Here is a 69,681-nt window from a genome sequence, read left to right on the forward strand (position 1 = left end):
AGCACAGGCAACACCAGAGCTCTGGGTGTGACTGTTTCTGCTGAAAGGTAGAGGCACAATGGCAGTCACAGATTCACTTCTCACTGGAAGCAAATGAAATCTCTGCTTGAGGTACCTCTGTGAGCAGCTGGTTACATAGAAGGTGAACAAGGCAAAGAGAATTCCCTGTAGTCATGTGAAAAACCCCATAAAGCCAGTTTCCAGAACAAAACCCACCCAAACCCCACCACTGAGCAACACTGGAATAGCTGCTTGGCTACTGCAGTGTTTGCTGGCCTGGGACAGCGATGTGGAAATACCACCAGCTCCAACTGCACAAAGAACTTTCAGATGATGCAGAAACAAAGACAGAGATGCTGCTCCTGGGGCCAGGACAGACCGGTCACACTGGGCTTTGAACAGGAACCGCAAGTTTTATAGTAAAAAAAGCCACCGCATACTAGAGCTGTTTTATGTAAAATTTAATAGAATAAGCAGCTATTGCTTATGGTTGTATTTTTTGTGCTTTGATCTTTGTCCCTCCAAGCCAGTTTTTTTCTTGTTCTTATTCTTATTTTTCACGTTGTGAGTTTCATAATACCGGACTCCGACTTTCTTGGAGCGCTGCTGCCTCTCGGCTCGTCTCCTCTGCAAACACAAAACACATTAGCAAATCCCCAGCATCCAGAGCCTCAGTGTCTGCAACTCTCCAATGGTGCTCACTTTGCATTCCACACACGTTAAGTAAAATAAATAATTTCAAACAAAATGTTACTGATGTGACTCTGTACAGAACGCACCCGCCCTGCTCTTATGGGAGAAAGCTCCACTTCTGTCTTTACAGCAAGATACAAGATTCAATCTGGTGTGCACAGTCAGGTAAGAGGGGGATGACAGAAGTTGTCACAGAACATTCATAACAGAATTCTGTTTTCATTCCCCTTCTGTTCATGCCCAAAGTCTCAAAGCTCTTTAGTGACAACAGGCTCGTTAGTGATATGGCCAAGGATAAAAATGCCAGCTTGTTTCCCTGCTCAGTTGTACTACAGGAAAGCACACTTACTTCTTTGCATGTGAGCTTCTTACAAGGCTGTTTACCCAACTGGTCATCATCATCACTATCCTCTTCTCTCATCTTTCTTTTCTTCTCTGTGCCTGCAAACAGCAGAGATCATGCCCTTGGTATCTTCCAGAACACTCATTTGTTTGAAGAATTTCAGGCTGAGGTCACCATTTCAACTCCTTGGGCAACATATTCCCTTGGCTGTATTTAAGAGCTTCTACCAAAACAACATGAATGTTCCTCACAAGAGAATCACAGCTATTACTGTGAAAACTGCTCTCAAGCAGCAGGTTGTTCCAACCCCATCCAAGTCCAGGAGAATTCCACAATCCTGTCAGGACAGGGCTCTCACACTGGATTGTGCATTTACTCAAACTGACAACAACTGAAGCCTCAGTAAAAACCTATAGGTTGAAGTATCTCTGCTTTTATAACATCCCAAACCCCATCCACTCCTTCCTGTAACACCCAGGGCTGCTCTGGCTGCAGCCTGCCCAGGGCTCAGGCTGCTGGAACTCAAAATTTGCCTTCACTGTATCTTCCCTCACTGAGAGGGACACCTCCCATCACACAGAAAGCTGCTCCACAGGAAGGCTACACCAGGTCAGCCCTTGGGACAGCTAAAGGGAGATTTAAGTAGTTTTAGGGGAAAAGATCTTGCACACAGGATCCAGTGGATGCTTCTCCCCTTAATGCCATTTTTTTCTCTGGCTCATAGGATTTCCAAATGTAGATTAAGAACGTCTACTAATCTTGTTTTACCTCTGTCTCCAGTTTCTTTGGGTTCTTCAGCCTTCTCCATGAATTTTGCAAACACTTGGTCACTCAGTCGCTTGGGGATTCTATGGAAGATAAAAGCAGCAATAAAAGATTGCTGTTACACAAACAGTGACCACCTCTGAGAAGCCATCAGACTCCAGCAGATCCCAGTCCCCTGTCAGCATCAAAGGCAGTCTTTGGACCAGAATATTGCAATACCCTTGTTGCTGGAGTTGCTGTGCTTGTGTGCTATATGAGAGAACATGTAGCACTTAAACCTTGACATCTCCCTCCTCACAAGGCTGGTGGGTGAGCTTTGCTAAAACTGGGCCTGCTGCATGGGCCAGGATTCACTGCACATGCATGAACACCCAGGCATATCCAGCCTTGGGATTATCCAAAATCAAGGAGAGATCCAAGGATGCAGTATTGCTGCCCAGATAACCAAGATAATGCTAACTCTAATCCATAGTTTGAGAGGAAGCTTTCCAAAAGTGAGAACATTTTTAATTTGCTGGTAAATAGCAGCTCTTGGAATAATCTTTCAAAAACAAACTGCTACTTGGCCCAATTCCCAACCCTTATAGCTAAGCCAGATAAGCTGTGGCAACTTATGTGTGTCAAGCAAGTCAGAAATTGAGTCAATCTACAGCAGAGCCTCATCAACCCTTTCCCCCCCTGCAGTGTATTGGACAGATTCAGGTACCTTATTGCTGAGAATCTCTTGGCCTTGGCTTTATCCAAAAATTTTCTGTATTTTGCGATCTTGTCCTCCAAAGCTTTAAGAATCGCTTTAGAGCTCTCCTGGACACCTGGTGCCACCTGCAATTCCTCCTCTCCTGGATCCTGATGTTCCTCATTCTCCTCTTCCTCTTCCTCCTCTTCCTCCTGCTCCTCCTCTCCAGAGGAATCATGATCTGTGTCATCAAACCCTGGCACATCCACAGGAACCAGGTCTTCTTCTGAGAACTGAGGTGCCACGTTAATCCTGCCGTAGTTCTGCCGAACGTGGGACATGAGCTGCCTGATTTCATTGTTTGTGTTGTTCCCCTCTTCTGCTGCCTCCACACCTGGTGCCACCAACTCAGAGACTTTCTCCTCTGTGATACCTTGGCTGGATGTCACAGCTGCTTCCAACACAGGAGGCTGCAAGGAAGAGCAGGATGTATCATCCCCAAAGTCTGTCCCACCATCTCCAGGAACAACTTCCATTTTCTCTCATCAGAAAAAGCCCAAGATGACAACATGATTACTGACATTTCTGGTAGTAATGACTCAGACATCTCTGTAAAGAGCACTGCTACCTGGTCCTCACCAAATTCAGGTGTCACATGAAGGACCATGCTTGGGCAGAGCCCAGGAAATGCACTGCCAAAGATCCATGGCACTCTGGGAGAAGCAGCAGTGAATACCATTAGGAAAGTCAAATATGAGGGAAGAGGAGGCACAAGCATCACATTCTTACCTGGGGACCTGGCTGACCTGCCACTGCTTCTGCCATTGGTGGCATCACAAAGAAAGGGATTCTGCCCCTCTGCCAGTCATTGAGAACCATCTTGCTCACAGTCTGCAAGTCAGGCTCACCACCCTGAGAAAAACAGAACAGTTTATGTCCATGTTTGTGGGGCACACAGCCCTCCCATGCCCCTGTGAGCAACAGAAACATTGCCATTTCCCATGTTCAGAACAGGCCACAGGCCCTTCCAGCCCACAAATGCAGGAGGCTGGCACACCTTTAGCAGTTTTCCAGTCCTAGCAGCAAGTTTCTCAAGGAAGTCTTCTGTATCCGTCCAGGACTCAATTTTGTATGTCTTCCTGATGTACTCTTCTTTGGCTCTTTCCAGCACAGCACAAATATGGTCTTCAGGGCTCTTAATCTTTTCAACTTGAACCTGAAAAAGCACAGCAGAGCATCAGTAGAGGATCAGCCCTCTGACACCATCACAGTGGGAACAAGCAAAGCCTCCTAGCCCTCAGTGCAGGCACATACCACTCCCTTGAGCACAATGTCTGTCTCTGAGTCTCCTGATGGATAAACCACGCCGGGGCAGTCAATGAGGAAGATCCGCCGCATCAAGGTGATGTACTGCCACACCTGGAAGAGACCAGCAGCTGCCCATCAGCACCCCCACACAGGCCTTGATTCATTTTTGAAGCCAAGAGTCAGAGAAACAGAGCCTGACCGTTCCAGATTGCAAGGCAAGATGTTTTCTATTACCATCTATATGGCAGTTGTCTTTTGTCAAGTGGGCAGTTTGCCTTATCTCTCTCTCTGAGTGATCACACCCACTCCTCCCTCAGGAGGGGACACCTGCTGATAACAGCCATTGAATGTCACTGCATGGCTGATAAGAACTACAGCATCCCATTGGGAGATGGGAGCCCAGAGGGAGGAGCCAAGCATTCCTACCCGGATAGAATCTGGAGATTCTGGAACACCAGCACGGCTCCTGCACTGGATTGCCCAGAGGAACAGCAGCTGCCTCTTCCCCTGGATCTCCAGAGGCAGAGACTGCACCTTTCTCCAGGATCCCTGCTCCAGCAGAACCACCCCTGACACTGCAGGAGGGCTGAGCCACAATTCCAATGGGACTGCTGCCAGCACCCTGACCCACAGGGTGTCAGCTTGGGTTCTGACTCTGTCAGTGTTGGTTTAGTTCTCTGCAGTGTTTATTTTATCCTTTTATTTTTCTTCCCTATTAAAGAACTGTTATTTCCTGCTCCCATATTTTTTTTGCCCAAGAGCCCCTTAATTTAAAATTTATAGCAATTTGGAGGGGTGGGGAGGGTCTACATTCTCCATTTCAGGGGAGGCTCCTGCCTTCCTTAGCAGACTCCTGTCTTTCCAAACCAAGACCCTGACCCAGCATTTGGATCAGGGAGTGAGGGCAGCTGAGCATTCCCATCATAGCCCTGCAGTACAGCAGGGTGGGAATTTGGGAATGCTGCCAGAGCAGGGACTGCCCATGAGCCCCTCCTCAGGTCACACAACCTGTGCAGGTCAGTGCAGAACCTGACAAGGTCATTAGGCTGTTTCACATGAGCACATTTGTGTCTTTAGCACTGGGATGTTCCTACCTTTGTTTCCCCTGCAATGGGGGCCACACTGCAGACCTTCTTGGACCTCAGGGTATTGATCACTGAGCTCTTGCCAACGTTGGGGTAACCAATGAATCCCACACTGATCTGCTTCTTGTCAGAGTGTAACTGGTGAGAAATAACAGATCCTTTTACATCTTGGAGTGAGGGACAGAATTACCACTGCAGTCCTGAACCCCAAATGCTAACAAAGCAAAAGACCACACACAGTAACCTCCCCAAACCAACCACAGATCCCCAAAATTGTTTTGTACCTTTCCAAACTGCCTGAGGAGCTGGATGAAGGCACCTTTGCCGAATGGGTTTGTGAGGCTGGCATGGAAAGCAAGTGTTGGATACTCCTGGGAAAGGACAGTAACCCAACGCTTCTGGAGAGGCAAAGAGGACTGGGTTAGAGATTGGGGCTGGACAGTGACACTTCATGCTCAGAGAGGAGGACACAGCCTCTGCACTGGGCTCACAACTGCAACATGAACATTGCTAGGGAGGAACCTTTGAAGCACTTCCCCAGCCCAACAGCTAAAAGCTCTGAGTATTGTTTGTATTAAAGACAAACAATTTCCCAAAAACGCCTTCACTGCTAGCTAAAACTCATTAGTTTAATGACATAAAGCAAACCAGCTGGGGTGGATATGGATCCTAGGCAGACTAACATTTAGCACACTCTGGAGACAACAGCTGAACTGTTAAATCCAGACAGAGGAAGTAGGGAATTTGTGGCTGGCGTGTGTTGCTCAACTTGGCCAAACTTGGACAGATTTACATGGTAATTGTTACTTTTACTGCAGGCAAGCAGAGAACTCCCAGCGCCCCAGCTGCAGTACGCCTTTCCAGACCAGCATGGGGACTGGCACAGAGCTACAGCCACAACAGGAACAAAGAAGGTCCACAGAATAACAGGCAGGACTGTGCTTACAGTGGCCCAGGTAGGAATGAGATCACATTTGTTCAGGACAAAAATGAGATGTTTCCAAGGCTTCTCCTTCTTAAGGTAGGATTCCACGTGTGGGGAGCGAGTGCCCATGGGATCTCGGGCGTCAAGAACTTGAACAACAACATCTGATGAGTCAATCACCTGAAAAATAAAAAAAATCCACACAGAAGTAATGGATTTTGCAGAAAGCAAGATATCTGTACCTCCCAAATGAAAACTAGTCATATTTGAAACTACATCATTAATTTAAAAACCTTGTATCCTTCACAAACTGCTAGTTCCCCACAGACTAGTGAAGTTCAGACTAACATCCATTGATGCTCTACTCTCTCCTCTCCTAAACCCCCTCCAAATTCAGCCTGGACAGTTGAATGACTTTTACCTGTTCTTATGCACCAAGGAAAGAAAACACTACACCCAAATGGGAAAACTAAAGTGCTGCAGCACACAAACCCCCAGCGTTCATCCTCCATTCAGCAACAACTCCCTTCTCCCATTTCATAATGCATCAGGGTATAAAGGATGTTTTCTGGACCAATATGAAACACACAACCAAGCAGGAACCTGCTGTTAGTCCACGAAGCAACTACAGCAGGGGGCTGTCATTTATGACTTGTTTCAAGCCAAGTGAATTTGTTTCACAGCTTTTTCCTGCAGTTTTGGCAGCCTCTTACTGAAATCTGTTTTGCTCAACCATTCCCAGTCCTTTTAGATCCGAATGAAGAGGTTTTAAGCTACATTCAGAAATGCAGAGCAAAAAGTCAAACAATTTCACACCTAAGAGTCACTGAGAGCACACAAACTGCTCATACCACCCTGATTCACTCAGTCTCCATTTCTTTGGCAGCCATGGTGGCTCATGGAGAACTGAGGGTCAGAGCTCTCCCTAGATGACCCCATCAACATGCCAGATGTTTTTATCCTAAAGAAACTTAAGGGAACATGACTCTTTTGCTTGTGGTGAAGACCCAGGAATCCAAGAGAAACTGACACCTTCACTCTGCCAGTCCCCATCTAGATAATGTATTTTAAGAATGTTTGTTCCTGTAGGACAAGAGCTCAAGAATCGAGCTCAGTCAGGCAGAGATTTAGAAATTAAAATCTACTCTTTTTGAGTTTTTCTCGTTGTTGCTGTACAGTATTTCAGTGCTGTGCTGAAGCCCCTAAATGTGTAAAGGCTGACAGATGTGACTGCTCAAACTCCAAGTGCCATTTACCTTGTAGAGCTCACCCCAGATTCTTTTGGACTGTCCTTTCTTAAAGATTTCCTCTTGTGCTTCATCCCTAGAAGACATCACCAGAAACATCAGTACCACAGATACAGTCAGGACCTTCTCTTAAGCAATTTACAGACAAAAGAGGGGACAAAGCCCAAGTTGGTATTTAGCCAAAATCCCACATTCAGCTAATCTCCTTTTCCTTCCTCCTCACACAGTAACAGCATTGATGGAGGTACCAGATCCTTCTTTAAAAACAAGGCTGACTTTTCATACATGTACACAATGAATGATTTTCCTTTCCAGTCACCTTACACCAGTGTCCTCTGTCACCAGGTCTCGGTCCTTGCCCTGGTCATAAGACTCTGACGAGGCCTCAGCATTCTCCACCAGAGACTGCACATCACTTGCAGACAGAGTTGGTCTTTTCCTTTGTGCTTTGGGGCCAAAAGTTGTTTCAAATGTTTCTGTGTCAAGAATGTGAACTCTGGAGGTCTGAGGAAAAACAGGTTGGTTAAAAAAAAACAAACCCCAAGCACCAATTTTTTTCCAATCTCTCGTGACACACAGGGAAGGAGCCCCAAGTTCAACAAGCCCTGGCAGCCTGTAAGTGACAGGCACTTCCTTAACAATGTTTGAGTTTTCCACTTCAAGCTTTGAGAAACACAAGAGTGGATACTTAATAAGCAACAAAACATTCTGCACTTGCCAACGAACCATGCTTCAGTTCTTCCACCATAAATGGTGTCAAATGCAATTACAAGCACCGTGATGAAAATTCAGCTGCTATCTTTGATCACTGCTTGTTTTTCTAACAAGAGCACAAATCTCGCCAAACTCTCAGATTTTTGTCAGGGATAATTACAATCAAAACTAGATTTTAAAGCTTGCAATGAAAGCCAGCTTGTCTTGGAACAGCAAACAGTCCATGGCTGAAAGCAGCAATTTGTTTTTGTAATGCATGTTTTAACACAACCTTTTCCCTAATTTAAATAATGTTCTTATGACATGAACTTGCAAAGTTTCCATATGACAAAACAGCTACCAACAGTCCAAAATAGTGGTTTGGACACCGTGAAAAAATGACAGTAACTAAAACTTGATGTTCTAGAAATGAAGGCTGAATGAAGAAGAATTTCTGATACAGGATAAAACACATGTGTTTGAGTTCAAATTCATCTTGTGAGTGTCTGCAGGGTGCAGCAGCCTCAGGAAAGGCCCAGAAGCTGTTAGAGGCATTAGAACATCAGCTGGCACATTAACCTATCAGAAATTAGATCATAATATGACAGCATCATCACCTATCAATGAAGGCTTTGGGCTGGAAGGGTCCTCAAAGCCCATCCAGTGCCACCCCTGCCATGGCAGGGACACCTCCCACTGTCCCAGGTCACTCCAAGCCCTGTCCAACCTGGCCTTGGGCACTGCCAGGGCTGGGGCAGCCACAGCTGCTCTGGGTACCCTGTGCCAGGGCCTGCCCACCCTCACAGGAAAGAATTTTTGGGGTAATTTCCTACTGGAAAATAAGAATTTTTATTAAATAATCTTTGCCCTCACACTTGATGGCCACAATGACAGGGAATCAGAACCATCCTTCCCCAAGGAATCCACTCCAGCTGCCCCCTTGCAGAAGGCAGTGTTCCCCAGGCTGAGCAGGGACAGCAGAGCTGCTCACAGGTGTGCACAGTCAGGGATACCCACGTGTGGTTTGATCCTGTCGTGGAACAGGGACATGGGCAGCTTCTTCTGCTTCATGATCACCCTGTAAGGATCCTTCATCACAGTCTCCATCTCCTCCTGGAATTTCTGCAGGGATGATTGCTTGATCACACGAGTATTTCCTGAGTGTAAGAAACAAACATCACACCTGGCCTTTTCTGATCTCAACTGCTCCAACTGGGACACTAATAAAACATGAACTTTGCATCTAGGAACAAAAATACCAGTGAAAACCAAAAGGGTTTTATTTGAGACCAAGCCCAAAGAAGCAGCCAATCCCTTTCTTTCCCATCATTTATAGGAAATTTTTAAAGTATCTCTAGGACATTTTACAGTCATACACATGGGCAAACCTTGGGGAACAAAACAGGAGGCAAAAATAACCCCCCTTAGGGAAAGCAAAGCCCCAAGGCACAGGGACAGGCAAGGGGTGACAATGATGCCTCAGGATTTCAGCTTTCATATTTTTAATATATTTGTAATCCTGCAGTTCTTTAGTGTAGAACTCCAAACTCCACACACAGTGTGAGCTGCTGCTTTCCCATTTTGGGCAGACACAACAATTCCTCTCCAGGCCTGGCAATCAAGGACACCTCACTGCCTCAGGCCCTGAGAGATGGAAACAAAAGTGAGTTGGGGGGAGCAAACTTGGGGTCAATGACTTCATTAGCTGAAGATGCAATTGGAAGATGAACCCCCAATATGCAAATGTCCCAAAATTATAAAATGTGAAAACCCCTGACCCATTGTCCATTTTGGGTGTAGCCCCTTCTGGAGGCTTTGTCTGTCCTAAATGTACCTGAAGACCTTCAATAAATAGAACTGCTTTTTATTCCCTTAATTTTGTCTGGCCTCTGTTTTTAGGTAGCTCCAAAAAGGCACCAACAGCAGCAGGAGTCCCTCACCTTCCCACACAGCTCTCAGATCACCATTCTGAAAATAACACCTTGTAACACACTAAATTCAACAGCTTTGAAGCTTGCTGAGTCTGGAAGTTGGACAAAACTCACCAAACCATTTGATATTTGGTTCCACTCTTGCAACAGTGCCTGGTGCCACAGTTGACTGATACTGCAGAGGTTTGATGACTTTGCCACGTTTGTTCCTAAGGGACAAATGAAGACAATCAGTGCACAAAGGGCAGCACTGACCCCTCCAGCCCCTGTGTGTGCCAGGCCAGAAGCAGAGGCACAAAATGCAGAGGGACTCTTCCCCTGCAGTGGTGAATGCTGCTGTGCATCCCACGAGGTGAGTTACCCAACCCTGAGTGGCAGTGATGGCAGTCACAGCCCCTGGTGTCACTCCAGCCTGGCCAGACCCTCCCTGAAGCTGCTTGTGGCAGCCAGGAAGGGCTCCTGGGGCTGCAAAAGGCACCAGTGCTGTTTTCTGGCAAACCCCACTGAGTTCTCTCACAAAACCAGCTCTGCAGGACTCACCCACACGGGATTTATAAGATGAGACCTGGTTTGAACTTAGCAATATCTCAAAATCCCTCCTGCCCATCTGCTCTCCAAACAGGGGCAAATTTGGCACAAGAAACCAAACAAGGTGATGTGAAACAGAACTGCCATGGCACAGACACATGGGTGCTGCTCCCCTGCCATGGATCTCTGTGTGTGGGACAGGGGCACCCTCTGTGGAGATGCTGAGGGAGCTGAAGCTCTTCAGGTGTTTTGGGGGAGATTTTGAGCTGTGCTGCTGTGGGAAATTCAGGAATTCTGTGTGGTTTGGGTATCTCCAGGCAGATACATCAAGTGTTTCCCAGCTGTACCCCTGGTACATCACTGGGCTGCTGAGAGCTCGGGATCAGGCTTGGGATCAAGCTTGGGATCAGGCTCAGGACCAGGCCTGGGATCAGGCTCAGGATCAGGCTCAGGACTAGGCCTGGGATCAGGATCAAGCCCGGGATCAGGCTCAGGATCAAGCCTGGGATCAGGATCAGGCTTTCAAGCTCATAGGGTTGCAGAGCCCACCACAGAGCAACTTACAAAGTTTCCATATGACAAAACAGCTACCAACAGTCCAAAATAGTGGTTTGGACACCGTGAAAAAAAATGACAGTAACTCAGACTTGATGTACTAAAAATGAAGGCTGAATGAAGAAGAATTTCTGATACAGGATAAAACACACGTGTCTGAATTCAAATTCATCTTGTGAGTGTCTGCAGGGTGCAGCAGCCTCAGGAAAGGCCCAGAAGCTGTTAGAGGCATTAGAACATCAGCTGGCACATTAACCTATCAGAAATCAGATATAATATGACAGTATCATCATTTGGGCTGGAAGGGACTTTAAAGCCCATCCAGTGCCACCCCTGCCATGGCAGGGACACCTCCCACTGTCCCATGTGCTCCAAGCCCTGTCCAGCCTGGCCTTGGGCACTGCCAGGGATCCAGGGGCAGCCACAGCTGCTCTGGGCACCCTGTGCCAGGGAACAATTTTTGTGGTAATTTTCTATTGGAAAACGAGAATTTTTATTAAACAATGGATCTTTCCTTCCCAGTTCCAGTCCTGAGGCGTTCTGTGGCCTGTCCCGGGATCGCGGCCGGGCCAGGCGGGGCCGCTCACCTGCGCTCCTTCTGCCGGTACATGTTCAGCCGCCGGATGGTCGCTCGGTCCCGCATGTTGTTCCCTCCCTCGCCCCCGACGCGATCTGCGGACACAAGAGAACATCAGCCCCGGTTCGGTCCGGTCCGGTCTGGTTCAGCCCGCCCGGCCCGCGGCCCTGCCCGTACCGGGGTTGGTGCTGGCGCGGGAGGGGTTGATGGAGCAGCGGCCCTTGTAGCGCGGCTTCACCATCGTGCCGGTATCGGTGTCGATGTGGTGCGGGTATCGGTGTGGATGCGGGTCCCGGTGCCGGTATCGGTGTGAGTGAGGGTTCCGGTGTCGGTCCGGGTTCCGGTGCCGGTATCGGTGTGGATGCGGGTCCCGGTGCCGGTATCGGTGTCGGTGCGGGTTCCGGTGCCGGTATCAGTGTCGGTGCGGGTCCCGGTGCCGGTATCGGTTCCGATGCCGGTGGCGGGACAGGCCCAGAGCGCTCGGGCCGGGCCGGGGACACGCGCGCGGCACTTCCGGCGCTCAGCCCCGCCTGACGCACTTCCGGGAGTCGCCGCTCGGCGGCGCAGGCGCTGCGACACCTCCGGGCCCGGTTGCCACGGCAACCCCGGCTGGGCCTGCCCGGCCCCGGGGCCGGGTCCCTTCGTGTCACCCCGTGTCCCCTCCGTGCCCGTGTGCCCCGTGTTACTGTGCCCCGTGTCACTGTGCTCCTTGTCACTGCCCGTCTCCGGAGTGGCGGTGCGCGCCCGGAGCGCCGCGGTGTGGCCGGGTCCGGCCCGGGCCCGCGGGGTGGTTGGGAGTCCCGGCGGGGGCGCTGGCACGGGAGCCCCCATTGTTCGAGAATGGAGTTTGTTCAGTGACACATCATGGAAATCGTTCGGGAGAGCGGCAGAGGCACTCCCGGCCTCTCGCTGATGGATGGGGGCTGCCAGTGTGACACTGGGGCTGCCGATGGGACACTGGGGTGGCTGGTGGGACACGGGTGGCTGGTGCGACACTGAGGCTGCTAAAGGGACACTGGGGCAGTCAGAGGGACACTGGGACAGTCAGAGGGACACTGGGACAGCCAGAGGGACCCTGGGGCTACTGGTGTGACACAGGGGCTGCCAGAGCCCCTGTGTCTGGCTGACACTGGGACAGCCAGAGGGGCACTGGGACAGCAGAGACTCGAGCACAAGGCAGTGCTGCTGGGTGTTTACAGGCACACAGGGCTGCTCTTGCTGGGTTACTGGCAAAGAATTTTAGAAATTATCAATAACAACAGTGCGTGATTTCATGTGCGGGTAACGAACTGCATGGATGGTGCATTAACAGATCAATTCTGTGCAAGGTCTGTATCCAAAGCCCACATCCCTGTTACTGCCAGACTGTAACAGCAATTTGAAAGCCCCTCACCTAGGGGAAATGAACAGAGCTGAGCTGAAACTGTGTTAATTGATAGCAGAGCTTGGGCTGGGGCCAAGCTCAGCACCTTGGGGAATACTTGCCCAAAACACAGCTCTGGCCCATCCTTCCCAAACACTTATTAGCAGCACAGCAATGTCCTTCTGGTGCTGCTAATGCTCCTTTAAACCCAGAACAATAACAGAGCTGCTGGGATTTTGTTCTCCTAATGATTTTCAGCGTTTTGCTGTGAGGTGCAGAGTCCCTGCTGCACAAGGGAGCCACGATGAGTCAGGCCCTGGGACATGTTTTGTAAGACTGAGTCTGGAGTTGGAGGCTGTTTGGCTTAAGCCTACACGTTCTGGTTTTTCTCTTTAATAGAATTATCTGTGCCTTGGGCATTGAAAAAGTACACATTGATGTGGCTATAAAAAAAATCAATTCCAAATTGTAGATAATTGTTTAAGCTATCAGACTCGAGGCTCATGTAGAAGAGTTTTCCCGGGACAAGTGTGTTTTCTATTAGAGTCGATATCAATCTGTCAGAAGAGCCTTTTGATTTTCAAAATTTTAGACTAAATAGTTGAGTAATACTTTTGCTCTGCTCTCCCCAACTCTTTCTTCCTTTCCCTTAAGAAAACTCCCTCTTTATTGTTAGCAAGACATCTTGGGGAGCAGCCAGAAAGTCGCCGTCTCTTTCTGCGAGGGAACAGCCCCAGCCAGCTTTGGGCAGGAGCTGTGGCAGGGAGAGCTTGTCTTGGGGATGCCCTGGAGTTGGGTGCTGAATTCCCAGGTTGGAAGTGTTGGTGGGAGGGCTCAGACCCTGTGCCAGCCATTGGGGTGGGCTACGAGCCTGGATTTTGTGTCATAAGAAAAGATTCTGCTGATAATATGTGGACCTGCTTTCGAACTGGCACCTTGCTGTGGCTCTTTCCTCACTCTCACAGATCCCCTGGCCCAAATTCCAGCATGGGGCCAGCAGTTGGTGTTGAACTTGCAGCATCCCTGAGGCTGCAGCTGCTTGTTGTGTATCTGATAACGTGCAAGTCAGATATTTTGCTCCACTAAACTGATGTGTTGTTGTTCCATGACTCACAGCTTTTCCTTTGCTGTTGATGTTTTCCCCCCCATTTCAATCTTTAGCTTTTTCTCATTCTGTGCTGGCCACAACCAGCCAGGACAACAAGGTCACAGATCCTTGTCCCTCTCCTCTGCTACGTGGCCTCAGCTCCTCTGCCTGACCAGGGCTGAAATGAAATAATTTTGAGTTTTATGTGGCCTCATCTTTGTCAAATCCCAGTGAATGTGGTTACATGATGCCATCAGAATGACTCATTCCCATAATTACATATGTTCTGAGGGGTTATTCCCATTGTATTATTAAAAACTAGTGATGTTGGATTTTTGGCAGGGCTTGTCTTCCTCGTATGATCTACAGATTTTGTCAATTAAATGAAGGAAAAGTAGATTTCCAAGAGTTCAGAACAAGACCAGACTTGCACTCAGAGCCCTTTTTCAGTGTGGTATTGAGCTCCTCTGTTTCATTAACAGAATAAGCATCCTCAGCCATCTCCCTCTATTGCAGCAGTTCTTGCAGAGCACAAGTGGATTTTGTAGCTCCTCTTCAAAATCACAGCAGAAGATCTTGCAGGCAGTTTATCACCACAGCAGCTTTCCCAGCTCAGTTCCTCAGGCATGGCTTCCCAGGGATACAGGAGCAGGAGCAGGGGGCTCCTGGGCAAAAGGCTCCAGGTGGGACAGCAAAGAAAAAGCGATCCTGGATTGTTGTCTTGAATATGGAGTTCCCAAAATGGTGACTGAAGGAGGAGAAAACTGAAGTCAAGAAAAAGGCAGAGAGGTGTAAGAGGGCTTTGAGAGCCCAGGCTGAGCTGTGGAGCAGGGTGCAGCCCCGGGAGCCTGTGGGGGCTCAGAGCTGGGCTGCAGAGCCCTGGGCTGCACCCTGGGACCAGCTGCCAGCACTGCAGATCCAGCAGGCACCAGTGCTCTGGGAGATAAAGCACTTAAAGAGGAATGTTCCCCCTGGTTTGATTTGAACAGTCAGGAAAAGTGACTTCTGCCCTTGTGGGCTGGGCTCCTCTGTGGCCCTGTCAGTGCTCTAAACCAGCATTTTACCTCAGGCAGGAAATTACAATATACCACCTACCTGGCTGTCTCTTTTCCTGTTCTTCAAAAATCCTGGAAATTCCAGCAAGCAGCTCCATCCAGCTATGGTTTGGCATTCAGTTGGGTGTGATGTATTACCATGTACATAAATGCCATCAGGGTGATTTATTGACGGTGACTGATTAAATACACTGGTATTTCTGTACTTTTAATATAGATTTTTTTTAATGTGATGCCTATCATGTCTGTCTGTGAAGTCTATTGACTTCATAAAATTTGTAAATATATATCTGAATTATCGCTTTTGGTGTTCTTAGACAATCCAAACCATAGTTTTAGAGATAACCTTTTTCTCACTATCCTACTTTGTTTCCTTTAATCAAAGCTAATATTTCTCCTGAGTGAGAAAACATTTAAACATAAACATGGGCTAAGGAGTATATACATTACCTCCACTTTTCTGGGGGTGGAAAGTCAGTGAATTACTGTGTGAGGAGTGTGTGTGCACACAGTTCATTGACTGTAGATGATGAAAAATTCAGATTTATATTACCCAGAGAGGGTTAAGAATGTGATAGAACCACCATGTGTTTGGTGACATTCATCATCTTTAGGTTCCAAATCTCAGCAAATAAGAGAGAACTGAAACAGTTCCAAACCCACGACTGCAAGCTGTCCATTATTGTTCCCCTCATGCCATGGGATATATTGCTCAAAATCTGAGGAAACAGACTGGAAACCATCCTGCAGATTCCAAGTTAATGGAATTCTGTCCAGCAAATAACACCAGTTAGTTCAGCAGGGAAAATGAAGCTGTTCCCTGTGCAGTGGAGTTCCTGACAAATCATGTCTGTCTGTCTGTCTGTCTGTCTGTGCATCCAGCAGCTGCTACTCCAGTGTTGCAGACATCCTTTATGAAAAATCCTTTCCTTAGGATTTTTCCTCCTGAGAAGCTGAGAGGCCTCAGGAACAAAATGTAAACATTGATTATCTGCTGCTGTGGAATGCAACAGGTGCATCTGTGATTGGTCTCATGTTGGATGTTTCTAATTAATGGCCAATCACAGCGCAGCTCGCTCAGACTCTGTCCGAGACAGAAGCTTTTGTTATCATTCTTTCCTATTCTATTCTTAGCTAGCCTTCTGATGAAATCCTTTCTTCTATTCTTTTAGTATAGTTTTGATATAATATATATAATAAAATAATAAATCAGCCTTCTGAAACATGGAGTCAGATCCTTGTCTCTTCCCTCATCCTCAGACCCCTGTGAACATGGTCGTACTCCAGTCCAGCACCAAGCTGATCAAAGCACAGGGTGGGAATAGGTGCAGGAGTTGGAGCAGTGATGTTCCCAGCCATGATCCATGATCCATGATCCATAATCCATGTGGTCCTTTGGCTCTCAGATGTGAGCAGAAGACTCTCAGGAGAGGCTCCTGTGTCTGTGGACATTTTTGACTCCAGTTTTGGTGAACAAACAAATGAAGCTGCTTCAGCAAACCCATTTATTGATTTATTTGTTTAAAGACATGTATTTTACAGTGATGCCATGGAAACAACACCACAACAGGGTAATTTAGTGCATGGAAAGAGAGCATTCACATGTGTGTGAGTTGAGGTGACATCACCCAGCTAAGGACATCTCAGCTTGGACTAGGGAGCTCTGTGTGCAGTTCATGCTGGTCAAAGGCAAAATGTTCCTAAATTCATAACTGAACCAGCTCTCTGGGAGTGGGAATAAGCACAATTCTTGAGCTGACTCAAAAAAAAAAAGAAAATAAATTGAATTTATTTTTTCATATTTTTTCTCCTAATTGTTCTAAAAGAATTTAATTTTAAAATCACCCCTACTGAAAAATCTTGGATATACTCAATATGCATCTTAAACTTCATGTTGCCTTTGTCCCTTTTTCTTCCCATTTTGCTCTGAAAAAAGGAAGAAAGTAGGGGAAAGGCTACAACAGAAAGAAGTTTGTCAGATTTTCTAATAATCCCTAGAGTTCTCTAAAATAGGTTCTGTTGATTTATTACATGCAGTTTAGTTTTGAAATAGTTGTGCTAATAGTGCCAGGAGTTACTGTAGGGAATCAAGTCATTACCAGAGCCTCATGTAGGAAACTTTCCTAATGCATTCTCTTTTCCTTAATCCTCACTGAGAGCTCAGTGGGGACGTGGCTCCAGGAGGGAAGGACAGGGAGCTGAGCTTCACCAAGGGGTGCTGGTAAAACTGGAAGGGAAAATGGTTCTGCTTGAAAGCAAAAATACTTCTCTCACAGGCTAGAAGATAGAGCAAGGTTGGATCATTCAGCTGGGAAGCTTTCAGAAATCATATGAACATGATCCATAAACAACTTCAAGGATGACTTTTAAGAACCTCTTTCTCCCCTTGCTTGGAATGCTGGTCGTTTATCATTGTGCTGAAATGGAATCCCCTTTCAAAGATGAAACAGCTTCTTGTTTATTTAAACACAAAGTGGACGAGAGGCTGAAAGGTTTTTCTGCCAGCAGAGCAGTCAGGGAGAGCTTGGTACAGCTCTGGAGCCCAAACAATGTGCAGCCTCCACGTCCTGCCCCGAGCTAAGCCAGCCCTGGGGTGCCTGCCTGGAGGGAGTTGGGGTGTCCTGGCCAGAACTGAGTCCTCAGTGGTCACCAAGAGCCACAGGAGAGGCTGGGGGTGTGGGCCGGTGACCCTCAGAGGGACAGGGAGCTCTCTCTCCTGCACACCTGTTGGCTCCAAACCTCAGAGCAGAGATGGTATGGAAGCAGTACAGCAAAGATTGGATTCACCAGGGTTACCCTGGGTGAGTTTCCCCTGCCCCTTGCCCTACCAGGGGAGTGGAGCTCCAGCAGCACGTCCCTGATCCACCCTGTGAGCCATGGCACATCCCTCAGGAGCACAGAGCTTCTGCTGAACTCTAGAGAAATGAAATGTGTCTCTATGTATTTATACAGAGAAATCCCATTTTAAATCCCCAGGGCAGGGAGGGAGAGGCCTCCTGTGACACTGCCCTGAGCAGAGCAGGCAGCAAAGCCACGCAGGGCTCGCCAGTCCTTGTCCCAGTTCCTCTGCTCAGCTGTCAGCTCTGGCAGAGCAGGAGAATCCAGGGAATTCCAGCCAGTGCCATGCACACAGGGGGTTTCTACCCAATTCAAAAATTTGTTTCTCTCCTGCAGGACCTGAGCTGTGCCTTCCCCCTCCTGCCTCCCTCCTGCCACACGTCGGGGTGGCACCAGCTGTCCCCAGCTTGGGATTGTCCCACAGCTGGGACTGGTTGAGCAGAGTCCCAATGTGCTTTTCTGCACAATGTGCTTTTCTGCACATAGGACTTCCATTGATTTCTACAGGAATTGTGTGTGTATGAAACAAGTGCAGAATGTGTAATGGAAACCTGCACTGCAGATAAAAAGGAGGTAAAAAACCGCAGCATGTACGGATCCACTGCCCATGGCAGAAGTGCATGGCTGCTGGAGCAGACCCCAGTCACAGTCTGTATGCATTAAAAAAATGTTTCAGCAACCTGTGGTTTGTTGGAACCTCTCATTTTCTCAATCTGCTGTGTGTTAAGTGGATCCTTCAGTGGAGAGTTCTGGGTGCAGCTGGGGTCCCTCTCGCAGGACGGCTGATTTGTGCTGGCAGCATTTCCTGGGATTTTCTTAAAGCTTTGGTGAGTTTCCCTTCCACAAGTGAGTCTCTGTCCTGTGGGACACCAGCCTCCATAGGGGCCAAGGTATGAACCACACACTCAGGAAGCTGGTTGTCATTTTGATTTTGGGTTTTGTTTTTTTTTAATTTGAAATAATTCTTTGAAGCAGATTCAGGGCAGATGCCACTGACCTCTTACCACAAATACGTATTTGCAATGATAAAGTCATACAGCTTAAAACACAAAATAAGGGGTGAGGGAAGAGAAAGAGGCCCCTGCTGTGTGTGTCTGGGTCCCAGGTCAGGGAGAGTGGCCACGTGGGTTCAGTCTCATCCCCTGGCTGAGCAGAGCTGTGCTGGTGCTGTGTGCTTGGGCTCCATTTGAGGCCTTTGATCATGAAATCAATCCCATGTCTGGGTCCTTCACTGGCTAATGCTCCACCTCTCCTGCCTGCAGTGTCCCCACAGAGCCCTGGGGACGCTGTGGCTTTGCTCCCACTCCTCAGCAGCGTTCTCCCACAGCGCTGGGCAGGGTGTGTGTGCAGCCTCCTTCAGGGTGCGTGCGTGGCCTCTGTCAGTCCGTGGGTCAGTCTGGAGTATATGTCTGTCTCTGGACATGTTACATGGTGTAGCAGTGCTCTGTTCAATAAAGCTTTCATATACATAGCAGCAATGGAGTCTTGCCATCCATGACACACTGCCAGCTACTGGGCAGGGCTAGCGGGCGTCGCGGGCACTGTGGCCCCTCTCTGTTTGTTCTTCCTCTTCTTGGTGCCAGACTTTGTGTCTTTGGTGTCTTTCCGATTTCTGTTCCCGTTATCTTGCTTTCCTTGCTCTTCCTTTTTCTTCCTTTTCCCTGCAGTACAGCAAAGGGGCAATGTGAGGTGGAGTGAGGGGAACCGATTGGCCCTGTCCCCTTCACCCTGCCCTGCTGGTTAATTCCTGTGCATTTAATCACTGCTCAGAGCCCCTTCCCCTCAGAACACTCAGCACAGCTGCAACCCTGGTCCATTCTGTAACAAGATAATCAAACTACCATTCATCCTGAAGGCTCTAATTCCTGGGAAAAACAGATCTATTCTGGTAGAGAGCTCCCATCATGGCAGCACGCAGGCATGCACCCCTGGCTGTTCTCTGGTCACGGAAGAAATTAAAATGGGGTTTTTTTGGCATGAGTTGGACTTGATCCTGAAGTTCTCTTCCATCCTTGCCATTCTGTGAATTCTCTAAAATAGGTGAAACCTGCAGCACACAACCAGCTGTGCCAAGGATCACCCCCCTGGGGGCTGAGCCCCTTCCACCTGCAGCTCTCCCAGGTGCCATCCCATCCCCATCCCCTGCATTTCAGAGGAGCCAGGAGCTGCCCAGCACATTGGTGACACTGGACAATTGGCTGACTGCCTGTCCCTGAGCTCCCTGGGCTGTGGGGAAGGATGGGAGCCCCCCAGCTCTGCTCACCTTCGGGGCACTGGCTCTTCTGCACCGTGCAGCGCCGCACCTCCGTGGTGGCAGGGCACAGGGACACGTCCCCAGAGGGCGCCTGCAGGATCCGCCGTGTCCGGTCCTCATTGCCCTTCTTGAAGCCGCAGAGCTTCCTTTTCTTGGAGCAGGGCCCCCACGGCCCCCACTCACTCATTTCACATTGTGCTGCAGAGAACAGGAGAGCCCAGCTGTAACTCCTGCTCGAGCCCAGACCACCCCAGAGCCCACCTCTCCCCCACCTCAGGCTGCAAGGGAGTCTGTGCTTCCCCAGCAGGTTCCTAAGTCCCTGAGCACCCCTTCGAGTCTGTGCTTCCCAGGTCTCTGAGCACCCCTTCAAGTCTGTGTTTCCCCAGCAGGTTCCTAAGTCCCTGAGCACCCCTTCGAGTCTGTGCTTCCCAGATCTCTGAGCACCCCTTCAAGTCTGTGCTTCCCCAGCAGGTTCCTAAGTCACTGAATACCCCTTCAAGTCTGTGCTTCCCCAGCAGGTTCCTAAGTCCCCTGAGCACCCCTTCAAGTCTGTGCTTCCCAAGTCTCTGAGCACCCCTTCGAGTCTGTGTTTCCCCAGCAGGTTCCTAAGTCCACTAAGGGTACCCTGAGGGGTTTGGATCATCATCTACACCCCCTGCAGCAGAACCCAGGGCAGACAGGGCAGTGCAGGGCTGCTTACCAGGACTGCTGCACTCCATGGTGCCGTTGGCAGCAGCGTAGCCTTCGGGGCACGTCACGTAACATCTCCCTTTGTGCAAATACAAACCTTCCTTACATTTTGTGCAAAAGTTTCGACTGAAACAGGACTCACAGTTCTCAATTTTGCATTCTGGGGGGGAAAAAATTAATAAAAAAAAATCACCAAAGCCATCATGGAGTTTGATGTGAACAGAAGGCTCGAGAAGCTCCACAGTGCCAAGCCAGGGGTCTCGCAGCAGCCAGGTCTCTGAGCATCCTGTGCCACTCAGGAGTGAGTTTTCTTTGCCCCATTCCCTGTGCAGGACAGCACTGGGAGCTGCAGCCACTGCCAGGCCAGGATCAGGCAGGGTGGGAAGGTTTTGGGCTGGGGTTGAGCTGGGATCAGTCAGCCAAAGGGGAGGGTGCAAAGGATCCAGCCCTGGCTCCAGCTGCAGCTGCAGGACAGGCTGCATGGAAAGGGAGCTGGATGGAAAGCTGGCTGTGAGGGTGCTGTGCATGGACCTGCCAGGGCAGTGATCCCAAATCTCCGTGTCCAGCTCTTTCTGGTGCTCTGGCTACAAGATTCAAGTCAGGGATTTCACTCAGGGCCGCCTGAGTCTGGCGAGCAGTAGAGCAGGAAAAGAGGCACCAAGTGCCTGAAAGGATCTCCCTCCTCCCAAAGGGTGCCAGTCTGGCAACCCATGTAACAAAACTGCCCAGAGGTCCTGCAAGATCCACATCCACAGCCTGTGCAGTGCTGAGCAGGGCTGTTCTCAGGCTGCCGTGCTCAGCCCTGCCTTACCCCTTCCCCAGAGCCACAGTGTTGCGCTGTGATTTCAGGGTTTACCTCAGAACCTCAGGTCCCTCCCCTGACAATTCCCTCCCAGGTGTGTCAGTCACCTCTCCTTTCCCCTCCCAGAGCTGTCTGTCAATCCTGGAATTCCAGAAGGGCATTGAGTGATTGGCAGATCCAAAGGATGCCCTCTACCCCTGGGGGGCATTGGGCCATCCAGGTGTCCTTTGTCCCTCTGTCCCTCCCCTCCTGTCCCTGCTTGGTGGCTCCCTGCCCCTTCCCTGCCCCTCTCCCCGGGGTTCAAAGGAGCAGCAGCCACGGGCTCAGGGAGTTCTGTTGGAGCTGGTGCTGCATTCAGAGGCCTGTGGGCCAGAATAAAGCTCTGGATCCAAACCCTCCATCAGAACCGACTCCTTTCCTTCACCATCGCCTGAAAGCTTCTCTGCCACAGGGAAACCTGAGGAGCAGCCCCTGGTATGGGGGGAAGCTCCATCCCAGCACCACCAGAGCTCCTGCAGGCCTGGACTTGTCTGCAGTGCCCAGAGCAGCACCCAGCCAGCCCAAAGTGTCTGTGGGGTGAAACACCACACACCAGCCAGCCCAAAGTGTCTGTGGGGTGAAACACCACACACCCAGCCAGCCCAAAGTGTCTGTGGGGTGAAACACCACACACCCAGCCAGCCCAAAGTGTCTGTGGGGTGAAACACCACACACCAGCCAGCCCAAAGTGTCTGTGGGGTGAAACACCACACACCAGCCAGCCCAAAGTGTCTGTGGGGTGAAACACCACACACCAGCCAGCCCAAAGTGTCTGTGGGGTGAAACACCACACACCAGCCAGCCCAAAGTGTCTGTGGGGTGAAACACCACAGTGCCGCTATTTAGTTCAGCAGCAGGGCCAGACAAGCTCAGGCATGTCCTGTCTGGATATATTGATAAATATTCCAATACCCCAGCAGCTGCAGCCCTGCAGGGCCCTGCCCACACGTTCCCCAGCCCCACACTCACTGATGCACTTGTTCATGTCCGTGTTGCGAAGGCCGAAGTAGCCCAGGGGACAGGAGGGCAGGCAAATCCCGATCTGCCGGATGTCGTTCCGCTCCAGGAGGATGAAGAGTTTGGGGGAGCACCTCAGGCACCCGTTGAACTCAGAGCACAGGTCACAGCCCCTGGCACAGCCCTGGCTCAGCTCCGTGCTGACTGCAAGAGCAGCAGAGAGGCCCTGGTTAGTGCTGGGCTCTGCAGCACCAGCTGTGCCCACGAACCGCTGGCATCAGTGGCAGGGAGGGGAAGAGCTGGGGCACAGCAAGGCTCCTGCAGCCCTGGCACGCTCACAGCACTGCTCTGATGGCCACAGAGCCAGAGCTGTGCCAAGGACAGGCACGAGAGTCACAACATGGCTGTGCTGAGGAGCGGGACCCTGAAACAGCCAGAGCTGTGCCCAGGGCCTGGCACTGTCCACCCAGCTCTGAAACAGCCAGAGCTGTGCCCAGGGACCCATCCCAGCCCTGAAACAGCCAGAGCTGTGCCCAGGGACCCATCCCAGCTCTGAAACAGCCAGAGCTGTGCCCAGGGCCCTGGCACTGTCCATCCCAACCTTGAAACAGCCAGAGCTGTGCCCAGGGCCTGGCACTGCCCATCCCAACCTTGAAACAGCCAGAGCTGTGCCCAGGGCCTGGCACTGCCCACCCCAGCCCTGAAACAGCCAGAGCTGTGCCCAGGACCCAGCGCGGCCCACCCAGCCCTCTGTCTCCCATCCCTGGTGCCCATGTGGGGCACACACTAACATGGGCATGGCCCAAGGGGTTCAGCACCTTCTGCTGCCTCCCCTGCAGTTCCTCCGTGCCCAGGAGCAGAGTTCATGGCCCTGGAGCAAAACTGTTCCATTAATTCTTTTCCAGGCTGGATCTCACCCTGACCCTGCCTATGTTAAATTCTCTCTGGCAGTCAGGAGGTGTCACTGCCCCCAAAATAGAGATGTGTTCTCAGCCCCTACATTCAGTCCAAGAAAAATACTCAATCCCATGTCTTGAGAGTTTTCTGCTTTCAATTATCGTATAAAATGCTGCTTGTTTTGAAACCAATCGCATTCTTTGCAGACTAGAATGCAGGTTATTTTTATTAGTTTATTATGCAAGCCATGTCCTTGTTTATAGAAAAGCTGTGTATTTAAAAGATGTATTCTTTTAAAGACCATGTTTACTACACTTCAAAAGCAAGCACAGAGCAGCACAGTGCTCGAGAGTCAGGACTAGAGGTGAGAGAGCTGCTCTGTCCCCTCACCATGACCCAAGAGCTGTTCTATCCCCCTGCCAAGACCCAAGAGCTGCTCTGTCCCCCTGCCATGGCCCAAGAGCTGCTGTGTCCCAAAACCATGACCCAAGAGCTGCTCTGTCCCCCTGCCATGGCCCAAGAGCTGCTGTGTCCCAAAACCATGATCCAAGAACTGCCCTGTCCAATAACCATGACCCAAGAGCGGCTCCGTCCCCTCACCATGACCCAAGAGCTGCTCCGTCCCCTCACCATGACCCAAGAGCTGCTCTGTCCCCCTGCCATGACCCAAGAGCTGCTGTGTCCCAAAACCATGACCCAAGAACTGCCCTGTCCAATAACCATGACCCAAGAGCGGCTCCGTCCCCTCACCATGACCCAAGAGCTGCTCTGTCCCCCTGCCATGGCCCAAGAGCTGCTCTCTCACCCTGCCATGACCTGGCAGCCCCTGCTGCCTGCCCCAGCCCCATTTCCAGGCCTGTGGCTGCTTCAGCCTTGGGAAAAGACACCAAAGGCAGGGGGGTCCTCAGCCCCCAGCTGCCAGGAGGGTCCCCTGGTCTGGATTGGGATCCCCTTGGCACTGTGGGCCTTGGCCCCCCTACACAGAGACCCCCAGAGATCCATCCCAAATCCCTCCTGCAGCGCTGGGCTCTGGTGCCAAGCTCTGCCTCCCTGGCAAAGGTATAAACTGGGCTCCCACTGGGAATTGCCCTTTATAGCATCAGCCATGACGTCAGGTTTTCCTTGTTCTCCCAGGGCTCGGCAGTCCCAGTTTTAATATAAAATCAATTTTCTATAATTTAATTTAAAGCACTTTTAATGTAAAACAGTTCTAACATGAGCTTACATAAAGGAGGGCAATTGGCTGCTCTGGTGCCAATTCTGCCCTGCACGAGCCCCTCCTGGGGCTGGAGGCAGAACTGACCCCTCCGTGACCTCAGGCTGTTGGGAAGGATGAAAGTTTGACCAGAAAGTCTCACAGATACGTGTGCTTAGCAGAAAGATTTTTAAATGTAGAGTCTGAACAAGGAATAGAGATGGAAGCAAGTTTTGATATAGAAGAAAAGAATTGCTGAGCCAGTCTTACTGGATAACCAAGGAGGAAAAGGGGGTGTTAGTTAGAAGGGGGGTTTATGGCTTAAAGGATAAACACACCCCAAACAAGAAGATGTTTTTACCAAGCAGAAAGAGAGCACAGGCAAACAAGTCAGCAGAGTTGCAAGTAGAAAAAAGATCTCAGAATTTTCCACTCCAAGAAAACTGAAAACAACTTCTAGCTTAAACTGTAATGTACTGACTTTGAGTGATTGGAGAACAGCAACATGAATATGGTAATTATAGTAGTTATGATAGGCTATAGATAAAAGTTAAGGTATTGATTGGTTCTACTGTATTAAGATGCTCAGCAAAGTATAGAATGCAATGTAACCAAAATAAAAGTATAGAATACATTTGTAACCTAAACTCAGGGTCTCCAGGCCTGCCTGCAGCTGGAGCTGACAGCTGTAGGCACAGCTCTGTCACCCATGATTCTGGACTGCTGCAACATCTTGGATGGAATAAACTGCATTTTGAATACAATGAACTGCATTTTGGAGAGCAGCCTGGAGTCCCACATCTCTCATTCAGGCTCTTACATCAGGGGACAGGTCAGGGCACATAGGGGGTGGGATTTGGGGATCTCTGCAGGCTCTTGGGGCACCAGAGGCCCTGCCCAGCCCCCTGTGCTGTAAACACACTCACACCAGCACGGCCTTCATGAGAGGAAGCAGAGAAGGAAAACTTTTCATACATACTTCGTCTTTGCCTCTTGCCCTTCACCACCTTGCTGCTGCCTGTTGGATCCATGGAGCTCAGAAAAACCACCACCACAAGCAGTCCAAGCTGCATAGTAACTCTCCAGAGCTGCAGCCCCTCCGTCCTGGGGTGGCTGGGGGAGCGTGCTCCACAGCTGGGGGCTCTGCTGCCCCTAAATCCTCAGAGCTGAGAGTCTGTGCACAGAGCCAGGGCTGGCACCATATCCACAAGCTGCAGCAGCACCAGCCAGCTCAGGTAGCAGGGAACATGGCTCTGCCTTCATGCCTGTCAGCAGGGCAGGAGCTCGGCCCCAGGGCTGTCCAGGGCTCAGCTGTGGGTGTTAGGGGCTCACAGTGTCCAGGGGTGCTGGCAGGAACTGTAAAAGAAGAGGAGAATGGGTTAATTTGACAGACAGCATCATTCCCACAGTGGCTGGGGGTGAGCACGGGGGTTGTGGGGTGCACTGGGGGTGCTGGCAGATGGTGGTGTGGGGAGAAGTGTGCTCCAGCCTCATCCATGAGTCCCTGTTAGAGAATCCCAGAATCACTGAATTACAGAATCACTGAATCATAAAATCCCAGAATCCCAGAATCCCAGAATCCCAGAATCCCTGAATCACAGAATCACTGAATCACTGAACCCCAGAATTACTGAATCACAGAGTCACAGAATCACAGAATCCCAGAATCACAGAATCGCAGAATCACAGAATGATGAGGTTGGAAGAGACCTATAAGATCATCGAGTCCAAGCTATGCCCTAACACCTCAACCAGACCATAGCACCCAGTGCCATGTCCAGTCTTTTTTTAAACACATCCAGAGATGGTGATTCCACCACCTCCCTGGGAAGAGCATTCCAGTACTTTATTATTCTTTCAGTGAAAAATTTCTTCCTAATACCCAACCTATCCCTTCCCTGTCATAGCCTGAGACTAATAACCAGTTTGAATGCTTAGTGCATCTTTGCCATCTGCCAGTGCTGCAAACAGTAGTTATGGCTGGAACTTGTTTAAAACAGAGCCAGAGCCCTGGGCTGCCCTCCCCGAGAGGCAGATGGCTGCTGTGGGTGCCAGGCACACAAGATGTTTCCCATCAAGGGGGCACCTCTGGGGCTGGTAGTGGAGCCCAGCAGAGAGCCAGCCTGGTGTGTCTGGGGACGGGGTGGGATCCTCTGCCCAGAGCTGCTGCCTTTCTGCTCGCAGGGAATTTCCAAACCTCCCATCTCCCGTTCATTCCCCGAGGCACAGGGCAGGGTCAGCGCTGCCTGCGCAGGGCTGAGAGCGGGAGCTGCTCTGCCCCGGGCTCAGAGAGCCTGGTGTGGGGCAGGGACAGCCTGGTGTGGGGCAGGGACAGCCTGGTGTGGGGCAAACAGAGAGCCTGGTGTGGGGCAGAGAGCCCAATGTGGGGCAGAGAGCCTGGCACAGAGAGCCTGGCATGGAGCAGTGAGTCTGGCACAGGGCAGAGAGCCTGGTGTGGGGCAGAGAGCCCAGCATGGGGCAGAGAATCCAATGTGGGGCAGAGAACCCAACATGGGGCAGAGAGCCCACGCCGCCCTCCCCAAGCCATGGCACAGAGTGGCCCAGTGTGCCTGGCAGGACAGAGTGATGAGATGGCAGCACCAGCAGCACAGGCTGGCACCAAACCAACAGCTCGGCATGAACTTTGGGAGAGAGAAGGGAAGCCCAGCTGCCAGCCAGGACTCCACATCCTTTCCTGAGAGTGCCCAAACCCTTGCTCAGCTGGCTCCTGACATTTTCCCTGTACTTTTCAAGTGTTTTTCCCTGTGCCCAGTGTAAGGAAGGACAAGCTCCATGCTCCACCAAGAGCCTGGCACTGCCAAGCCAGCCCCACTCCTCTCTGCAGCTGGCAGAGCCAAGCCCTGCCAACGGCGGGCATTGTGCTGGAATGGAGGTGACAACATCTGCTCTGTGAAGTCAAATGAAACAGAAAATTGTTTTAATCCCTTTCTAATAACTGCGCAATCACCGATGCCCCAAACAACTGCTGGCGACAGAGCTGGAAGCGAGCCCGGCCTCTGCCTGGGATGGTCCCCACGGGGCTGTCCCCTCCCTGGCCCACCCTGCCTGGGGGACCTGCTGGAGGGCCACTGGCACAGCAGCCCCTGCCCCAGCCCATCTAAGGGGGGTATGGCCACCAGGGGCCATAAGAGGGGTTGTGGCCTCCAGGTGTGGCCATAACCCCTCTGGAGCACAGCACCTGGAGGGAGGGGGCTGCCCCAGCAGCAGGGTGGGCTGCTGTGACCTGGGAATTGCTGAGCCTTGTGGCAGCCCATGGCACAAACACTCCTGGCAGCCCTGGCTCACCTGTGCCACTGTGTCCCCTCATCCTGGTGGCTCTGAACGTTTCCCTGTCCCCCCACCCTGGTGGCTCTGAAGTTTTCACTGTGTGACCCGGGTATTGCTGAGCCTTGTGGCAGCCCATGGCACAAACACTCCCTGTGCCTGGCTCACTTGTGTCCCCCTGCCCTGGTGGCTCTGAACCTTTCCCTGTCCCCTGTCCTGGTGGCTCTGACCTTTCCCCTGTCCCCTGCCCTGGTGGCTCTGAACCTTTTCCCTGTCCCCTGCCCTGGTGGCTCTGAACCTTTCCCTGTGCCCCCATCCTGGTGGCTCTGACCTTTTCCCTGTCCCCTGTCCTGGTGGCTCTGAACTTTGAACTTTTCCTTGCCCCCTCACCATGGTGGCTCTGAAACTTTCCCTGTGTCCCCTCTGTCCCTGCCAGGGCAGGAGCCCAGCACTCACCATGTGCTTGTCATTACAGCCCACAGCTCCTCCACAGGATTTTCAAATAAATAATTAGTCACTTTTGTAAACACCGACTTGTTCTGCACTTCCAAGCCTGTTTGCTGCAAGCTGCTTTATAAACACTGTCAAGTGCTCCAGCTGGGCTGGTGCAGCATTCAGGGAGCTGAGCAGAGGGGGATGCCCGCAGCTCCTCCACACTTGTGCAGGACCTGGGGGCAGCAGGGTCCCTCGGAGAGGTGCTGTGGGACAGTCCCCATGCCCAGCACGGCCACTTGTGGGGATGGCATCAGTGCAGCACAGCCCAGAGTGTCCCCAAGGAGCTGCGGAGGGACCACGGTGCCGCTCCCGGTGTTTAATTCTGCCGTGTTTACACAACACTCCCAGCGTGGGCACAGCCCCAGCGTGGGGACAGCAGCAGGGATGGGGGTCCTGAGGGAGCCAACACAGCCCTGGAGTGCCAAGAGCCAGCATGGAACTCGTGGACCCCATTGCTGAGGGCAGCCAGGGCAGGGAGCGCCACGGAAACCTTGAGATTGCAGCACGAGCCAAGCGAGCACGCACTGCTGTCACACACATCTTTTATGGAAAATCCTTTCCTTAGGACTTTTCCTCCTGAGAAGCTGAGAGGCCTCAGGAACAAAATGTAAACAATGGTTATCTGCTGCTGTGGAATGCAACAGGTGCATCTGTGATTGGCCCATGTTGGATGTTTCTAATTAATGGCCAATCAAAGTGAGCTGGCTCAGACTCTCACAAACCTTTGTTATCATTCTTTCCTTTTCTATTCTTAGCTAGCCTTCTGATGAAATCCTTTCTTCTAATCTTTTAGTATAGTTTTAATATAATATATATCATAAAATAATAAATCAAGCCTTCTGAAACATGGAGTCAGATCCTCATCTCTTGCCTCATCCTAAGACCCCTGTGAACACGGTCACACACTTCTCCCTCCTGGTTTCCTTGCTTTCCAGCCCAAAAGGAGCCTTGGCTTGGCCACAGCTGCTGCCTCAGCACAGAAAGGCACTCTAGGTGCTGTCTTGGCAGCACACACACTATACACAGGTCTCCAAATCCCCCCACGAGCACTGGGGGTCTGTGGGGAGCTGTCTGGCTGGGCTGCCAGCTCTCCCCACCCTCCCTGCAGGACACGAGTTATGGTTCCTTCTGTTACTGCAGCCATCAGTCAAGCTCAGGTTGCTACAAGCAATTTCCAGTCTAAACATTCGCAGGATTTATGCCATTATCCAATCTACAGGAAGGATTTGGGGTAACCTGAATTGTTCTGAGTTCGTTTATGGAGAGACCTGGCCCCTGGATCTGAGATGGTGCTAAGCCTTGTTTGCAATTCAATCAGGATAAATTGGTCCTTGGGAGCTCCAATACAAACCAGAAAATGTAAACCATCCAGATAATTTGCCATTAGTCCTCCTACACACAAGGTGAGAAAGACCAACGTTATATCCCCAGGATATTTGAGACCTAATCCACAATAACTAAATTGCTGATATATTGCCTCTAGCTGAACCTACCAGGGATCCCAAATGTAAACAGGCTCTCCAAAGGTTTACTGAGCCTTGGAGAGAAGGACCAGATGCTGGAGGCAGGACAGGCCTGGTTCCAGCAGGAATGAACCCCTGGGAGCTGCCAACAGCCCAGCTGTGAGCTGGGGAATTTGGGTTTCCAGGAGCTGCATGGAGAATTTGAATTTCCTCGGTGTGAATATGCACAGGGTGGCTTCCTGCAGGAGGAGTCGTGGTTTTGCAGGGTTTGTTTGGTCCCACATCTCCCAGTCCAACACCCAGGACACATCACCCTGAGGGCTCCAACACCCAGGACACATCATCTCAAAGCCTCCCAGCACCAGGACACATCACCCTGAGGGCTTCCAGCACCAGGGCACACCATCCTAAAGCCTCCAACACCCAGCACACACCACCCAAGGCCTTCAACACCCAGGACACACCACCCCAAAGCCTCCAACACCCAGGACACATCACCCCAAAGTGTCCAACACTCAGCACACACCACCCTGAGGGCTCCCAGCACCAGGACACACCACCCCAAAGCCTCCCAACCCCACAGCAGAGTCCAGCTCTGGAAGGTTGTGGCTGGCAGCAGCAGCTCCATGCTGCTCACTCCCCAGCCAGCCTTTGTGGAGCTCTCAACAGGCCCCTCAAACAGCACTGATGGCAGCTAGTTATCCCTGGTTATCCCTGGTTATCCCTGGTTATCCCCTGTCCCTGTTCCACAGCACCCAGGGATGTGCCCTGGTGCTCCCTGAGCCCTCTGCCTGCTCTGCCTGTTCCCTGTGCTGGTGAGCCCATGGCAGAGCTCCCTGCCTGCTCCACCAGCCCCACCATGGCAGGGAAGGGCTGAGGGAGCAGCTTTGGGGCCTCCTTCTCTTTGGGAAAGTCGCTCAGGTGTCGCAGACATATTTTATGAAAATCTTTTTCTTTAAGATTTTTCCTTCTGAGGAGCTGAGGCCTCAGAAACAAAACGTAAACAATGCTTATCTGCTGCTGTGGAATGCAACAAGTAAATCTGTGATTAGTGTCGTGTAGATGTTTTGATTCAGTGACTAGTCACGGCAGAGCTGGCTCTCCCTCTCAGTCCGGGCCAGCTGCTTTTGTTGTCATTCTTTCCTATTCTATTCTTAGCTTAGCCTTCTGAGGAAACCTTTCCTTCTTTTCTTTTTAGTATAGTTATAATGTAATATATATATATCATAAAACAATAAATCAAGCCTTCTAAATATAGAGTCAACATTCTCATCTCTTGCCTCGCCTGACAACCCCAGTGACCACTGTCACACTCAGGGAAAGTCCATCAGCAGGGCTGATGCTCCAGGAGCAGCTCTGGGAGTCCCTCAGCACTGGAAGGTCCCACCAGGCCTGGCTCAGCCATCCCAGCTGCCACGGGGTGTCTCACGTGCCTCTGGCAAACAGCACATGCACAGGCAGAGCCACTTTGCTCTGCCTGATCCTTGAGGCAATAAAAGAGGGCTGCATTAAGTCCAATTTCCGAACCAGAAGGTCCTCATTTGATATCAGATCCCAGCGCCAAGTTCTGCAAAATCCCCGACCCATAAACTTCACTGAAAAAAAAATAAAAAAAAAAAAATAAAAGCCCGACCTGGCAGCAGAGCTATCCACACAGCATTGTTGAGGTCTGACTTCCTCCAGCAGCTCCTGCCCCGCATTCCCTGTGCTGTGACACCCTGAGGAGGGGCTGCTGCTTGTGCCCCCCCCGTGCCCTGCCCTGGCACTGGGATCTGCTCCAGCCCCTCCAGCTCAGTGCCCCACAGCAGCTGCTCCAAAAAACCCCATCCCAATGATTTTTGCAAGTCTATATGTGTTATAATTATATATATAAAATTATATAATTGTATTAGTAGTAATAGATATAATTATATAATTATATTAGTAGTAATACCTTGCATACTTCAGTGTGTGCGACAAATGATGAACAAAACTATCAAAAAAGCTTTTATCATACAAAAAACCCATAAACTTCACTGAAAAAAATTAAAATAAAAATAATAAAAGCCCAAGTGCCCAGTAAGTGCCCCACGGTAAAATAAAAGCTCAATAAGCGCCCCAAAGTGCCGCAATAAGTGCCCCAAGCCCCAAAAATAAAAGCCCAATAAATGCCCTACAGTAGCTGCTCCAAAAAAACCCATCCCAATGATTTGTTCCAAAAATAGAACTTTAAAGATACTTTGCAAGATAAGTCTATATGTGTTAAGTGTTTTAGTAATTATATTAGTAGTAGTAATACCTTGCATACTTCAGTGTGTGCGACAAATTGTGAAAAAACTATCATACAAAAAAACCCATAAACTTCACTGAAAAAAAAAAAAAAATAAAAGCCTGATCTGGCAGCAGATTGGGCTCGTGGCCACCCCTGTGCCCTGCCCTGGCACTGGGAGCTGCAGCTCCAGCTCAGTGCCCCTCAGTAGCTGCTCCAAAAACACCCTGATGCCACAGGCCTCCCTCCAGGAGCAGAGAGCTCCAGCCCTGTAAAACATCAGGAAATGTTTTACAGGGGGATTCCCGTGGCCCTCATGCCAGCACACAGGCTGCTCTGCAGAAGGAGGAGGAGGCAGAGCCCTGAGGCAGGCAGGCTGCAGGATCTGTGCCTGCTGCTTCTCCAGAGAACCAGAGCAGCAGCTGGAGCTGCTGGAATCACCCTGGCAGGCACAGCTCTGTGTTTGGGGTCTCACTGCACTCATGGGAGCAGCAATCCTGTGTCTGTGGGTCCAGCAGGCACAGCTGTGTGCTGTGAGGATCTATAGGAGCATTTCCAGAGTTTTTGGTAGTGCTCAGGGCATCCCTGCATCTCCAGAGCTTTTGGTAGTGCTCAGGGCATCACTGCCCTGCATTTCCAGAGCTTTTGGCTCAGAGCATCCCTGCATTTCCAGAGCTCTTGGCTGTGCTCAGGGTATCCCTGCATCTCCAGAGCTTTTGGCTGTGCCAAGGGCATCCCTGCCCTGCATTCCAGAGCTCTTGGCCGTGTTCAGGGCATCCCTGCCCTGCATTTCCACAGCTTTTGGCATCCCAGCCCTGCATTTCCCGAGCTCTTGGCCGTGCTCAGGGCATCCCTGCATTTCCCGAGCTCTTGGCCGTGCTCAGAGCATCCCAGCCCCGCATTTCCCGAGCGGCTCCCGGCTCCTCCCTGCCGCGTCCCTCAGGGTGGTGCTGCTGCTCTCGCAGCGGCCGCGCAGGGCCGGGGGAGCTGATCCAGCTCCAGCGATCCTTTTATTCCAGGGTGGTTTCCAGGCGTGCTGCAGCGCTGGCATTGCTGCCATCCTCCCACCCAGCGTGCACAGGCCTGGCCCCACAGCGGGGTGAGGGATGGAGCCAGGGGTTCACCCACTCTGAGCTCAGACAAAGTCACTGTGCATGGAGAATCCTCCAAAAAGAGGCTCCACTGCATTCAGTCCCTGGCAGGTCTCAGCACAGACCTGGCCACCCCAGCACTGTCAGCACTGCCCCAAGCTCACAGACCTCCAGGTGACAGATTTTTGTGTCTGGGCACCTGCTGACCCCCGTGCAGCAGAGTGGAGGCTCCACGTGTGCACACATGGACTAGAAAAGAAAGACTAGAAAAACTAGAAAAAGAAAGTCAAATGAAAGCTGGGGGATTTTGGCAGACTTCAGAGTGACAAGGGACCTCAGAAGAAGATCATTTATGTTTCCAGAGCCATGTCATCCCCTTCGTCTGCCTGGATCATTGCCTGTATTACCCTATTTTAATGCCTTTCACTGTAAAGTGCCTCTTTAAACCCAAACCCCACCACCTGAACGCCCCTCCTGGGTACCCAGGGCCGTTCAGGGGAACACACATGCCTGAGCCTATAAATTACTCCAAGCCCAGTGACCCCCAGCCACATCTCACAGCACCTGGCTCCATCAGCACCGAGGCTGAAGCCACCTTGACCCTTGGGGAGCTGAGTCCCAGCCGGGCTGCAGAGCCCTCACTGCATCCAGCACCAGCTGCCCACACCACTCTAATTACTGCCATCATCCCCGTTATTAATTATCTCCCCACGGATCCCCCATTCCAGCTGTTCTTGCCCCGTGCTCCCCATGGGTGCCTGGCAGGAACTTTGCCTTAGGTGCAGCCACAGCAGGACTGAGGCAGCAGCAAATTACCTGCTCATCCTCCCATTGCCCCGTGCCTGGCACCAGGGGGAGGGCAGAGGGCACAGCTGGACCCCACAACTGGCCCAGAACCAGCCTGGAGCTCCAGGCAGCTGATCAACACCCCAGCTCCCTGTCCCCAGTTTGGGATGGGGCCAGGGCACACAGAGAGCAGCCCAGCTCTGTCCCACTGTCCCTGCCCCCAACCTGGATGGTAACACGATGCCAGAGGACACACAGAGCAACCAGGGGGCACACAGAGAGCAGCCCAGCTCCCTGTCCTTGTCCCCAGCCCAGGATGGTAACACAGTGCCAGGGGCACACAGAGAGAGCAGCCAGGGCACACAGAGCAGCCCAGCTCCCTGTCCTTCTGTCCCTCTGTCCCTCTGTCCCTCTGTCCCCAGCCCGGGATGGTAACACGGTGCCAGGGCACACACAGAGATCAGCCCAGCTCTGTCCCTCTGTCCCTCTGTCCCTCTGTCCCTGTCCCCAAGCCCAGGATGGTAACACAGTGCCAGGGCACACACAGAGATCAGCCCAGCTCCCCTGCAAGCCGCAGCAGCTCGGGGGAAGGGAGACGAGGGAGGAAGGGGATCCCACAGATGGTGCTGTGATCCCGCTCAGCTCTCATTGTCTGCGCTCATTATCCACGTTGCACAAGGCAAGCCCGCGGGCAGATGCTGACACGGCTCTCGGGCTCTTCATTAGCAGCCCCGCGTTGCAAAAGCTCCATCCACACAAACATGCATGCTTGAAGCCCTTACCTTCAACTTGTCACTCCCTCATCCCTGCGGAAAAGACTCTGCTGGGTGCTCAGGTTTAAAACGCTACAAGAACAACTACAAAATGCCTCAGTTCCTCCAGAGAAAGTTACGCGCACGTTTCTGTCAAAAAAACCGAAAAATAGATTCATGGCGTGTCCATGGAGAAGCCTGGTGCGTGTGGAGGTTTTGGTGGCTCGGTTTTTAAGGCAGGTTGCTGAAGGGGCTCCCGGGTTTGGCACAGAGGAACAAACCCTCCTGCGATGTGCGGGATCCCGGCTCGGGCTGGCTCCTACTCCCTCAGCCCACGCTGCAGAGCAGAAAGTTCGTGATCACCTTAGAGCAATTTGCACGTCCATAAATCCTGCTCTCAATCCGCAGACTCCGTCCCCATCCACCGGCTAGGGGACTGCTTTATGATTATTATTATTATTATTATTATTATTATTATTATTATTATTATTATTACCAGAGTCTCCAGCTTTGTAAAGGCATCCAGTGCAAACTCCTGCATGAGGGAATTCCACCCCACTGGTACCACCTCCTAAGACAATATCCAGCCAAAATATTGTGTGGCTGTTGCAAAACCCGGACTGGAGCTCCACAAAGGACCTTCCAGCCCCGCATCCAGAGCCAGCAGGGTCTCAGTGAATTACTGCAGAGTGACACACCATCCAGTTGTCTTTGTAGTCTTTTTTTTATTTATGACAGCTAATTCCGAGTTATTACTAACATTTCAGTGGTAAGTGGCATATGAAGTCATCAGCTGTCACAACTGCATCTGTTAATAAACATGCCAGATATTAAAAGCAGCTTATTATCCTCTGAAGGGGGGAAGCCATGAAGGCAAAGAGCTCCAAGCCTGGTTGTTTTCCCACTGCTGGCTGTGCAGCAGGAGGAAACACTCCTGCTCAGGGGAGCAGCATGGCTGTGGTGGGACTGCCGGGGATACCTGCCCTGCAGCACCCCTGAGCAGCCTGGGAGCTCTGCTCCCTGTGCTCTCAGTGCCCTGTGCCTCCTCCAGCAGGGTGAGCACATGGCAGAGCCTGCTCTGTGCAGGGGAGCAGGGGATCAGTGCTCAGGCACCTTCCCTGAGCCCCACCATGGCTGCTGGGGTGGGCAGATCCTGCACAGGGGCTCAGGTGCTCCCAGGAGCCCTGGCCAGTGCTCCTGTACTAGGAAATTTCTCAAGTGCCACCAAATGTTGTCAGGGACAACGTCACTCCATTGACTGGATGAGTAAAAAATTCTGGTGAACCCAAAATCTGTATTTCACGCACATTTGAGCAGCCAGACCTCCTTTCTGATACTGGAGTGGTGCAGCCTCAGCTGACGGCTCTAAATCAAGTTTCTAACTGAGCAATAAACCCAAAGTCAGATATAAACCCAATTTATCAGCAATAAACCCAAATTGTGCTGGCAGTGCTGACAGCCCCAGATGCAGCAGCAGGGCTAGAGCACAGCAGTGACCAGCCAACAGAGCAGCGGGGCTGGCTGGAGGCAAAGGGACTCACTCACAGCTCCCTGCTGCCAGAGGTGTCATTGCAGACACATCTGCAATTTCTGTGTCAATCCCACTAAAACCTGCTCAATAAACCCAGCACCAAGTCCTGCATTTCCTCCCCCTCTGACAGGAGCTCATTTGCAGCTTTGGTTTCCTTTAGCTAATGGCTCTTGAGGCTGATCCTAAATTAATCCCAAACAGGTTGTTTCTCTCCAGTACAAAAGGACATGAAATTCCCTGTTTTAGCAGGAGAAGATGCCAAGCTGCTCCAGATGGAAAGCAGAGGGTTCCTTCACACCCACAGTGGGTTCCCTGGGCTCCTCTGGCTGGGACATGGCACAGTGGCTCCGCACAAAGCTGAGGGGACAGCCCCACTCTGCTTCTGCACAGGGGGTGCCAATTGCCCCACATCCCCTAGCCCACATTAAAGGACATGCTTCTCCTCTACTGTTGGGGTCTCTGCTGCTCACAGTGACCCCAAGATGGGTTAGAAAGTCTCTTTTCCCAGCCTGGTGCTCGAAGAAGGAGTCAGACGCTTCAGTTCTCGTTCTCAAGGCTGTTTATTGTATCTTACCTATAAAATTTTTTCTCCTGTCCAGCCCAGGTCTGCTCAGCAGGACAGACAGAGGCACTCTGGCCACACTCAGGGCAGTGTTGTTATCTTTTTATACTAAAAACTACGTGTACAATATTTACCATAACTTCCCAATACCTATCACCTATGTTAGACAGTGAGCTTCTACTCTAAACCAATCCCAAAGTGCCACCATCACAGCAGAAGATGGAGGCCAAGAAGAAGAAGGAGAAGAAGGACAGGACATGCCCAGATCCCTCCATCTTGCCTTCTGAACCCCCATTCTAAAAACCCCAAAATTCTACATTTTCACCCTGTGATAGTGATTAATTCACTATCATTCTATTCAGACTCTTGTGGCTTGTAACTCCTCACACAAAGCTGGTAATTGTTTCCAGCCCATGGGGTGGTGTTAGGTTTTTATACTATGAACTACATGTACTTTATTTACAATGACTTCCCAATACCTATCACCTGTGTTAGACAGTGAGCTTCTACTCTAAACCAATCCAAAAGTGCCACCATCACAGCAGAAGATGGAGGCCAAGAAGAAGAAGGAGAAAGGCTGGACACACCCAGATCCCTCCATCTTTCCCCCTGAACCTCCATTCTAAAAACACCAAAAATCTATTTTTCACCCCGTGATAAATTCACTGTCATTCTACTTAATTTGTCATGGCTTGCAGATTTTCATCTAAGGTTGGTAATTTGCTCCATGGGTCATAATCAAAACCACAGCGGCATTTTTGGGTCTCTGAGACCCCTGGCCGGGGCCTTGGCTGCTCAGGACAGCCAGAGGGATGTCCTGGGTCCTGACACTCTACATTAAAACCTGCAATATTTTGGTCCAGTTTCATCCCTCTACAGTTCCTGCTTTGCAAAAAACCTCTGCCTCTCTCAAAGGTGTCTCCATGGAAGGCTGACCCTGCCCAGGGACCCCCAGGAGCCCTGTGCCTGCCCTGGTGCAGCTGAGGACAGGGGGGCTGTGCCTGTACCCAGGTCTGCACCACAGCTTCTTTCAGACCCTTATTAACCCCAGCAGTGCCCACAAACCCCCAGCTGGCACAGAAGGTGCATTACTCATCCCTGGTGCCTCAGCAGCCTCTGATAATATCTCAGCACAAGCAAAAAGCAGAAAAGGCACTCACAGAGAAAGCAGAAGGAAAGTGAGTACATCCTGAAGTGTCTGTGACACTCCCAGACTGGACATGAGCTCTTTTCTGGCTGCTGCTCTGAGGTTTCTGTGCTGCAGGATGACTGATAGCCCAGGCAGTTGTTTATAACACCTGAGCATCAGCAGGGTCTCAGGAGCACAGTTCTGCCCATTGGCTCCACTCCTGCTCTGGCTGCAAGGCAATGCCTGCGCTCCTGGCAGGGCTCACAGGGTCAGGCACAGGGATCACACCTGCTGTGGAGATGGGAGAGCCAGAGGATGTGGAGCTGACCTCCTGACAGGATCACCCAGGCATCCCTGTGCTCCCTGAGCAAGCCCAGGCTTCCCTCCAGCCCCTGCTGCTGGCTCCTGTGGGAGCCTCTCCATGGGGATTGTCCCCATCCTCATCCTCATCCCTGCTGGAGTTGCCCCATGGGGGATTGTCCCCATCCTCATCCCAGGCTGCTGCTGAAAGCCACAGCTGGCCAAGGGGAGGCCAGGATGGGGAGGATGAGGAAGGAAGGGCTCCCTCGGTGGGAGGGACCATGGCACAACCATGGCAGCTCTGCCTTTTCTCTTTCTGCCTTTTGGCCCCTCCAGTTTTGGGATGCAGTCATTGTGGGGACCTGGAGGTGAGGCTGGCCCAGCTCCTGTGTGCCCAGGGCAGCCCCTGTGTGCCCAGGGCAGCCCCTGTGTGCCCCACCTCGCTGTTCAGACCCCTCTCCAGGCCCTGGCACGTCTCCTGGCACCCCATCCCTGCAGTCTGGATGTTCCCCTGTCCCCAAGGAGCAGCATTCTGTGCATGTTGGGAAATGCTCCTTTCCCATTTGCTCCCCGGGCCCTTTCCCCTGTTGGTTTAGGAATGCTGTTTGAATTAGCTGCAGGGTTTGCAAACAGACCCCCTTGTTTTCCTTTCCCAGTGCGGGGAGGCTTCTGTTCTCTCTGGCCTGCTGGATTAACCAGGGGCCTTGCCCACTGACCTCTCTGCAGCTCAGGGAAGCTAATTTAATCCCAATATTGTTACAGATCACAGCAGGACGGATGTCACAGATTCCTTGAGGCAGAGCAGCTCGGAGTGAGCGCTGGCAGGGCCAGCAGCACTCGGGGTTTGTAGATGTTGTGTGGGGCAGTTCACCAAGCTCCTCAACAGTCTGGTCCCACAAAAGTGACAGAAACAGCATTTACCAGATGATCAAGCTTCAGATGCAAAAGATAGACATGTAAAAAAGCTATCCAAAATCAGTGTAAAGTGAGAAAGCACCAGGCTTTTGCCCGAGATACAGAAAAAAGAAGAAACCAGTGCAAATCAATGTTATTCCAAATATGATGTAGATAGAAATCTTCTATTGTGAAAAATGCCTTAAACTGTCTTGCTGAACTGACCTCAGCAAGACAAAAGAAAATTTTTTATAGATAAGATAAAATAAACAACCTTAAAACTGAAAAATAAATAACCCTAACTTCTTCAAACACCGAGCTGAGAAAAGAGATTTTCGAACTTTTCTCAGAATCACTCTGACCAGCTAAAGATCCCGACAGTAGAGGCAGGAGCTGCTGCAGTTTCCTGTTAAATTCCCTCTGCAGAGCTCCTGCAGCTGGGGAGGAGAGCAGCACTGGGGATCCCCTGAGCACAGAGGAGATGCTGTACCTGCATCCCCAGTGCCCCTGGCATGCCAGGGCGTGGAGGGTGGCTCTGAATCCTGGCAGAAGAGAGGGAGATGCAGACTCACATCTCCTCACTGTTTCTTTCTCATTATTATTCTTTTTTCTTTGGTGTCAGAACTCAGCACATCCCTCTGGGCGTCCAGAGTTGCTGGGACCCCGCCGGGGGCTCAGAGACCCTGGCACACAGCCCAGAGCACCTGGGGATTTGATTCTGACCCCTGGAGCAAGTTACCAGCTTTGTATGAGGACATGAAAGTCACAGAGGTTTGAATAGTGTAATAATAAAATGATCACAGGTTGAAAATGTAGATTTTTGGATTTTTGGTATGGGGGTTGTGGGGACAAGATGGAGGAACTTGGGCGTGTCCAGCCTTTCTCCTTCTTCTTGTTCTCCATTTCCTGCAGTGATGTTGGCGCTTTAGGATTGGTTTAGAGTAGAAGCTCACTGTCCAACACAGGTGATAGGTATTGGGAATTAAGTGTAAATATGTTATATGTAGTTTGTAGGATAAAAGTTTGTAGTATATATGTTTGTAGTATATAAGTTTGTAGTATATATGTTTGTAGTATAAAAGGACAACACCACCTCGGGGGCGGTCAGAGTGCCTGTGGCTGCCCTGCTGAGCAGATCTCGGCTGGGCAGAAAGAAAATTTTATAGATAAGAATTAATAAACAACCTCAAGACCGAAAAGTGAAGAGTCCAGACTCGTTCTTCAGCCAGCGCGGGCTGAAGCAGAGACATCCTGCACATCTCGGGGCTGCAATTATCAACAGCAACCCAAGACTTTGCTACCTGCTCCTGAAAGTGATGCTGAGCCTGGAAAAGGCCTCAGCACCCTCACAGCAGGGCAATCCATGCCCACCTCACTTGTATTTGCAGGGGCAAATCTGCACTCTCATGCTGTCCCTGCTCTGCCTCCCCTGGCCCCACCTGAAGCCATCTCTGTCCCAGGGAGGGTGTCCAGAGAGGTGCAGGAGCCACCAGGGCTTGGGGGGAAGCCCTGCCTCTCCCAGCATTGCTCAGGGGGCTTTGATGTTTGGGAAAAATAAATCACTTTGGGGTACCATTAAAGAGGAGTTTGAATGATGACACATCACAGGGCTGGGGCTTGCAGCATTTCTTGGAAACTCCGTGCAGAGCTGGAAGTGGAAGAGGCCACTGGCACAGCCAGGAGGGCATGGAACCGAGAGCCTCTGCAGCAGGAGTGGCTCTGGGAGCAGCTTGTCCCTCTGCAGGCAGCTGCTCCCTCCCTGCTGCCTCTGCTGCTGCTGCAGAGGTCCCTGAGGAGCAGGGCCAGAGCCTGAGGAGCACAAATGGGGCACCCAAGGGAGCCACAGCCCTGGGAGCCACTCCTGGGAGACTGGGACAGGCCTGGGAGCTGGGCATGCAGCCCCTGCTCAAGCCCATCCTTCTCTCAGCCATGATCAGCTCTTGGGAACATTCCTGCTGGATGACATTTCCCAAGGCATAGAGAAAAAAAAAAGAAAAAAAAAAAAAGCACTTTTTTTCCCAATATAAATTCTTGCAACATTAAAAACCCCACACAATAGTTGTAAGCCCTGGAACGGCTGGGGGTAAAAAAGTTACAGTTCAACATGGAAATAGCACTGCCATCTCCAACTGGTGAGTCCCAGATGTGGCACATCATGTGGGACAAAACCCCACGGGCAGGACATGCAGGAAGCCTGGGATTGTTGGGGGCTCCCTTCACCCTGTGGGGACAGCCTGGGGAGTCCTGTGGGTCACCTGCACAGCCAGGGCAGAGCCCTGAATCCTTGTCAGGAGCCAGGACATCCCTGTGGCTGTCCTGGACTGCCAGGACCCTGGCAGGGGGCTCAGAGACCCTGGCACAGAGCCCAAAATGCCCCTGTGGTTTTGATTATGACCCATGGAGCAAGTTACCAACCTTATATGAGGATCTGCAAGCCATGACAAATTAAGTAGAATGACAGTGAATTTATCACAGGGTGAAAAAGTAGATTTTTGGAGTTTTAGAATGAGGGTTTAGGGGGCAAGATGGAGGAATCTGGGTGTGTCCAGCCTTTCTCCTTCTTCTTCTTGGCCTCCATCTTCTGCTGTGATGGTGGCACTTTTGGATTGGTTTAGAGTAGAAGCTCACTGTCTAACATAGGTGATAGGTATTGGGAAGTTATTGTAAATATTGTACACGTAGTTTTTAGTATAAAAAGATAACACTGCCCTGAGTGTGGCCAGAGTGCCTCTGTCTGTCCTGCTGAGCAGACCTGGGCTGGACAGGAGAAAGAATTTTATAGATAAGAAACAATAAACAACCTTGAGAACAAGAACTGAAGAGCTCTGACTCCTTCTTCAGCTGCCAGGCTGGGAAAAGAGACTTTTTAAAACATCTTGGGGTCACTCTGACCAGCGACAGGCCCCAGCACATCCTGGGCTGGCACTGGCACTGGCACAGAGCTCCTTGCTGGCCCAGCTGTGCCCACGGAGAGCAGGATGCAGCAGAAGGGGCCTGAGGCAGTTTTGGAACCCTGGGATGATTTTGGGATGCTGGGGCGGTTTGGGAATGCCCCAGACATGAGCTGGAGGTTTCCTGCTCACCCACAGAATAGATGTTGGTGCTCTGGTTGTCCTGACACAGCAGCAGTGGGTGGGAAGTGCCTGTCTGTGTGTCCTCACCAGCAGTGGACGTGTGTCCCCTGGGCAGGGACCCCTCCAGGCTGGCCCAGGAGCGTCACTGGGCTGAGAGCAGCTGAGCAGATCAGCAGCAAAACCCTGTGCAGCAAAAGCAGTTAGTGATGTCCTCTCACTGCTCTATCCTGAGCCACTTCCAGAACATGCTAATTACATGTAATTACTCTAATTACAGCTTGGCTCTCTCCCAAGGGTGCACATCTGCCATGCCCAGCCACCTTCTGCCGTGCAGCAGTCCTGCAGAACTCTCCAGCAGAGCCAAGAGCTTTGCTGGTGTGGATGGGAAATGTCCACATCTTGTGTCTTAAACCATATAATTCATTGGATGCAGCACTGAGCAAGGAGCTGATTCTGCCTGGGGGGTTTGGTCATTGTACAGACATGGAGGGGAGAGAGACACTGCAGGGTGAGGCTGGGCTGGAGGAGGCTGGGCAGGGAGCAAGGCTCAGGCTCCCAGAGGGGAAGCCAGGATGGGGATTGTCCCCATCCTCATCCCCATCCTCTCCATGGGGATTGTCCCCATCCTCATCCCTATCCTCTCCATGGGGATTGTCCCCATCCTCATCCCCATCCTCTCCATGGGGATTGTTCCCATCCTCATCTCTGTCCTCTCCATGGGGATTGTCCCCATCCTCATCCCCATCCTCTCCATGGGGATTGTCCCCATCCTCATCCCCATCCTCTCCATGGGGATTGTCCCCATCCTCATCCCTGTCCTCTCCATGGGGATTGTCCCCATCCCCATCCCAGGCTGGTGCTGAAAGCCACAGCTGGCCAAGGGGAGACCAGGATGGGGAGGATGAGGAGGGAAAGGCACTGCAGGATGAGGCTGGGATGGAGGAGGCTGGGCAGGGAGCAAGGCTCCCAGAGGATGAGGAGGGAAGGGCTCCCTCGGTGGGAGGGACCATGGCACAACCATGGCAGCTCTGCCCTGTCTCTTTCTGCCTTTTGGCCCATTCCAGTGTTGGATGAATTCATTATGGGGACCTGGAGGTGAGGCTGGCCCAGCCTGCCCCCCACAGCAGTGCCAGACAATCCCCTTTTCTCATCCCAAAGTTTGCACACAGATACTGTGTGTGCCTCCTGCCAGACCCTAAGAACTTTGTAGAAAGTTCTACAAATCCATTTCTACAAATCCATCTTTCTACAAATCCATTTTCCCCCCCAGCAGCCCCTGAATCACCTCAGCCCAATCCCCCTGTGCCACCAACCCTCCTTACCGCCCCTCATCCCCACCCCAAAAACCCCACACCGGGCACCAAGGGCACACAGCACACACTGCAGACACCCCTGCCTGCATTTGCAGGGATTTTAAATATCTACAGGACAACACCTTGAGGGAGAGATGTATTTTAAATACCTACAGGACAAAAGCATGAGGGAGAGATGTACTGTAAATTCCTACAGGATAACAGCACGAGGGAGAGATGTATTTTAAATACCTATAGTACAGGAGAGACAGGTCAAGCCTGGCTTTTTTGGGAGGCTCAGCAATCCCAGAACAGGACAGGACAAGCACGAACAGAGCCAGGGCAGCTGTGGGGCAGGGGAGCAGGAGGTGGGGCAGTCCCTCATGGTGCCTCTGCCCTGCGTTTCATTTCCAATTAAGTTTTTCATCTGGTAACATTCAGAATTTTGATGGGAGATGAGGCTGCTTTTGCCTAAGAGAGAACATACTTTCACTGCTACGCCTGGCCCAGGAATGAATTCTCCACTATTAAAATGTAATTTAATTTATCTCCATGGGTTTTGTGATGACTGGGATTTGTTCTGAGGAGACCTTTAAAGGAGAATTTTTGCATTATTGAATGTATGTGCTAGGAAGTTGAGTTCTGGCATCCTCTGATAACCAAATTTCTTTTCTATCCTCCACTATATCAATCATGATAAAAGCTCCTGCCAAAGCCCTAACTCAAGCCATGCTTCTGGCATATTGTGAAACAAATCAGCAGGGGAAAAAAGCAAAACCCACAAGATGCTCTAGTCCAGTATTTTTTAATGTAAGTTTCAAGGATATTGATGCTTTACCTCATCAGGTAAATATTTGTAACACAGTTGCTTTCCCAGGGTTAAACCAGGAGCAAGCGGCTGCTGAAACTGCGACTCATTTGCTCTGGCAGAGCCCAGGTAGCTTCCAAATGAGTTTTGCTGAGGTGTGAGGCCTTGCACATGCCAAGCAATGGCACTGGTGCCTTCCTGGTGGACACTCAGCTCCCACAGCTTCCCAGGGCCCCCCAAACACAGAAAACCCCACTGGGCTGTGGGTGAGCTCTGTGCATTGGGCAACAAGGAACCCTCGGCCCTTTGCCTTTTTGTGAGATCTCCTGCACACAAAGGGGTGTCTTGATGGACGTTCCCTTCCCCAAACACAGAAAACCCCACTGGGCTGTGGGTGAGCTCTGTGCATGGGCAACAAGGAACCCTCGGCCCTTTGCCTTTTTGTGAGATCTCCTGCACACAAAGGGGATTCTTTTTCAGAATCTTGATTTTATCCCTTCCCTTACCTACCAGCTCACTCGGTGCATCAACAGCAAACCACACTGTGGAAAGAAAGAGCTCCCTTCCCTGAGAGATGCCCAGGGCACAGGGCAGGGGGGAGCCAAGCTGGGCTCAGCACTGAGCCTGGCATCCCTGCTGGGACCCCTGTGGCACTCAGGGGAGCCAAGCTGAGCTCAGCTCTGGGGCTGGGACCCCTGTGGCACTCAGGGGAGCCAAGCTGAGCTCAGCTCTGGGGCTGGGACCCCTGTGGCACTCAGGGGAGCCAAGCTGAGCTCAGCTCTGGGGCTGGGACCCCTGTGGCACTCAGGGGAGCCAAGCTGAGCTCAGCTCTGGGGCTGGGACCCCTGTGGCACTCAGGGGAGCCAAGCTGAGCTCAGCTCCGAGGCTGGCATACCTGCCAGGACCCCTGTGGCATGCAGGGGAGCCAGGCTGAGCTCAGCACCAGGGCTGGCATCCCCACTGGAGCCCTGTGGCACTCAGGGCTGGCTGGCACGGCCGGCGTGGCTGCCTGGCGGTGCCCGGCTGGCCGAGCACAAGGTGCCTGTGTGGTCCCGGCTCTGCTTTGCGTTTCAGTCAAAACCTGCGAGCTCCCGGCTCCAGGCACTCGCTGCTGCAGCAGGCTGGAGTGGGAGAAGGGAGAGAGCTGCCAGCTCCAGCTGCTCCCCGCTCCAGGAGCTGATGGAGGATTAGCCCAGCAGCGTGTCTTTACAAATTGTCAGCTCCCAGAGTACACAAAACAAAGCGCTGAGCATTGAGTGTCTCTGCACAGAGGCAAAGGCAGAGATTTTGGGAACCTGATAGCGCTTTCCAGCCAGACACGGGGAGTGTGGACCCCGGCCTCCTGCAGCCCTGCAGAGCCCAGCCTAACCCACTGCAGCCCAGCCTTGGAAAGCGCAGTTTTGGGCTGCTCCTGCTTGCAGCCCTGCAGAGCCCAGCCTTGGCAAGCTCAGCTTTGGGGCTGTGGCTCCTGCCTGCTGCCCTGCAGAGCCCAGCCTATCCCACGGCAGCTCGGCCTTGGCAAGCTTAGCTTTGGGGCTGCTCCTGCAGATCCCAGCCTTAGCAAGCCCAGCTTTGGTGCTGCTCCTGCCTGTGGCCCCACAGAGATCAGTTTATCCCACTGCAGCCCAGCCTTGGCAAGCTCAGTTTTGGGGCTGGTGGCTCCTGCCTGTGGCCCCACAGAGACCAGTTTATCCCACTGCAGCTCAGCCTAAGCAAGCTCAGCTTTGGGGCTGGTGGCTCCTGCCTGCTGCCCTGCAGAGCCCAGCCTGTCCCACGGCAGCTCGGCCTTGGCAAGCTCAGCTTTGGGGCTGCTCCTGCAGAGCCCAGCTTTAGCAAGCCCAGCTTTGGGGCTGGTGGCTCCTGCCTGCTGCCCTGCAGAGCCCAGCCTATCCCACTGCAGCTCAGCCTAAGCAAGCTCAGCTTTGGGGCTGCTCCTGTCTGCAGCCCTGCCGAGCCTCTCCCTCTCTAGGCTGGAGCCCCACAAAGCAGAGAAGGTTTGTAGTCAGCAGAGATCCCTCCTGGGATGTGCTGGGACCCACGAAGCCATTCCCTGCTCTCCAGCTGCCAAGGGCTGGGGCCTCCCCTCTGGCTGCCCTGCCACGCACGGTGGCAGAGCTGGAAGCTCTCGCTACTTGTTCCACGGGAACTTCCGACATCTCAAAAATTGTTTTCGTTCTGGCTTGGAATGAAGACAAATATTTCAGAAATTTCCTGGATAACATAAAGTTTAAAATATCCTCCAAACTAAAATAGAAGTGTTGGGCTATCTCAGCTCTTGCATTATGTCATATCATGCCAGCTCACAGTAAACTATGCAGAGTCACGGATGACTTCTCATGAGCAGACGTAAACAAAAATACAAATAATGTCAGCAAGGAAGGCTGAAATGACAAATTCTCTAAAACTACTTTTTCCCCCCTTGTACAAATTAATTCTCCGCGGGAAAACGCTTGGATATTTTTTAAAAAAAGAGCACAGTCTGGCCAAAGCAGCTCCGCTGCTCTCCGGAGCAGGAGGAACGTGATGCCGGCGCTCCCATCCAGCCCGTCCAGCCGCAGTCCCGCAGCTCCCGCAGCCGGGCTGCTCCGGGATGTCCCTGCCCCCGGCTCCCCGGCCGCGCTTGACCCTTTATCGTGTTCCTCGCAAACGCAGGGCAGGCGAGCCCGGCGCTGCTCGGGGCCCGGCTGTCCGAGCACCGATAACCCCAGGATAGATGGCACCGGGAGCGCGGATAACACCGGGAGATCGCACCGGGAGCACAGATAACGGCGGGGGCACAAATAACCCCGGGATAGGTCGCACCGGGGAGCACCGATAACACGGGGATGGTTCGCACCGGGAACACAGCGGACAGATGGCACCGGGAGCAGAGATAATACCGGCATGGATAGCACCGGGGAACACAGATAACCCCGGGATGGATCGCACCGGGGACGCAGACAACACTGGGATAGATCGCACCGGGAGCACAGCCGATAGAACGCACCGGCAGCACCGCTAACCCCGGCATGGATCGGCACAGGTAACCCCGGCATGGATCGGCACAGGTAACCCCGGCATGGAACGCACCGGCAGCACCGCTATCCCCGGCACTGATCGCACCGGCAGCACCGCTAACCCCGGCATGGATCGGCACAGGTAACCCCGGCATGGATCGCACAGATAACCCCGGCATGGATCGCACAGATAACCCCGGCATGGATCGCACCGGGAGCACCTCTATCCCCGGCATGGATCGCACCGGGAGCACCGCTAACCCCGGCATGGATCGCACCGGCAGCACCGCTAACCCCGGCATGGATCGCACCGGCAGCACCGCTAACCCCGGCATGGATCGCACCGGGAGCACCGCTAACCCCGGCATGGATCGCACCGGGAGCACCGCTAACCCCGGCATGGATCGCACCGGAGGCGCGGGACGAGCGGCTCGGCGGCAGCGCAGGGCGCGTTCCGTGCTGCCGCCCTGCCCGGTGCCGTGGCACGGCGCTTACCTGGCTCAGCTCTGCTCGGCCGGGGCTGGCTCCTGCCCTCCCTGCGCCCCGCACATCGCCCGCCCAGGCTCCGCTCAGCCCGAGCAGCCGGGGCTCCGTGGCGGGCAGAGCTGCGGGCAGAGCCGGCGGGCAGCCATCCCCCTGCCTGCCCCGTGCCTCTCCAGAAAGGCACTGCTGGGAAGGAGTGCCGGGGCTCATGTCTCCGGTGCTGTATCCACCCCTTCCCACCCTCTTGGGGTTCGGTCCTGCCAGTTCCACTTGTGGGCTGTCCTCACCACTTTGGGCCTTTCTACCGCTCCCCTTCTTGTGGCTCTGGATGTCACCACAGACACGCTTTTATGAGAGTGGGCTTGTGCAAGGCTTGTATAAAGTGTTCTCAGAAATACGAGGTCCTGTCATTTGTAAAACTAATAAAAATGTCCAATAATTTTTACAAGGGAAAAATGAGTCATTGGATGGCACATTTCTCATTACTGGCATTTTACAATTAAAATGAGCATCTATTGAATCAATCCAAAGCTCTTATTGTTAGCAGACACTAATAACTTCCTGAGCTATTGAAGATACTTTTTTTCTGAAGAAACATGACCCTTTGCCACGGCATTTCTCGTTGAGAGTGGTATCCAGCTGAGACCAGCTCTGCTCAGCTCCTGCTGGAGGCTTTTCAAACACATCCTGATGAGACTGGTGGCTATAACTGGGTGGGAAATTGTTTTTAAGCCCTCAAAAATGTTCAAGATTTCAAAATTTTTCCCGCTCCACATGGGGAAGAAACCAGAATTGTTCAACATTTTTACAAAAAAATAAAAAAATAAAAAAGCCCTCATGGAAACCAACTCCAGAATAGCCAATAGCCACGGGTCACACTGAGCCTGGGGAGCTCAGACTGCCACCATGGTGGCTGCCCTGGCATCAGCCAAATTTGCTCCCAGGGTGGGACACCCATCCCAGACCTCCTGACCTTTGCTGGTGAAAAATTAAATCATTGAAAGTTCCCCAGTTTCACTGCAGCCGCTGTGTGTGCCTGGCAGAACAAGCCAGGCCAGCAGCGTGGAGGCATCACCACCTCCTACCTTTGGAAGACCAAGGATTTTGCAGCTGTTTGTGTTTTGAGGACAATATATACAGTCAGAGCCTAATTTTCAACAGGCACCAAGCCCATCTGCTTTCTGAAGACCAGCCTCCCTCCAGATGTCTTGGGATGGATCCTGGTCACCACAGGCACCACCTGCCTTTTGGAAATGGACACCCTGATGGAACAGAAGGTGTGGTCTGAGGAGGATTCAATGAGAAGAAGCCCCACAGAGGCACAGGGAGATTCTGAGTGCCTTCTTTGTCCATGAGGGACTCATTTCAGCCTCAGGAGATGAGACCAAGGAGAGCCAGCCTGACTGCAGCGCTTGTTTCTCAAAATTATTCCAGATGAAGCAAAAGAGATCAAAATGCAAAACCCACTTATTCCTTCAGCTGATGTGTCCAGGGAAAGCTCCCACTGCAGGATTTAGCAGAGGAGCTCTCCAGGTTGCTCTCTGGCTCTTTTTCTGTGCACAGCCACCTGTCCATCCTCAAGGCAGAGTGGGAAGCCCTTCCCCTGCCATGATGCCAGAGCAGGGAAGCCAAATTGTCCCATGTGCTCAGTGAACACAGAGAGTTTCTGACTGTGAATCTTTCCTCTCAAGCCCCAGCGGGCCCCAGGCAGCCAGGCTGCTGTCACTTGTGGGGAGATTCAGTTCCTATTTGTTCTATCAAACACGTGCAAAGCTTGTGAAAAACTGCCATGAAATCCCAGTGCACAGCAGGAACAATCCTGGCTCCTAAACACTGAGTGCCCTGCCAAAGGGCTGGCAAATCCAGATCCTGCTGGGAGGAGGCATCCAGATGCCACATCTGCCACCACAGCTCCTCTTGGTGCAGATCTGCAGGAGATCCAGCCCCACCCAGCCTCCTCAGAAACCAACTCTTTTCCAGAAATGAGCACCTGCAGGACTCAGAGACATCCATCACAGAGATTTCACTCTGTCTGGGGTGGAAGAGTCCTTATTTGCATGCAGCAGAGGGCTGCAGCTCGGTTTTTCAGGTTGAGCAGTCCAAACTGGGCACAACAGAAGGATGCCAGGCTCTGCTCCCTGGGCACCACACTCAGGGCCCTCCTGTCCCCGTGGCTCTCTGGAAGGGATGGCTCTGTCTCTTGGGAAAGCTCCATGGGAGTGGGGATGCTGAGGCTAGGGAGAAGCAGATGAGTTTGTTTTCCATTCTCTGCTGTTGTGCAATGGCCCCAGCTCTGGAGACACTTCCCACTCCTTTTCCTTTGCTACTGAGCATGGGGGTTGAACCACAACATGTATTGTCATTTATAAGCTCTGCAGGACCCTCCTGGGACCCACGTACATAAATCTTGGCTTTGTTTTAGCATTCCTTTTTTTCCTCTTGCATCCTTGCAACACAGCTTCTGCCTGTCCTGCCTGTCTGCGAGCCCGAGCTTTTTGCAGGATTTGGAGCCCTGTTCCCCAGAAGGTCTGTGCTCTGTGCTGCTGCCATGCTCATCTGCTCCTGCTCCAAAGGGAGAGCCTTGGCAATGAGCTGCTAATGCTCGTTCCTGCTGGGGCTGCCAGGTGCCTGAGCACAGCACACACAGCGGGCACAGCTGACAAAAACACCGGGAAATTCCCTTTATGGCTCTGTGTTTCCTGCTACATTTTTATGGGATTTCCCCAGCACCCAAGAGCTGGCCAAACCTGCTGCCAGGAGGGGACAGGGCAGCAGGAGAGGACAGGGCACCAGGAGGATATCGTTATAGAGCACGACACAGCACAAAGTACCACGACTCCATCAGAAGGGTGCAAGAGAGATTTATTACAGCAACATGTTGCTTTTATACTTTTTCAAGATATTCGCATTCACTTCACGTACATATTCACTGCCCATTGGTTATAGGAAAGAAATAAAGTTCTCAGTGGGTGATCAGGGAGCCAGTAGGTGATCAAGGAGTCATTCTGTGAGCCAGTAGAGTCCATATCTGTTAACTTTCTCTCCTTCATCACCTCTCCATGGTGACAACCTTGATGTCTTCCTCAGGAGAGATAAGGGGCTTTCCTTATTATCAGGAAGCCTTTGCTGGCTCACCAGAAGAGCACAGAATGGCTTTCCTACAGGAGGGGACAGGGCTGGAGGTGCCATCAGCCCGGCCATGTTCCAGGGCACCCAGGCCCGCAGGGACAGCCCCAGGTGCCACCGCAGGGACAATGCCAGGTGCAGGGACAGTGCCAAGTGCCACTGCAGGGACAACTCATAGGTGCCACCGCAGGGACAGTGCCAGGTGCCACCGCAGGCTGTCGGGCCCCGGGGCTGCCGTGTGCCCTGCCGGCAGTGAATTTGGGACATGGGCTGATGTCGCCGGATTTCCTCCCCCCGCCGGGAGCGCACAATAGGGGGACAGGCTGCTCCGCAGACACCCTAATCCCCCGGCGGTTGTGCCGCCTTTCGGGGGGTGACAATGGCTCAATGGACGTTTGCAAGGTTAGCAGGAACGTTAATCCTTACAGAAGAAAAATGTGACAATTGCTTCATGCCGCGGCTGGGAGCTTTTGTGCAGCCCTTTCTGGGCAGTGCCTCATGGACAGGCGCTGCCCAGAGCGGCTTGCCCGGGTACCTGCGACAAGAGGCGACAGCAGCCGCTGCTGCCACACACCTGCCCAGCCCGGCTCGTCCCTTGGAATCCCCATTCGAGCCAGGGAGTTTCTGCCACCACGCAGTGAAGGCACAAACACGTCCATGGTCACGGCACAGGCGGCTCTGGGGAGCAGCAGAGCTTTTTGTTGTCTCAAGTTAATTTCCAGAAAATCGAGTGTCTCTTACAATTCACAAATGCTGCAGGAGAAAAGCAGCTGAGGAGAACGTGGAGGGCACACGCCTGCCAAGCTCCAAGCAGGGCTCAGAGGAGGGGCAGGAGGGAGAGCAGGGGGGCTTAGAGGGGCTGGGGAAGATGGAACTGCAGAATTTTGGTCACTGGACAGGGGATGGCACCATCCAGGAGGAGGGCAGGGAGCCGCTGTCCTGCAGGTCCCGCTGTCCCGGGGGTGGGGAGAGCCCTCGGCTCGGAGCCTGCCACAGCTGCCGGGGGCTGGGAGAGCTGTGCGAGTGCCGCTGTGTCAGGGCACAGCCTCGGCCGCTCCTTCTGGCACCGGGGAGGGGCAGGAATGAAACCCGCTCGGCGCTGCCAGCGCGGAGAGCTGTGACAGCCGTGCCGGGGCTTCTCCGGCTGCAGCGGCGGCTGGGGCGAGGGAAGGAAGGGAGGAAGCGCTGAGATCACAGACGAGATCCCGCCTGCTCGCCCAGAGGCAGCGCAGCACCGCAGCACGCCCCGCCAACCTGCTCCCGGCGGCGCTGGCGAAAGTGTCGCCGTGCTGTCCCCGCCTGACCCCGCCGAGCGCCGCAGCCGAGGGCAGCGGGGACAGCCGGGCACGGCCGGGGCCGCAGACACCCCGCAGTGCTGCCTGGGGCATCCCCTGAGCCTGGACACATGGCCAGGTGTCCCTGCGTGAGACCGTCCTGGCTGCCCTTGCTTGGGATGTCACCAAACCAACCCCCGGGAGAGAGGGGAGCTGCCAGAGGCAGAGCCAGATCCCCATGGGCAGCTCGGGGCAGCCTTTCCTCACCTGTCCCTTCCCTCCCTCACCTGTCCCTTCCTTCCCTCACTGTCCCTTCCCTCTCTCGCCTACTCCTTCCCTCACCTGTCCCTTCCCTCACCTGTCCCTTCCCTCACATATCCCTGCCCTTCCCTCACCTGCCCCTTTCCTCTCTCACCTGCTCCTTCCCTCACTGTCCCTGACCTCCCTCCCGTTCCTGCCGCCCCCCGGGCACACCGGGCAGGGCAGGAGGGCACGCTGGGCTCGCAGCAGGTGGGGCCGAGCCCCGAGCCCCCTGCCCGGTGTGCTGGCAGCCCCCCCCGGTGCCCCCAGCCCGGTTCCCGCGGCTCACGGTGCCTGTGCGCGCTCTGTGGCTGTGCCGGAGCCATCGCGGCTCGGCGGAGCTCAGGCACTGAGAGCTCAAATCTGCCTCTGATTAAATCGGCCCTTTGTAATATAACCTATATGAGCCTGCACTTAACACCCATCATGGTGAGGAAAGCCCAGGCTCTCTTCCAGCCGCTTGGGCTGCGTGCCTCCGGGGCAGATCTCCCAGGGACACGAAACTGCCGGGGCAGGAACTTGGATGCATTTCTGTGCGGATTCTTCCCCCTTCTAGAGAGGCACAATGGGGCTTTGCATGAGTGATACAAACATGCCAGTTGTACTTAAGGTTGACAAATAATGTAAACCACACAATCTGGTTTGAGGGAAACGGCTTCGCCACAATTTATTTTAGTGCTTTAAACATCACGCCAAACTCTGTAGTGAATTGCTAAATTAATGCCGGGCTGCCATCTAAATAGACATCTTCAGATCACAAGCATGTTATAGGGGGAATGGTTTCCTTTGAAATGGTTCCCACAGCTTAAAGGCTGCGCAGAGAAAAAATGTGCCCAGGATTCAATTGCTGCCAACATGTGGTGGCCACATTTCTCCGCTGCTATTGGCCAAGATGAGCAGTAAAGCTGAGGAAGCATCATCTGAGGTGGATAGATAAACTGGTGATTGCAGGGAGACAGGGAATGCCACCAGCAGCTCGCTCTGAGGAAATGGGAGAAGCCAAAGAGCCTCTGTTCCAAGCTCTCAGCCTGGAAAGATGTGCCCTGCCCAGGAAGGCATCTGGTTGTCCCCATTACACATTTTCTGGGCTGCCTGGGATGCAGCAGAGCCCAACGAGAGCACAGTGATGTGTCCTGCACTCCTGGTTTTACATGGGTGCCTTGGCTGATGCTCTCAGCACTGCTGCTCCCACATCCCTACAGCCTTGTCCTGCACCCCCTGGCACAGAAACCTGCCAGATCCCCTTGGCATGGGCAGCTGGAACTCTGGGGCCAGTGATCCCCACAGGTGACAGGGAAGGGGACAAATGAGAGCAGGACATCTTCCTCCCAGCTGGGGAGCTTCATGGTGAGTGCTCAAACCCCACATCTGCACTTCAAACTGGAGATAGCCCAGCACCCATTGACCAAGTGTGGAAAAAGGAGACAAAGGAGAGGGAAGGGAGCAGTCACAGTCATTTGTCCACTGTTCCCACCCTGGCAAGCTGGGGCTTGTTTCCCCATCACCAGCCTGAAGTCCATCTTCCATGATTTCGTGGCTCAGTCGCTCTTTCCCCTTATGGTTTCCTTCAGCTGAGCTGGAGGAAGAATAAAGAAATGTCTCTCTGGGCCCCAGCCTCTTACAGGGCTCATAAATATGTCTCTGCTTAAAAACCCAAGGATTAATTAACTCATGAGTATCTCCTAACCAAAGTTCTGGGAAAGAGCACCCTCCTGTGTGGGAGGCAGCGCATCTGTGGGAGGTTTCCCTGGGGCCTCTTCCCTTTCCCTGGGACCTCTCCCCTTTCATCCCTTGGCTGGGGTGGACCCGGAGCCAAGCAGTGCCCACCAGGAGGGATCCTGGCCTGGCAGTGCCCCTGCATGCCAGCTGTGCCCTGCTGGGACCCCACGAGGCACCTGGGTGGCCACCAGCGCGGGCTCTCAGGCCGTGTTGCCGTGTTGCCTCCACAGTGTTTTCAATTAGGTGCCTGACAATGCCCAGGCTTGGTGGTCCCTCATAAATTCGGAGCGCTGACGGTGCCATGGGAAAGTTTGGGCCAAGGGGAGGTGGTGCCTGGGGGTGCATCACGGGGCTGGGCTCTCTGGACACTCCAGCCCTGCTGAGCCCCTGCCGGAGCTGCCAGCCCCATTGCTGCTGGGGTGGCTGAGCCCTGCCCATGGATCCCACCTCATCCCCATGTCCTGTCCCACCTGGGGAGCTGCCAGCCCCACTGCTGGTGGGATGGATGAGCCCTGCCCATGGATCCCACCTTGTGCCCAAGCCCTGTCTCACCTGGGGAGCTGCCAGCCGCACTGCTGGGTGCTGGTAGGTACAGGACAGGCGCCCTCCCTGCTGTCCCTGCCTGGTCTGGAGGCAGCAGGCTCGGGGCAGAGCAGCTCAGGGCACTGCAGGATGGTGGGCAGGAGCTCACCCCACGCTGACAGCACCTCTGCCTCAGCATTGGCTCAGGCTCTGCCTGGCACAGGCTCTGCCCAGCGGTCCCACGTGGCCATGGGCACCCTGGCCAGGGAGCTGGGCTGCTCTGTGCCCCCAGGGAGGGAGGGAGGTGTCTCCAGCAGGCGTCTGCTCCTTGGCACGGGGTGTGAGCCCAGCCATGGCCGGTCTCCGAGGAGCTGAGCTGCCAGCAGCCACTCCTCCTGCAGCTCTGTGCAGAGCTGCTCCGAAACAAACAACTTTTGCAACATGTTTTGTTTCCCACCATTGCATTTTAAAAGTAAATAAATTAAATTCATTTTGCTGCCACTTCACTCTGTCAAGTGGAACCTGAGCGCTGCTGGCAGGGGAATCAGCGCAGGGTGCGAGGCCTCCCCGGCTCGTGGCGAGGCTGGGCTGGAGCCTGGGAGCTGGGCAGGGAGGAGGGACACACAGGAGGGACACACAGGAGCTGAGCTGGGAGCTGGGCAGGGAATAGGGACACACAGGAGCTGAGCTGAACCTGTGCCCGTGGCCCTGTCTGCCCTGCTCAGCCCCTCATGGAGAGGAATGGCCCTCATGGAGAGCTGGGCTGGAAGGGCTGGTGGAGAGGGGTGCAGGGAGCTGAGATACCGAGCTGGGCAGGGACCAGCCATGGCACACACTGCAGGGGAGGCTGGAGGTCCTGCACTTCTGGTTTTACATGGGTGCCTTGGCTGATGCTCTCAGCACTGCTGCTTCCACATCCCTACAGCCTTGTCCTGCACCCCCTGGCACAGAAACCTGCCAGATCCCCTTGGCATGGGCAGCTGGAACTCTGGGGCCAGTGATCCCCACAGGTGACAGGGAAGGGGACAAATGAGAGCAGGACATCTTCCTCCCAGCTGGGGAGGTTCATGGTGAGTGCTCAAACTCCTGTGGCCACACTGGCCCTCCCCCAGGGGCAAAGGGGTTTTGCACACACCACCCACCACCCCCAAGGCAGGACCCCTTGTTTTCCCCACCCCTTGGGGCTGCCACAGCAGCAGAGGAGCAGGGGGATGCCCAGACCCAAACTGGGCTTTGCTGGGGGCTCTCTGGGCCATGGGGCTGCACAGACCTGGTGGGTGCCACTCTCCCCACTTGGGGACAGCCCAGCTGCACTGTGGCTGGGGGCAGTTGTGACAACGTTCACAGGGGCCCAAGGATGAGGGAAGAGACGAGGATCTGACTCCATGTTTCAGAAGGCTGATTTATTATTTTATGATATACATTATATTAAAACTATACTAAAAGAATAGAAGAAAGGTTCTTATCAGAAGGTCAGCTAAGAATAGAATAGCAAAGAATGAAAACAAAGGTTTGTGACTCGGACAGAGAGTCTGAGCCAGCTGACTGTGATTGGCCATTAATTACAAACAACTCTATGAGACCAATCAGAGATGCACCTGTTGCATTCCACAGCAGCAGATAATCATTGCTTACATTTTGTTCCTGAGGCCTCTCAGCTTCTCAGGAGGAAAAATCCTAAGGAAAGGATTTTTCATAAAAGTTGTCTGTGACAGGCAGTGCCCTCCAAATCCCCACAAAGGAGCAGCAGGGAGGGATCCCTCTGCACTGGGAGCTCCATGCAGGGGCCTGGGTTTTCTCCTCCCTGTGAAGGCAGCTGTCTGCACCCGGGACAGACCTTGGCTCCCTTGGCACGGCAGCCAAAGCACCCACTGATGTCATTCATGAGAAATGGAACTTGGCCCTGGGTGACAGAGGGCTCAGGCTGCTTCCAGCTGGCCTCCTCGCTGCTTCTCGCACTGGCTTTGGGACATAATTAATTGTCTCTCTTGGAAGGGTAGTTTCCAGCTAAGCAGGGATCCTCTGGGTTTAAAAGTCAGCGAAAGTGATTTCCAAAGCACGGGACACCCTTTCCTCTCAAGAGCTGGCTTGGAGAGGCAGCAGCAGCACTCCCAGGTTCCTGCCTGCCCCAGTGCCATGCTGCTTTGTTTTTGGGCAAGCCTGACTGTCTGGCTTTATCAGACACCTCTGGGCACAGCCTGGTTCTCTGCAGCACCATGGCTCTCCATGGGCACAGCTGTGCCAGCTGTGCAGGGTGTGCTGCCAGGTGGGTGGCCCTGAGACCTGGCAGTGGCTGCAGAACAATCCGCCCACTTGGCCTTCTCCTTCTTCCACAGAACTTCTTCCTTTTGCCTCTGCACTGCCTGCAGCAAGGCTACACCGTGCTGGAAGCCCAGAGAGCTCCTGCCCCTTATCAGCCTCAGCCCCAGCCCTGGGACATGGCAGGGTGGGCACCCAGCATCAGCTAGGCCTGACAACATCATGGTGCCCAGGGTGTTGTCCCCATCTCCACCCTGGCCATTTGCAGAGGTGTTTGATGAGACAGCTACCTCCATCCCATCCCATCCCCATCCCATCCCATCCCATCCCATCCCATCCCATCCCATCCCATCCCATCCCATCCCATCCCATCCCATCCCATCCCTATGTCTCTATCTCCATTCCCATCATGTCCCCATCCCCATTCCCATCATGTCTCCATCCCCATGGGTGCTCCCATCAGGTTCCTCTCAGAGCAGGAGGAGAAGAGCAAACATTGCAGCAAACTGTTTTACCAGAAAACACGCAAATGACTTTTTAAATAACGACATCCAAATGTGAAAACAACGTGAGCTTCAAAGTCTGTCCTCGGGGTGCTTTGTGGTTCACAGGGTTTCATTTCTGCCAGCAGTGCTCCTTCCCATCCCAGGGAAGGCACCCAGCAGCACCAGCCCTTTCCTGAGCTGTAGGAGCGATGGGGGTAGGATGATCAGGATGGACAGAGAGCAGAGATCTCTGCAGCCAGGGCTGGGAACTTGTGGTTCATTGCAAAGGGCCTGGGTGCAGGGCCCTGCTGGGAGCTGCCAGCCACAGCTCAGAGCAGGCTGAGAGAAGTAAAGAGAGAGGTAAAGAGGATGAGAGAGAGAGAGAGAGGATGAGAGGATAAGTGAGTAAGAGAGCGAGGTTCCCCTTACAATACCATAAATCTTCTTCTGTGCTGAATATTCTGATTCTCACTAACCAATCTAGTACAAGATACAAATCCTACAGCATTTCCATACAGCCTATAAGAATCATTACATTGCCACACTGGGTTACATGTTAAACCCTAAAAACTCCTCTTTGGGCCCTTCTGCCAAGCCAGCAGGGTCTGCTCTGAGCCTTGGGCCTGTCTGCAAGCAGAGGGTGTTGTTTGATCCAAAGGGGATCACCTTCAGCTGGCCATGCCATTGTTTTCCAGTTGTTCAGTAACTGAGGGATCTCAAAGCTTGCTTTCATTTCAATCTCGCTTAGAGTTTCCATATTCTCAAAATCTTTTTCCAGGCAATCATATTTATAAGGCTTTCCTGTTTCACCTTCCCCAACACTGAGGTGCCTCTCACCACTCTGGCGCCTGTGGGGCCACGATCTGGGCAGGGAGAGGAGAGTGGCTGCTGGCAGGGCCTTGCTGGGACCCCAGGGATCCCGTCCCTGCCCAGATTGGCCCTTCAGCATCTCCTGAGTCCTGCCCTTGCCCCTTCAGCATCTCCTGAGTCCTGCCTTGGCCAGCAGTGCTGGCCAGGATCTGCATGGCCCCGGCTGTGGCTGCTCCAAAGGCCATCTCCTGTAACCCAAACGCAAATGTTGATGTTTGAGGAGGGGAGGTGCTGATGAAAACGGAGCTGGCTCTGTTTGTTTGTCAAAGCAGCTATTTTAAACAAGTTCTGTTCACACAGCTTGCAGATCGGAAGGAAGTTTTCCCAGCCATAATATCCTAGCTCAGCGCTGGGCAGACAATGGTTCAGCAGTTGCCCGGGATTAGCTGGTGAAATCAGCCTGGGAAGGACGTCTGGGAAAGGGCAGCACTGGATTTTGTGCTGGGGAGGCCGGGGGGGTCAGGAGCTGCCTGGGGAGCTGGGTGTGGCAGCCAGGCTCAGAGCAGGTCAATGTGCAGCTGCTCCAGCTCGTCCTGGATCAGAGCTTCAGGACAGCCCTCCCTGGCCCCTCAGCATCCCTGTGCCCTGCTTTTTTTTCTCAAGGAAAATGGTTAAATGTAAAGTTTAGGATAAGATACTTCTCAAAGCAGCAAGCCTGAAAACAGCGCACCTTGTCACCTGCAGTGTGATGGGGAGAGGTGCCCCGCTCCCCGAGCAGGGGGAGCAAGAGACCCCACCAGAACACCTGCCTGTGCTCTGTGCCCAGTGCCCTGAACCCTCTAGCCTGTGCCCTGAGCTTTGAATCTTGTGCCCCATGCCCTGATCCCTATGCCCTGTCCCCTCTCCCTGTCCCCTGTCCGTGTGTCTGTCCCCATGCCAGGGCTGCCCAGCCACCCAGGCTGTGGTGTCAGCGCCGCTGTTCCCAGCGTGCTGCCCCAGGAAGGCAGACAGGGCTCCCAGAGGGTGGCAGAGGCGGCAGTGCCAGCTCCTTCATTCGCTGCAGCCTCGTGTACAAATAAAATCTTTACAAGCTCGCTCTGAGCCGTTAAAAACGCTGTTTAGGACGTGTCACTGCATTGTCTGACTGGGGCTGCTGAGCACAGGGGCATTAAAATCTGCTCCCCATGTCCAACCCAAATTGAATTTATTTTATTTGCAGGGCAAGGGCAGCTCTTGCCAGCTGTGACACCCCAGTGCCCACTGTGGGCATGGCATTGCCAGTTCCCTTGTGAGCACCCTGGGTATTGGGATATTTTTGCCCCTGACGAAGGAGAGAAATGATGAGGAGGACTCCATTTTATCAGAAGGCTAATTAATTACTATACTATTCCAGTAATTAATAATAATATAGTAACTAATACTATTAGTAAGTAATTACTAATTGTTTACTACTACTATAGTAATTATTAATAATATAGTAATTAATTACTACTATTATAGTAATTAATCACTACAATTATAGTAATTACTAATAATATAGCAATTAAATGCTATATTACTATAGAATAAGTCTATATTATTATAGAATAATAATATATTATTCTATATTATATTACACTATGTTACATTACATCTAAACTGAATCTGCCAAGCATTCCACTGCACTGTCCTGACACACACAGACCTGGATTTAATTGGTCAGTGAATAAAAACACTCACACCAGAATCCAATTATCAATTCCCTTCAGGTAAACAATCTTCCACAATGAATTCCCCTTGTGAACAACACAGGAGCAGTAAATGAGATAAGAATTGTTTTTCCTTTCTCTGAGGTTCAGAGAATGTGAAACCCAGAAAAATATTCTTGGGAAGAATTGTGCCTTGCTTTGCTCTGTGAAATGTGGGGACACTGAGGGTCTCAGGGACACAGAGCCCTCGTGGATGCTGCTCTAACCAAGAGAACCTCCTGGTACCTCCTGTGTTTCTGTTTGGGACATCCAGAGAGTGGCTATGGCACGGCTGCAGTGCCACCAACATCAGAGGGAGACACAGAAGATTAAAGCAAATTAATCTCGGCCAAACCTTTGGCTGCTCTGCGAATGCCGAGGCGTGAAAGCTCTGACTCCGGAGGTGCACATGGAAACTCCACCAAGAGGAATTAATTGCAGCAGCCCTGGCCCTCACTGTGAAGATTTTTTCATTAAATGCTCAGATGAAGCTTTCTGCTTCTTCCTCCTCTTGGTGAATCTTATTGTGATTAAATTAAAGGAATTCTTGTTAAAATGTTAGTATCCTACTAAGGCCATTTGTTGTTTTTCTCAGCTGCCTCTGGCCTCTTTAGAGACTTTGCTGCCTTTTCCTAACATTTTCCAGCTCTTCCCCCACCACAGGCCAGCCTCCCCCCTGTTTCTGAGGCAAACTGGAAAGTTACAGTTGTGGCTGAGCCGTGGCTGCGGGCGGTGAGTCACGGGAGGATCCCCACTCACAGCTCGTAAACAGCGGGGAAACGCTGAGAGAGAGCTCCTGCCCGGGGTGGGGTGGGGTGGGGTGGGATGGGATGGGATGGGATGGGATGGGGATGGGTTGGGATGGGAAGATGGGATGGGATGGGATGGGATGGGATGGGATGGTGGATGGGATGGGGGGGGTGGGATGGGGATGGGATGGGGATGGGGATGGGATGGGATGGGATGGGATGGGATGGGATGGGATGGGATGGGATGGGATGGGATGGGATGGGATGGGATGGGGATGGGATGGGGATGGGATGGGATGGGGATGGGATGGGATGGGGATGGAGACATGATGGGAGAATGGGGAAGGAGAGATAGGGATGGGAACACAGGGATGGGGATGGTGGGGAGAGGATGAGGATGAGGATAGGGACAGGGATGGGGATGGAGACATGATGGGAATGGGGAAGGAGACATGGGGATGGGGTTGGGGATGGGGATGGAGATGGAGATGGGCATGGAGACATGGGGATGGAGGTGGAGACATGATGGGGATGGGGATGGCGCTGGGAATGGGGCTGGAGACACAGGGATGGGGATGGAGATGGAGACACGGGGATGGGGATGGGGATGGGGATGGGGATGGGGATGGGGATAGGGATGGGAATGGGGACCATGCCTCTCCCTGGTGTGCAGGGCAAACCCCAGGCTGTTTCCTGTGGCCATCACTGAGCTGGGGGTCAGAAGAGAGCCCCTGGACCATGCTGTTCCCTGTGCTGTGCACGTGGCCATTCCCAACCTGTGCCCCAGCCTCCTGCATCAGGGATGGCTGCACAGAGAGCTCCAGTGACGTGACAGCAGTGCCCAAAAGCTTGCTAAAAAGCCATGGAAAAGTAGAAGAGTGATAGGTTTGGGGTTTTTTTCCACAGCTAAGGAAAAAAATGCTCATTTGTGGGCATTTTCCATTCAGGAGCATCCTGTGCAAATGCATTGTTCCTCTTTGAATTCCTCAGCATATGGCATTCTGTGCTGTTAGAGTTTAATATTCTTTTCATTACCGATATCTAATACAGACAAGTCTTGAGGGTTACACAAAACATATGTGAGCCTAATTTGTTTTTACTGTGCCACATGGTTTTACTCCCTGCATCATTCAGTTTGTCTTTTTTTTTTTTGTTAATCATGTGATCAGCAAAAACTTAATGCTATTTTTAAGCGTGGTAAGAAAGTGAAAAACACATTTACTGTGACTGCAGAGGAAAAGGAGTGTAGATTCCCCTCTGCAAAAGTAGCTGTTACAGCGTGATAGCAAAATGACACTGCTGCTGTAAAAATGGCATTGCTTTGGCAGTGCAGTTTGTCAAAGCAGTGCCCAGCTTGTAAGGAGAATTCCTGAAAATTCTGGGCTTGGAGTGATTGATCTGACTGAGACAGATGAGAATGGGCTTCATCAATATGCAGATTTGAGGTGACAAGGCATCTTTCTGTGGGGGAGCTCGCCTTCTTCCTGCCCTTCATCCTTCCCCAACCTTTCCTCCTCTGACACCTCTCTGGAAAGGTGGGCATCAGTTTATTGCATAAATCATCTCTAAAGCTCCTTTTTACCCCTCAAATTATGTTATGGCACCCACGCTCCTAGGGGGGATGCAGAAATATGAGTTGTGGGACTGCTGGCATTCCCCATGTGAGGAGTCCATGCTTGGTTCTCTGCTCTGCAGTTGTGTCCCCAGTTGGCCACATAGGTTGGGATTGAGTTTGTTTGGGAATTTGGGAGCCTGGGAATGAGCAGAGCAGGGAACAGAGAGGGTGGGTCACTGTGTTCTCTCTGCTGCTGGAACAGAAAGGCTGCAAGGGCAGGGTGGGGAGATGCTCACCCAGGCAGGTCCCTGGACATGGGGTTGTGCAATGAAATAACCAATATTAGAGCACAACCAGCCTCAGCTGAAGGTGGATCTTTAACCCAAATCTGAGCCCTGTGACCCTTAGTGATGGAGACCATCAGACAAGGAGAGCACATGTGGGGCAGAGGGAGAAAGGCATTGCCCACCCATGAGCTTCCCTTCCCGAGGTTCTGGGCTGCAGGAGGCTCCTCCATCCAGCACTGGCACTGGGCTGGTGTGGCAGCACCACCCTGCTGCCAGCCCAGTGTTGCCACAAGCCTGGATCCTGCTGCAGCAGCTCAGGGAAACCTGAGCCCTGGCGTGTGGTGCTGCCACAGAGCTGCAGCCCTCCCCAAGCACAGGAAATGCTGGTGCTGCCACACGCCTCATCCTCTGCTCCCACACATGGGCCTTGTTAGCAGTGTCAGGAGCCTCCAGCTCGTGGGTGACTGCTAACCACAACCACCAGCATTAACCTCCTGCTTGGAGGTCATTTGCAACAACCCACAGAAATGCCTCAGAATTGGGCTATATTGAAAGAAGCTGGTGCGTTCCTGACATAATTAAAAAAAAAAAAAAAAAAAAAAAAAAAAAGCAGCTTTATTATTTATGTATTTGGGCCTTTGAGGATTCTGGAGTAGAGTAATAAAACTGCTGTGGACATCTGGAGCTTCCAGGGCAGGAACCCCAGAGTGGCTGTGGAGTAGGACAGCTCCATTAATGGGCTGAGGTCATGGCTGCTGCTCTCTGCTGCTCAATCACAGCAGTTGTGTGCATCCAGATGATCCTCTGGGGACCAAAGAATCCAGTGTGAAAACTATCTCACCCTCCCAGGAGGAGCTTGGCCTGAAAGGTGGAGCCTGGAGCAGCATGTGTAAACTAAAGTATTAAATCTTGCATCACATAGCATGGATGGAAGGGCAGAACAGGATGCTCCAGCAACTTTCCCAGTGCAAATCTATCTGTTCCTTCCTTCTATCTATTCCTTCCTTCCTTTTCCTGGATGGAAAACTCTAGAACCTGCAATCAGGGCTCACTGAGGGACTCTCCTGTGCTCAGCTGGGAGAGCAGCAGGGGCTGGATGCTCTGGGGGACTGCCCCACATCTGTGTCAGACACATCCAACATAAAATCCCACCATGCTGGGGAGCCTGGGCCAGCTGTGCCTTTGGGGGCTCCTGTGGATCACCCAGAACTGGGTGAAGAACCTCGTTCTGTGTCATGGAGCACATCAAAACCTTTGGTTGCACCCAGGGCCTGGCCTTCAACGGGTTAAGGGTGATTTGAAAGATTCCTTTTGTTTAGATTCATTTCAGGTTTCGTGATTTCTGTTATTGCTGCACCAAATCACTTGCAGGCGCTCGAGGTGGGGTGGGCGCTCGGAGAGCAGCAGCAGATGTGGGATAATTGGAAGCACAAGAGCAGCCACAGCAAGTGCTGCCCTGCTCCTCAGGGGCCAGGGTGCCTCTGAGGCTCAGCACAGCCACTCTGGAAACTGCTCTGGCCACGGGGAGGGCATGGCAGGGTGGGGTGCAGGATGTGGGACAGCAAATCTCGGCCCTTCAGTGGGTGATCTCCTGGCATCCTGGCTTGGCTTTGAGGTTGGATCATTCTGGTTTTCTTTCAGTTCAGAAATAAAGCTGGAAAAATACGGGAGTTTCTGCAGAAAGGTGAATTCTGTCTGCCAGGAATTTGGTGAAGGAGCAGACCCAGACATCTCATTGGTGCTTCAGCAGATGGGCTGTGTGCTGGTGGGCAGGGAAAACACCAGCATGACCATCCTGGGATGGGATGTGGGAAAAAATAGGAATTACTGCAGAAAAGGTGAATTCTGTCAGGAATTTGGTGAAGGAACAGACCCAGAGATGTCATGAGTGCTTCAGCAGATGGGCTGTGTGCTGGTGGAGAGTGAAAAGCCCAGCATGACCATCCTGGGATGGGATGGGATATGGGAAAATATGGGAATCACTGCAGAAAGAGGAGCTCTGTCTGCCAGGAATTTGGTGAAGGAAAATACCCAGGCATCTCATTGGTGCTTCAGCAGAGGAGCTGCATGCTGGTGGAGAGGGAAAACACCAGCATGACCATCCTGGGATGGGATGGGATGGGATGGGATGGGATGGGATGGGATGGGATGGGATGGGGATGGGATGCCATGGGATGCAATGGGATGCCATTTGACGCCATGGGATGCCATGGGATGCAATGGGATGCCATGGGATGCCACGGGTGGCACCTCTCCATCCTGTCACTTTTCTTGCAGCATGCAGCCTGCAGCCCCCTGTGCCTGAGCACCAGTGTGACCGGCTCCAGCTCCCCAGGTGTGCCTGGTGCCAGGTGGGATGGTCACCTTGAGGGCAGGCACTGCCTGGGGGTGTGGGGAGCAGCACTGGGAGCTGTGAGAGAACTGTCCCCTCCCATTGCAAAGTGCCAGATGCTCTGCTGTCTGCCAGCAGCTCTCCCCTGGGCTGAGGGCAGAATCTGCTCCTTCCTCCCCCCACAGAGCTGCTGTGATCACAGATATCCCTGCCTGGCACAGCTCACCAGAACCTGCCTTATTCCCAAGGCTCAAGCAGAAGCTGCTGCTCCTCCAACACCCACAGAGAGGCTCCTGTCAGGCTGGGATGTGCCTGTGCCAGGCAGAGCAGGGCTGATTGCAACGTGCTCCAAACCTGCTCCTCGTGCTGCCAGAGGGGTGAGAACCAGGAGGCCACACAATGAAAACTCAAAGCAGCCTGTCGCACACATCTTTTATGGAAAATCTTTTTTTTTAGGATTTTTCCTCCTGAGAAGCTGAGAGGCCTCAGGAACAAAATGTAAACATTGATTATCTGCTGCTGTGGAATGGAACAGGTGCATCTGTGATTGGTCTCATGTGGTTGTTTGTAATTAATGGCCAATCACAGCTCAGCTGGCCTGGACACAGAGCTCAGGCTACAAACCTTTGTCATCATTCTTTCTTATTCTATTCTTAGCTAGCTTTCTGATGAAACCCTTTCTTCTATTCTTTTAGTATAGTTTTAGTGTAATATATATCATAAAATAATAAATCAAGCCTTCTGAAACACGGAGTCAGATCCTCGTCTCTTCCCTCATCCAAGAGCCCCTGTGAGCACTGTCACAGCAGCCCAATGCAATGAGCAGCTGGAGCTGCAGGTGCTAATGAGATTGTGTGCTGGCTGTTGTTCCCCAGCCTGAGTCTGTCAGGAGCTCTCTGGACCCCACCATGGCAACCTTGGCTTTCGTGAAAGAATCTCTGCGTGGCACCCGAGGGCAGGTTCGCCCCTGGGATCTGTGGCACTTGCAGAGTCACAGACAGGCTGTCTCTCTGCAGAGATTAGGCTGTGGGAATCTCTCAGGTTGCCTGGCACAGGGAAGCAGGGGAACTTCTGTGTGGAGCTGAAGAACGTGGTTCATTAACTTTTCTCACTCTCCCTTTGGGGCAGATACAGAGCGTGTCCAGGGGTTCACACCCCAGGAAGGCAACAAGGCTCAGGGTTAATTAAGGAGCTGACATTCCCAGAAAAGCTGCAGCCTTTCCTGGGAAAGCATCCTGATGCTGGAAGGCACTGGTTTCCAGAGCTGCCAGTGCAGCAGAAGGGTACCCAGAGTGTCCCCAGCCTCCCAGGGCAGGGAGCAGTGGGTGACATCTCACTCCTCACTTGCTGCTGCTGCACTGGAAAGTCACATCCACCAGCAAACCCCTTGTCTTGGCTGGAGAAACCACGTGTGTGTGTCTGTGTGTGTGTGTGTGTGTTGTGTGTATCTTTGTCCATGTGTGTGTGTCTGTGTGTCCATTTGGGTGTATCTGTGTCTGTGTGTGTATCTCTGTGTATCTCTGTCTGTGTGTGTATCTGTGTGTCCCTCTGTGTGTATCTGTGGTGAGTATCTGTGTGTATCTATGTCTCTGTGTGTCTGTGTGTGTATCTGCGTCCATCTGTGTGTATCTGTGTGTCTGTGTGTGTATCTGCGTCCATCTGTGTGTTTCTGTATCTGTGGTGTATATCTGCATCCATGTGCGTGTCTGTGTGTGTTTATCTATGTGTGTCTGTGTGTATCTCTGTATCTGTGTGTATCTGTGTCCATGTGCGTGTCTGTGTGTCCGTGTGTGTGTATGTGTGTCTGTGGCGTGTATCTGTGTGTGAGTCTGTTTGTGTATCTATGGGTACCTGTGTGTGTATCTGTGTCCATAAGTGTGTATCTGTGTTTATGTCTGTGTTTGTATCTGTGGTATCTGTGTGTATATATCTCTGTGTATCTGTGTGTCCATCTGTGTGTATCTGTGTGTGTATCTGTTGTAACAGTCTGTATCTGTGGTGTGTATCTGTGTGTGTATCTCTGTGTATCTATGGTGTGTATCTGTGGTGTGTATCTGTGTGTATCTGTGCATCTCTATCTCTGTGTATCTGTGTGTGTATCTGTGTCTGTGTGTGTATCTCTGTGTATCTGTGTCTATGTATGTGTGTGTGTATCTATGTCTGTGTGTATCTATGGTGTGTATCTGTGTGTGTATCTGTGTATCTGTGTGTGTATCTATGTCTGTGTGTATCTATGGTGTGTATCTGTGGTGTGTATCTGTGTGTATCTGTGCATCTCTATCTCTGTGTATCTGTGTGTATCTGTGTGTGTATCTGTGTCTGTGTGTGTATCTCTGTGTATCTGTGTCTATGTATATGTGTGTGTATCTGTGTGTATCTATGGTGTGTATCTGTGGTGTGTATCTGTGTGTATCTGTGCATCTCTATCTCTGTGTATCTGTGTGTATCTGTGTGTGTATCTGTGTCTGTGTGTGTATCTGTGTTTCTGTGTGTGTATCTCTGTGTATCTGTGTCTATGTATATGTGTGTGTATCTGTGGTGTGTGTCTGTGGTGTGTATCTGTGTATCTGTGTGTATCTGTGGTGTGCATCTATGTCTGTGTGTATCTATTGTGTGTATCTGTGGTGTGTATCTGTGTATCTCTATCTGTGCGTATCTGTGTGTATCTGTGTGTATGTCTGTGTTTGTATCTGTGTGTCCATCTGTGTGTATCTGTGTGTGTATCTGTTGTAACAGTCTGTATCTGTGGTGTGTATCTATGTCTGTGTGTATCTATGGTGTGTATCTGTGGTGTGTATCTGTCTGTATCTGTGTATCTCTATCTCTGTGTATCTGTGTGTATCTATGGTGTGTATCTGTGGTGTGTATCTGTGTGTATCTGTGTGTGTATCTATGTCTGTGTGTATCTATGGTGTGTATCTGTGGTGTGTATCTGTGTGTATCTGTGCATCTCTATCTCTGTGTATCTGTGTGTATCTGTGTGTGTATCTGTGTCTGTGTGTGTATCTCTGTGTATCTGTGTCTATGTATGTGTGTGTATCTGTATCTGTGTGTATCTATGGTGTGTATCTGTGTGTATCTGTGTGTATCTGTGTGTATCTGTGTGTATCTGTGTGTATCTGTGCGTGTATCTGTGTCTGTGTATATGTGTGTGTATCTGTGTATCTGTGTGTATCTGTGGTGTGTATCTGTGGTGTGTATCTGTGTATCTGTGTGTATCTGTGGTGTGTCTCTGTGTGTATCTGTGTGTGTACCTGTGTCCATGTGTGTCCATCTGTATGTACATCTCTCTGTGTGTACCTGTGTCCATGTGTGTGCACACACGAGCACAGGTGTGTGTGTGCACGTGTACCAGGCGTGCACACCTTGCCAGACTCAAGGGGTTCATTTCTGCGCTGTCCCCTTGGCCAGCAGGTCAGCACCGTGGGACTCTGGCCAGCCCAGCCTGCCTGGATCAGTGGGGGCTGGAAGGGAATTCTGGAGCAGCCACAGGGAGGGGGATGTGTCTGCCCTGTCCTGTCAGAGCATGTGGTTCTTCTTCCAAAATCCCAGCACTTCCTGCAACCTGCTCCATTCAACCCAAATATCTTTCGAAAGAAATCTGGAAATAGACTCGGACAGTATCAAAACATCCTGTTTTGACATTTTCTGAATGAATCACTTTGATTTTTTTTTTTTTTTTGGGAATGACCTCACTGCATTTTTTGGTGCAGAAATGGATTGTGTTTATCGACAAGTTGTAACCAAACAAAGCCATTGATTTTTGCCTCACTGAAACATCTCAACCTCCTCCCCCAAACCTTCTTTGAGGTTTGATTTGCTGTACCAGAGTATTTCTAAATATTATCATTTTGTTCCAGCTTAGAGCCAGATTTTGCAATCCTGAGTAGAGCCTGAGTCTGGCTGTGCAGTCCTGGGCACGTCCTGCTGGGACTGGGGCAGGACTGGGGGTCTCACCAGGGGCAGCCCTGGCTTGGGGACATCTCTGAGCCCCCTGAGGTCACCACAGGCTCCTACCTGGGGCTGGGAGTGCTGGGGCCACGGCTGATGTGGCTATTAGCACTATTTGACAACTTGTCAGGATTAGAAAGCTCATCATAAAACCCTCCAAAATGAGCAGTTTTTGTGTGTGTGTGTGTGAGTTAAGCTTTTCTGCCCCAACCAGGAACAGATGTCTGAACTGGTTGATGAATTGGAAACATCTGAAACAACTTTCCAAGCCGAAGTACAATAAATATACCTTTCATCACGATCCCTGCAAGAGGGTTTTAGAGGCAAGAATCACTGAAGTGTTTAATATGGACCGTGGTGAAGAATCATTATAACAAATGAACCAAATTAAATGAGAATTTCTCCCCATTTTAGTGACTTTGCTGGGACTCCAGGTATCACCTCCTGAGCTGGCAGTGGGGCTCTGCCCTGCCAGCCTCCTCAAACTGCTCCTCCGTGGTCTCATAGTGTCACCTCCCATAGGTGCAGGAGGATGGAGAAGTGGGGCCACCCCAGAGGCTGTGGGGACCCAAAGGGCCCCCAAGCTCTGGCCTGGCTGCGTGGGCAGGAGCCAGGTGCTGCTGCACAGGGGTGGGCAGCTGCCATCTCACGGGACATTGGGATCCATGAGCAGGACAGGCAGAGGCAGATGCATCCCTGGTGCCTCTCCTGATCCTTCAGCATCTCCAGAGGCTGCTGGTGGGGCCTCATCTCTCCAAGCACTGCCCCTGACCCCTGCCCTGCCCCAGGGCCACCAGTGCTGCCCCAGCCCAGCAGCTCCACGCTGGGTGGGGTGCATGGGGAGGCTCAGGCTGACCCCAGAGTGGCACCTGGGGCTCTGAGGCTGCCCAGGA

General features: G+C 52.2%; 2 protein-coding genes across 3 annotated transcripts; both read right to left on the reverse strand.

Moving 5' to 3' along the window:
- Positions 1 to 446: 446 nt before the first annotated feature.
- On the reverse strand, positions 447 to 11,851 carry GNL2 (G protein nucleolar 2). The gene is made up of 16 exons (XM_030964738.1): positions 11,504 to 11,851; positions 11,337 to 11,421; positions 9,781 to 9,875; positions 8,753 to 8,892; positions 7,362 to 7,546; positions 7,052 to 7,118; positions 5,817 to 5,975; positions 5,155 to 5,268; positions 4,880 to 5,008; positions 3,792 to 3,896; positions 3,535 to 3,693; positions 3,267 to 3,389; positions 2,508 to 2,947; positions 1,805 to 1,884; positions 1,043 to 1,134; positions 447 to 627 (listed from the first exon to the last, which is right to left on the reverse strand). The coding sequence occupies exons 1-16, from the start codon at positions 11,565 to 11,567 to the stop codon at positions 478 to 480; spliced, it is 2,187 nt and encodes a 728-aa protein (XP_030820598.1). The 5' UTR covers positions 11,568 to 11,851; the 3' UTR covers positions 447 to 477.
- Positions 11,852 to 16,337: 4,486 nt separating this feature from the next.
- On the reverse strand, positions 16,338 to 47,870 carry RSPO1 (R-spondin 1). Of its 2 annotated transcripts, none has more exons than XM_030964750.1 (6): positions 47,705 to 47,870; positions 25,483 to 25,859; positions 22,424 to 22,615; positions 20,624 to 20,773; positions 19,933 to 20,121; positions 16,338 to 19,330 (listed from the first exon to the last, which is right to left on the reverse strand). In XM_030964750.1, the coding sequence occupies exons 2-6, from the start codon at positions 25,574 to 25,576 to the stop codon at positions 19,179 to 19,181; spliced, it is 777 nt and encodes a 258-aa protein (XP_030820610.1). In that variant the 5' UTR covers positions 25,577 to 25,859; positions 47,705 to 47,870; the 3' UTR covers positions 16,338 to 19,178. The 2 variants fall into 2 exon arrangements, with proteins under 2 accessions (XP_030820610.1, XP_030820611.1); XM_030964751.1 differs by lacking the exon at positions 47,705 to 47,870 and adding an exon at positions 34,654 to 35,150.
- Between the last annotated feature and the right edge of the window lie 21,811 nt (positions 47,871 to 69,681).

The sequence above is a fragment of the Camarhynchus parvulus genome, chromosome 23, assembly GCF_901933205.1.
Source record: "Camarhynchus parvulus chromosome 23, STF_HiC, whole genome shotgun sequence".
NCBI lineage: Eukaryota > Metazoa > Chordata > Aves > Passeriformes > Thraupidae > Camarhynchus > Camarhynchus parvulus.

What these genes read in the sequence shown, in the direction of transcription:
- GNL2 (XM_030964738.1), bottom strand. Translation starts at nt 11,567, where the DNA reads ATGGTGAAGCCGCGCTACAAGGGCCGCTGCTCCATCAACCCCTCCCGC. An exon ending in TCATTCCTACCTGGGCCACT is followed by an intron (nt 5,269 to 5,816) that starts GTAAGCACAGTC and finishes TTGCCTCTCCAG; the next exon opens with AAGCGTTGGGTTACTGTCCT. An exon ending in AGAAGCTCACATGCAAAGAA is followed by an intron (nt 628 to 1,042) that starts GTAAGTGTGCTT and finishes TTGTGTTTGCAG; the next exon opens with AGGAGACGAGCCGAGAGGCA.
- RSPO1 (XM_030964750.1), bottom strand. Translation starts at nt 25,576, where the DNA reads ATGCAGCTTGGACTGCTTGTGGTGGTGGTTTTTCTGAGCTCCATGGAT. An exon ending in GGGCAAGAGGCAAAGACGAA is followed by an intron (nt 22,616 to 25,482) that starts GTATGTATGAAA and finishes CTGCTCTTGCAG; the next exon opens with TCAGCACGGAGCTGAGCCAG. An exon ending in CATGGAGTGCAGCAGTCCTG is followed by an intron (nt 20,122 to 20,623) that starts GTAAGCAGCCCT and finishes TGTTCTCTGCAG; the next exon opens with CACAATGTGAAATGAGTGAG.